This window comes from Myodes glareolus, chromosome 9 (genome assembly GCF_982192425.1).
Source record: "Myodes glareolus chromosome 9, mMyoGla1.1, whole genome shotgun sequence".
Lineage (NCBI taxonomy): Eukaryota > Metazoa > Chordata > Mammalia > Rodentia > Cricetidae > Myodes > Myodes glareolus.
The window spans coordinates 102,978,642-103,049,811 of record NC_142034.1 but is presented as its reverse complement, the minus strand read 5'-3'; the positions used below and the strand labels follow the sequence as shown (position 1 = coordinate 103,049,811).

The following is a 71,170-nucleotide window of genomic DNA, read 5'->3' as shown; positions in this document are numbered from 1 at the left end:
CCAATCAGTCAATAGGGTTTTTTTCTTTCTTTCAAAGTTCTTATTTGGAGTTCTGGTCAGAACGACATGAGAAGGTGCACCATTTCAGCAGCTGGTATCCTAAAAAGTGGTCTTATAGTTGTGCTGTCAGCACCACCATGTCATCTCAACTAGGTGGAGTTGTTGCTGTGGGGCCCATCTTCTTCCTGGAAACTTCAAAGATTACTGCAGGAAAAGGATCTGTAGGAAAATCTATTGCTCACCATGGAAAACTTAAGCATCATTCATATAAACACACATTCAATGAAGAATACGATATAGACAAAATAGGCATGGAGAAAGTAAAATTTTTCCTAAAGTCTTCCTTCTGTCCCATACCAGATGGCTCCCGATATGAGACAGAAGCTTTGAATGCCCCTTTTAGCAACACATTTGGATTTAGTGAAGTAAAGAGCCATTGTCCAACTCCAAAACCAGCTAAATATATTAATGTGTGTGTGTGTGTGTGTGTGTGTGTGTGTGTGTGTGTGTGTGTATAAATGTAAGTGTAACCACCACCTGGATTTATAATCCATATTCTGTTTTCCAAATGATCCTTAGTGAATAGTTATTTTTCCTTCTGTCAGCATTCAAACATCCAGGTTTTCTTGAATTTTGATGATGTGTATTTTCCTGTAAAGATAAGAGCAGAACCCTGCCCCAACCCTCTATGACTTTCCTTACCACTTGTATGGTTTTCAACATTGTGGATGAGCCATTGTTTCTCTGTTTAAATAGTGTCTCCTTTTCAAAGTGAACTTTATTAATTTTGATGTTATCCATAATTTTTCTTCTCCTGTGGAAACAAGAGTGAAACCCCTTCCCCAATGTAGCACATCTCCTGGTTTCCATTGTGAGGGCAACACATCCTCAAGTATACTGGTTGATCAATTCAGAAGTTTTTTCCATTATCAATGCCTCTCTGCTGCTGTAGTTTCTTTCTCATTAGCATTAAGAAAATTCAAGGTTAATAAAGCATTATGCAATCAATTTATGGAGGTATTTTCTATCCTGTTCTTTTTATTCAGCATATCCTTTATAGTATGATTTGACCTTTCTATAACTGCCTGACCTGTAGAATTATTTTGTATACCCATAATTGCTTTATATTGTAATAGGCAAAAATCCATTTCATTTTTTAAATACATATGTTGGACCATTGTCTGTCTTTATTTGTGCAGGAATGCCTATGATGGCCATAACTTCTAATAAATGTGTGATTACTGAATCAGCCTTTTCCAAGCTCAAGGCAATTGCCCATTGAAAAGCTGAATACGTGTCTATAGTGTGGTGTCCATATTTTAATTTACCAAATTCTGCAAAGTGGAACACATCCATCTGCCAGATGTCATTCCTTTGAGTACCCTTAAGGTTACTCCCTGCAGGCAACGGTGTTTAATTATAGGAAGAACAAGTAGAAAATCTCTTTATAATCTCCTTAGCTTGTTGCTATGTAATAGAAAACTCTTTCTTTAAACCTTTGCTACTGACATGATGTTTTTTTAATGAAATTCAGAGGCCTGTAACACACTTCCAATCAATAATTGATCAGTTTCTGCATTACCTTGTACTAGAGGACCTGGCAGACCCGTATGGGATCAGATATGTGTTATGTATATAGGACAAATCCTATTCCTGATTATGTCTTGTACCTGGATGAATAATGAAGTTAATTCTGTATCATTTGGTATAAATTCAGCAGTTTCAACATACAAGACAACTCTTTCCACATATTGTGAATCAGTAACTATACTGAGAGGTTCTTTAAAATTCCTTAGTACCATAAGAATAGCATATAATTCTGCCTTCTGGACAGAATTATAAGGGCTTTGTTCCACCTTACTTAATTCTTCTGATTTGTAACCTGCCTTCCCTGATTTATTAGCATCAGTATAAAGTGTACGGGCTCCAGTTATTGGTGCATCATGTACAATTCGGGGAAGAATCCAAGAAGTTCTCTTTATAAAGTTAAGTCTATTGCTTTTGGGATAATTGCTATTAATTTTTTCCAAAAAATTAGTACAAGCCCTTTGCCAGGGTTCATTGTCTTCCCATAACTTTTTTATTTCTTCAGTAGTAAAAGGCACTATAATCTCTGTTGGGTCTATACCTGCTAATTGACAAAGTCTCAATTTACCTTTTATAATTAATTTAGAGACCTTTTTCACATAAGTTTTTAATTTTTTACTTGCTTTATGTGGTAAAATAAGATCCATTCTAAGATAACATCATCCCTCTGCATTAAAATTCCTGTAGGAAAAATTCTGGAAAGCAATATGACTAGAATACAATTAAGATTTGGATTCACCCTACCCACATGTGCCTCCTGTAATTTCTCCTCAACAATTGTCAATTCCTTTTCTGTTTTAACTGTTAATTCTCTGGGGCTATTCAAGTCTTTATCACCATCTAAAGTTTTGTTTAAATGAATTATTAGATCAGGTGTTATTCCAACAGTCAGCTGTAGACTGGAAATGTTTCCTAATAATCTTTGAAAGTTATTAAGAGTCCGAAACTGGTCTCTCCTAATTTGTGCCTTTTGTGGTCTAATTTTCTGTAAACCTGTTCTGTAACCTAGGTAATTAACAGAATCTCCTCTTTGAATCTTTTCAGGAGCAATTTTTAATCCCCATTTAGGCAAGACTTTCTTTACTTCTTCAAACATCCTTTCTAAAGTATCAGTATTTGAATCAGATAATAAAATGTCATCCATGTAATGGTAGATTATAGACTTAGGAAATTGTTTACATATTATTTCCATGACTGACTGACAAAGTATTGGTACAGAGTGGGGATACTGAGCATTCCCTATGGGAGAATAGTTCATTGATATCTCCTAGTAGGCTGAGAATTATTATAAGTAGGCACTGTGAAGGCGAACTTTTTCTCTATCCTTTTCTCGTAAAGGTATAGTGAAGAAACAATCCTTTAAATCAATGACTATGAGAGGTCATCCCTTTGGTAGTAGAGAAGGCAGAGGAACTCCAGATTATAGAGGGCTTATTGGTTGAATAACCTTGTTGATAGCTCTTAGATCTGTCACCATTCTCCATTTTCCAGATTTCTTTTTAACAATAAATACAGGAGAATTTCAAGGTCTGGTAGATTCTTCTTCTATATGTTGAGCATCTAGTTACTCTTGTACCAGCTGTTCTAAAGCCTGAAACTTTTTGTCAGCTAGAGGCCACTGCTTAACCCATATTAGTTTCTCAGTTAATCATTTTAAAGGTAGGGCTGTTGGTACCTCTGAAGGTTTATCAATTGCTTTGTGTTCTTATACAGTCTGAATGGCTGGTGTCTATCATCTATAATATCTTCTAATATTTTCCTCAGAAACAAGTTTTGGTGGCTGCAAGAATGTTAATCAAGGTATTTCATTGCTGCAACAGGTGATGACCCCACACATTCACAGCAATATTGGCTACATATGGCCTCAATCTTCCTATTTGCTCTTCTGGCCCTATGCATTCAACCCATCTCATGCTTTATTTTACCTGAGATAGGGCTCCAATTCCCAGGAACTGAACATCTGCCTCTTGAAGAGGTCAATTCAGATGCCAAGATTTTGGAGTAATGATACTTACATCCACACCCGTGTCTAATAAGCCTCAATAAAAATACCATTTATACACACTCTTAGCTTTGGTCTCTGATCATTTATAGAAGTCTGCCAGAATATACATTTTCTATGTCCTACTAGAGTTTTTGACTCATCCTCCACATTTAACCCATCATTCAGACCAGTATTGTTAATAGAAGGAATTGGATTTTTTAATTTTCCTGGTGAGACATGTTCTCCACAGCTACTGGGAATGGCTGGACAATGTTCATCATGGGTGCCTACTTCCACAGCGTTTCCCGATGGTATCGGGTTGTTTTGTCTATCTTTTGTTGATCTACATTTATTGATCCATTGTCGGCCTTTGCCACACCTCCTACATATACTTGAAGGCTGAGTCCTCCTATTTCTGCCATTCCCAGAGGAGACATTATTCCTGAGAATCCCTTGTCTACAATCCCTTCTCAGATGTCCTATTCTACCACAATTAAAACATTTGGTATTTTGATGTCTTCTCTTACTATTGGAAATTGCTTCTCCTATCCAAACTTCAGTACTATAGTCAATGTCTCGACATTCATTGTATGCAAGACCCATTTATCCATGGGTGCTGATCTGATCTTTAAAGGGTTAAGGATCCTTTTGCACTCTATATTGACATTCTCATAAGCCAAAAGCAAAAAGCATGCTGGGTTACTTTACAAACTGTTAATCCCATAAGGGACTAAGAACCAGGGCCTGCCTCACCATCTTCCAATTATCAAGAAAAAAGCTGCAAAAACGGTGATTCCCCTGTTTCTGGAAGTCCTCTTCAAACTCTGGCAGTATCCCATGTTGACCTTGGAGCCGGCTCAACTTTTCTTAAGTCTGTATGGCTTTTTTGTTTTGCTTTGTTTTCTTTCTCTGTCCTCACTTTGTCCCTAGGGCTCTCTTCTCATCATCTAAAAAACACCTTCCTCTTTCTCTTCATTTATGATGGCCTGTTTTTATTGTCAGTTTGACACAACCGAGAATTACTTGGGAAGAGAGTCTCACTTGGGGGAATTGCCCAGATCTGATTGACTGGTGGGTAGACCTGTAAGAGATTGTTTTGATTGATATTGACATGGGAGGTCCCAGTTCAACACAAGTGGTATCTTTGTGATAGTCAGCCATAAGCTGGTGATACTGCGCTATCGTTTGCCCAGGAAGACCCCACTCCAGCCCACTCATTAATGGCACTTCTTTCCTTTCCCCAAAGTAGCCTGGTTTGTGTGACAACTTTCACATGGCTCCTTTGTGATGGCCAAAAGAACTAGACTCTGTCCAAGGTCACAATGGGGGCCACATAGGGGACATTGGACAACAAGGGACCCTGATGGGGGCCACACAGAGGACATTGGACAACAAGGGACCCTAATGGGGGCCACACAGAGGACATTGGACAACAAGGGACCCTGATGGGGGCCACACAGGACACATGGGACAACAAGGGACCCTGATGGGGGCCACACAAGACACATGGGACAACAAGGGACCCTGATGGGGGCCACACAGGACACATGGGACAACAAGGGACCCTGATGGGGGCCACACAGGACACATGGGGCAACAAGGGACCCTGATGGGGGCCACACAGGACACATGGGACAACAAGGGACCCTGATGGGGGCCACACAGGACACATGGGACAACAAGGGACCCTGATGGGGGCCACACAGGACACATGGGGCAACAAGGGACCCTGATGGGGGCCACACAGGACACATGGGACAACAAGGGACCCTGATGGGGCCACACAGGACACATGGGACAACAAAGGACCCTGATGGGACCACACAGGACACATGGGACAACAAGGGACCCTGATGGGGACCACACAGGACACATGGGACAACAAGGGACCCTGATGGGGCCACACAGGACACATGGGACAACAAGGGACCCTGATGGGACCACACAGGACACATGGGACAACAAGGGACCCTGATGGGGGCCACACAGGACACATGGGGCAACAAGGGACCCTGATGGGGGCCACACAGGACACATGGGACAACAAGGGACCCTGATGGGGGCCACACAGAGGACATTGGACAACAAGGGACCCTGATGGGGACCACACAGAGGACATTGGACAACAAGGGACCCTGATGGGACCACACAGGACACATGGGACAACAAGGGACCCTGATGGGACCACACAGGACACATGGGACAACAAGGGACCCTGATGGGGGCCACACAGAGGACATTGGACAACAAGGGACCCTGATGGGGGCCACACAGAGGACATTGGACAACAAGGGACCCTGATGGGACCACACAGGACACATGGGACAACAAGGGACCCTGATGGGACCACACAGGACACATGGGACAACAAGGGACCCTGATGGGGGCCACACAGAGGACATTGGACAACAAGGGACCCTGATGGGACCACACAGGACACATGGGACAACAAGGGACCCTGATGGGACCACACAGGACACATGGGACAACAAGGGACCCTGATGGGGGCCACACAGGACACATGGGACAACAAGGGACCCTGATGGGGGCCACACAGGACACATGGGGCAACAAAGGACCCTGATGGGGCCACACAGAGGACATTGGACAACAAGGGACCCTGATGGGACCACACAGGACACATGGGACAACAAGGGACCCTGATGGGACCACACAGGACACATGGGACAACAAGGGACCCTGATGGGGGCCACACAGAGGACATTGGACAACAAGGGACCCTGATGGGACCACACAGGACACATGGGACAACAAGGGACCCTGATGGGACCACACAGGACACATGGGACAACAAGGGACCCTGATGGGGGCCACACAGGACACATGGGACAACAAGGGACCCTGATGGGGGCCACACAGGACACATGGGGCAACAAAGGACCCTGATGGGGCCACACAGAGGACATTGGACAACAAGGGACCCTGATGGGGGCCACACAGAGGACATTGGACAACAAGGGACCCTGATGGGGGCCACACAGGGGACATCGAACAGCAAGAGGCACAGTTTCTTGCTGTCCTGCTAGCAGTAATAATACATTAATTTAATTATAATTTATATTGAGTCTTTGGTCTTTTTCTGGTGGATTCAAACTCCATAACCTTAGACAGATGGTCCTGAGCTGTCTGAAGTAGATGAGTGTTGGGAGCAAAGCATGAAGGCCCTGGTGCCCAGAGATCTCCACAGAAGCCAGGAATGTTAGCACACGCAGGATCGTCTTTCCAGTGGGAAAGACGTAATAAACAAGACAGCAATACAAAAAACAAAACCTGCCCTTCCATCCAGAAATCTGAGAATTGGAGGAGATTAATAATCTGGTGACCTGTGTTATCTGTTGGGTCAGGCCATAGCAAGCTCCCTCAGCCAGAACCAGAGGTAGCTAACAGCCCAATACACTATCTGTATGTCCAACACCCGTCAGAGTCTTCCCGAGCTAGCACAGGCAGCCATACAAAAACAGAAGCAATGTAGAAAACAGGGAAAGGCCTAGGACAGGTTGACGAGAGGAAGGCTCCACTGACACCAGGACTTCAGGCTTCCAGCCCCCAAAACTGGGAGACCAAAGTCTGCTGTTTGGGCCACTTCGTCTGCAGGACAGGTTCTATTTCCAGTCCTTTCGAGATACCAGGAATGGGAATATCACCACAGTGACATCTGACTTGGACATTGGTCAGGAACTTCACTTGTTTACTTATTTCTTTCCAGTTCACTTCAAACATGCCTGAAGGTCAGCGTGGCTTTAGGCTTCAACTGCATGGCAGTTTTTGCAGAGACCTCCTCTCTGCATTCCGTCTTTGGGGAAAAGAATCCAGGAGCAGAAGGCAACAGACCCAAGTCCCCTGCTACTCAGTGGCTTCCCTGGCGTCTGAACTCTCAACCCCACAGTCTCTGGGCTACACAGTGGACACTGCCTGTCCCCCTTTCTAATCTTCTGGAATTGACAAAGCAGCTCCTGTCAGTTGTTACTGTCCTACTGTACTTATTTGGGAAGAAGCAATCCCATGTCCTATGGACATGGCTCCATAGGACTGGCCTGTACGCAAGTCTGTAGGACATTTCCTTGGTTAGTGATTGATAACGGAGGGCCCAGTCCACTGTGAGTGGTACCACCCCTGGTCAAGGTGTGGTACCTGAGCAAGTCAGGAGTGAGCAAGCTAGTAAGCAGCACCCCTCCATGGCCTTTGCTTTAGTTCCTGCTTCCAGTTCAGACCGTGAGTTCTTGACCTGACAGCCTTTAATGATGTCTGGAATTTGAAGATTTATAAGATGGAATGAACAGTTTCCTTCCCATTTTGCTTTAGGTCACGTGTTTTATTGCACAATAGAAACCCTAACCAAGACACTTAGCAAAGACACAGTCTATGTAATCTGCCTTCTTAGCAGATGGCAACGAGGGTCTCTTACTCCACCCAGCTGAACCTAGCAGTAGCCACCATCAGTCTCACCTATTGCTTGACAAATTTGAGACTCAGAAGGTTTAGCAGCTTGCCAGAGATAGCCCAGCTGATAGGAGGCAAACCCAGCTGGACAAGCTGAAGAGGGTGTGAGCGCTCAGGCAACTCAAGTATCTGCCTGCTTCTGTTTTGTTTTTATGTTTAGTGAAAGGGGGCAGGGTGCACATCCCTGGGCCACTTCACGGAGCTCAGTCATGCCACCCATCCAGAAAGACTGTGTGGTGTGGCTCACAAGGCTTCCTCATCCAGTTTGGATAGGTGCCAGGGTCTTTCTCCTCAGCGGGTGCATTTCCCGTAAGTGGTGATTCTGCCTGCTGGCTCTAAGGCCCGCCAGTCTCCTTTTGTCAAGGACAGCATAGTCTTGTGCCTGCTGGCCAAGGCCTTTGAACTGTTTCCAAATAGTAACAACAATCTTGAAAAGTCCCCAGAACAGGACTCCCAGTTCAGCCCAGGTCAGCTGCCTCCACTGGCCCAGAACCCCAGGGCTGAAACATGTCCTGGGTATACAGAGTGGATGTTTGAGAGCTGGGCCAGCAGGGAAGCAGAGGCCCTGGGCTAGCAGTGTGTGTGTGGGGGGGGGGGAGAGACTCAGAGCTCCAGACAAGACATGCGTGGGTATCCACGCCTCTCTTTGCTCCCTGGTTCTAGAGCCTCACCATTTCTAGCTCTCTAGGCTGGGTGGAGACACTGCTGGGCATACTGCATGTTATTCACCTTTTCCTCACTAACCACACAGCACCTGGTGCCCAGAATGTGCAGGGAGCTTCCTTCATCCATCAAAAGTCACATTTATTCTTTAGAGCTGTGATTCCCAACCTTCTTAAGGCTGCAACTCTTTAAAACAGTTCCTCATGTTGTGGTGACCCCAACCATAAAATTATGTCATTGCAACTTTATACTGCAATTTTGCTACTGTTATAAATCAAAATGTAAATATCTACATTTTCCAATAGTCTTAGGCGACCATTGTGAAAAGATCATTCAACGCCCTCAAAGGGGTCGCGACCCACAGGTTGAGAGCCACTGATCTAGAGGTAAGTCCTAGATAGAGTGTGGGGAGGTGAAAGCCCAGCAGGCCATTAAGACAAGAAGATTAAAGCTTATCAGAAAGCGCTAGGAAGGAAACAAGTCCAGCTGGGGTTTAGATCCTAAAACGAGAGAGGACTTAGCCTGTGGGTAGGATGTGAGCCAGGTGAGGGACACTCCTGAGAAGGGCCGTCCTACTTTTGGCCCTGGGGGATTCAGGAAGGGAAGGATGTGGACCTGGGGAGCAGCAGGTACAGGGGACCCTAAGGTAGCAAGGAGTTTTGGACTTTGTAGAAATCTCAGCCTGGTAGGTGTTACCAGAGTATCGCAAGAGTTAGGGGCCACGGCAGGGAAGAAAGGTCAAAGGTTCTGACTAGGCAGGTCACCCTCTCTATGGGGATAACATAACTGCACTTCTAGCTGCTAGGGTAGGGGTGGCTCTCCTGTACTCTCCAGCACAGGAGCTATGGAGAAGGTGCTGGACCTCAGCTACTCAGAGGAAACCAGAGGTCCAGGAAGCACCTACTCGTGGCTTGTCAGGCTCCACTCTCTCAACCAATTGCAGAAGGCCTGTTCTGCCACATACGTGTATGTGCATATGTGTGTGTGTGCGCGTACTTGCACACACATACACCACACACACATATGTGGCTGTGCACACACACACACAGAGATGAGGGCTAGACTGTCATTCAGTTGGTAGACCACTTGCCTGGCATTCACCAAGTCCCAGTTTCAGACACGGTTGATACACAATTGTGATCCCAGCAGTCAGGGTGCAGAACTGGGAGAATCTGGCAGAAGGCTATTTTTAGCTACAGAGTGAGTTTGACTTCAGCCTGGAACCCACAAAACTTCATCTAAAAAAATCGTCTAACTTAGATTCCTTAAACTCACCTCTTTGAAGTCTGTCACTCACAGGGTCTGCTGCAAAGACAGGCATCTCATGGGAGGGTGAGTTAGACATAAGACCTTGTTCTGTGTGCCCACGGGTTCCTCGGATCCCAGCTCCTATGTGGATGACTGTCCCCAGGGCATGGTATTTTAAGCTTGTACTCTGAGAAGGCATTTTATATGCATTATGTTCCAGTCCTTGCCATCCAGGATCGGGGGAGTGTGGTCCCATTTTAGAGAAGTGACACTGAGGTCAGGAAGATGGTGTCTTCTGCACAGCCCACCCATCCAGGCCTGTTGACAACCAGACATTGAGCTCTGAGGGTCTCCAGAGCCTGGGTTGCACAGCCTGGGGACCCTACAGGGGCTGTTTTGGCTCCAAGGCTCAGCTACAGGACCTGGGAGTTTCTGCGCCCTGCCCCAAGTAGGCCAAGAGGAGCAGAGAGCATGGACGAAAGGGGATTTCCCACAAGTTTCTGCTCTAAGTACTCCCTATATTCCAAATACTAGTATTTTCCTTATGGGAAGTAGGTTCCCAAATCCCTCCCTGGAGACTCCAAAGGCCTGGACCAGAATCCTCAAACCTACCTAGTAAAAGGTGACTTCCTCGCTAACTAAAACCTGGGAGGAAGCCTGGCATCTCTTCCTTCACTTTTTGTGTCTCCTTGTGTTTATTTTTGACTCCTGCCTAATTCTAGGTATAGCCATGGGACTTACTAAGACTTGTCTCTTTACCTTCATTTCCCCTCAAGACTGAAGAGACAGGATAGATGTGGGGCCTGCAGTCACCCAGGACTCCAGAACAGCGGACTTCCCTGGCAAACGGACTGCAGACAATGTTGACCCTCGTGGTGCAGCAGCACCTGGGGAGAGCAGGTTACTCCCCCGTTCATATCGGTGATGAGAGAGTAACAACAGTTCAGACCAACGGGCACAAGTGAGCTGAACAGTGAGGGGCAGGACCGCCTCACTGGGTGTACATAACACCTCTCGCTCCTGTCCCCTCTACTAAACTTGAAGTTTGTATCTGTGCCCTGGAGATGGGGTCACCAGGCCCTGCGATCTGTTTCTTCCCAGTGTGTTGACCAAGTCTCTCCTGTCTCCCTCTCCCTCATCTCTCCTGTTGGAGTATGGGGCAGGTAGCTGAGCCTCGCTTATTGATGCTGCCAGAGCCGTGGCTTCTGCCCTCAAACCCCACTTACAAGGTGGCTGGAGCCAACTTCAAGGCTGATGACAAACTCCCTGCAGAGAGTGCTTGGTCTTTGCCCTCCCATCCTCTGCCCTGTGAGGACAGACCAGGTCAGGTCTCATGAACAGTCACCTCATGTTCATGTGGCAACCTTGACGGCAGATGCAGTGGTCATTTCTGAGGATCCCCACCCTGAGAGTGGCGACCGTTAACCCTGATGGGGCTTCCTAGGGGGTTTTCCCACCTGTCCCCAGCTCAGGTGTTCAGGGCCAGAGGAAAAGTCCCTAAATGCTCACATCCACCTGGTCTCCACTGTGAATGCTTCCCCCAGTCCACTTCTGTTGGCCTCTCAGTGTCACATCTGTGCCTGGAGCCAGCTGTGGGTGGGGAAGAGGCCACAGAACTTTCCAGAAAGCACAACCTCGATAATCATAGAGCCTGATGCCTCGAGGGCAATCCCAGCCTTAATCTCACTTGGTGGTCACAAGAGAACTGCTGCCCTGCTGCCCAGGTAGCGGAGGCAGACTCCGTTCCCAGGCCCTTCCACAGACACTGCCAGCTGGGGAGCCGGTGAGAAGGACTGGGTCTGAGCTCTGGGAGCTTCGGCAGTCCACTGCGCTGATTCCAGTGGACTATGGTGGCGGTTGAGAAGTAGAGGATTTAGAAGCTTCTAGAACTGATGCTGGATCCTGGACTTGGAGATATACATACATACATACATACATACATACATACAGTCTCCACAACATCCCCCCCACCACCACATTCATTCACTCAACCCCCTGGAATCTCCACAATATTCCCTAACACACCACACACACACACACACACACACACACACACACACACACCCTGCCACCATCCCCTCCCTGTCCAGGGTCCTGCAGGTCTGTCCTTTTCCCTGCCACAGCTCCAGGTTCAGCGTCTGTCACAGCTTCCCTGGGGATCCTCTCTGGAACCGCCCTAGCCGGAGACTGCGCACTGCGCAGAGCCCCTCCCCCTCCAGACAACCAAAGCCAAGCTGTGGAGCCTGAGCTCCTAGCATCCCTCAGGCCGGCTGCTTGCTGGGTTTCCTTAACTTTGGGCGGTGAAGGGTGAAGCTGGAGCCTGCGCTGTAGGGTCAACTGGTACCCAGGAGAATGAAACAGGTAGGGCTGCGGGGATGCCGTGTCGTGAGGAGGAGGATGGCAAAGAGCCTGAGGGAGGAAAATAGATGCGCTGGCCTTGGAGCCTAAGGCCAGTGTAAAGAGGGTGGGGAAAGCCTGGAGCGGTAAGGTGCTAAGACTAAAAGAAGCTCAGAGACTGTCTAGGAGGAAAGGGCACTCTGCCGCGGAGGCAGGGTGTGTGTCAGTGGGGCCTGCCCTCTGTTCCTGGTGTCCCCCAGGCCCTCGTGGACGATACTGAGGATGTGTCCCTAGACTTCGGCAATGAAGAGGAGCTGGCTTTTAGGAAGGCCAAGATCAGGTATGTTGGGCCAGTGGTCCCAAACTGCATTTATTCTCCAATTCCTTCATTAAAATACACGGAGCAACTACCGTGTTTAGTTACACAAACCCTGCTGCTAACTTATGAGGTAAAAAAATTTATAGGGGTAGGCAAAACTAACATGGTGAGGCCAGAGAAGGTTCCAAGAGATGCCCTCACTCACGCCTTCACGCAACCGAGCATGTTTCTTTGAGTGACTGAAAAGCAGGCCACCTTAGCAGTGCTGTGTAGGAGGGGAGTTAGTGGGCCGCTGGGAAGCTGAGAAAGTGCTTGCCGCTTGAGCCAAAGTCAGCTCACAGACCTGCTTGGCACCTTCAGCAGCCAGGAGGCAGCAGGACCAAGGTGGGGAAGTGAAGTGGAAGCTTACTGGCCAGTGGTCTGGTCTACGCACCGGACCCTCTAGAAACTTCCCCAGCTCAGCCACACGCACTAGCATACTTGGGGCCGGGTCCCTGGTGCCTTTCTTTTATTTTATTGGGTTTTTTTTTTTTTCTGGTGCTGGGGATGGAACTGAGGGCCTTGTCCATGATAGGCACGTGTACTCTGTTACATTCTCAGGTATTCCTTTTATCCCCCTCTCCCATCAGATCTTCTGATTCTGACCCAATAGTCCCTTAGAATGGAATACACTCATTCGCTCCCTATGGCCACTATAACAAATTATCGTAAACGTGCTGGTTTCATGTCACTCAGCTGGCGGAGTTCATGCACAGAGCTCTGGGTTCCATCCTAAACATGGCATAAATGAGGCATGTTGGTACATACGTGAGTGCATGTGTACACACACACACACACACACATGCACACACGCTCCATGTACTTCTTACTAATAAAGTATCTGCGACAGCATCTCAAGCCTGCTCAGCAATCTAGGGTGATTTACACTTCAAGATCCTTTACTATGTGCGGTCTGGGGATGCAGCTCAGATGGTAGAGTGTTTGCCTAGGCTGCAGGAGGCCCTGGGTTCCATTCTGTACCTAACACTAAATAAACTGGACATAGTGGCACACGCCTGTAATCCCAGTGCATGGGAAGTGGAGACAAGGGTCAGAAGTTCTTGGTCATCCTCAGCCACGTAGTGAGTTCAGGACCAGCTTGGACTACATGGGCCTCTCTGTTTCTGTCTCTCTCTATCTCTGTCTGTCTCTCTTAGATCCTTTACTAAATGAAGATGCCAAGTTCCTTTTCCAAAAACTGTAGCATCCACAGGTTCCAGAGACTGGGACCTAGGTGTTGAAGGCACATTATCCATCCTCCCATACTGTAGGAGCCGGAGTCTTAGGTGAAGGAGTTTCTGGGACATCAAGGCAATTATGGTACAGTAGCTAGTGAGGACCAGCTGTGTGCCTGACCCTGGGCTGCTGGCTGGGGTTATGCCATGTGCAGGACCCAGCCCCTGCCTGTGGAGTTGCCCAGACTAGTGTATAAGGACACTTGTGCTGTATAAGGCTTGAGTCCTGCTTTGCTGCCCTGTACACCCTCGCTTACTTACTTTCCGCTGGCTTTCTCCTCCCTTATGCTGCCCAGGAGCCCCTGCCTGGGAAACAGTACCAATCACCATGACTGGGTCTGTCCTACATTAATTAACAATCAAGACAATCCCCCGCAAACATGCCCACAGACCAACCTAATCTGAATAAATTCCACGTTGAGAGCCTTCTCAAGTGATTCTAGGTTGTATCACGTTGACAGTTAAAATCAACCAGCCCACATTCACCAGGTTAATGTGGTGGTTACTAGTTACCTGTGGCTATTGAGAGTTGGAAGTGTGGCTAGAGATAGAGGATTTGATTCTGTTAATTAATTTTAATGTAAATCTGAATGGCCACATGCAGCTGCTGCACTGGATGGATCCACTCTAGAGCTCTCTTCGTCTGGGAGGGTTTTGTTGGGGTCAGGACTGCAGGATGAAGATGGCGCCTTAGTCTCTTTCTGTTGCCGTGATAAAAAACCAACCTTAAAAGAAAGCGGCATGAGGTAGGAAGGGTTTAGTCCGGCTCACGGGTCAAGAGTCAAGTGCAGCATGGTGGGAGTCACCATGGCAGGAGTGCAGTAGGTCACAGTGCATCTCTAGTCAGGAGATAGAGTGTGATGATGCTTGCGTTCAACTCCATTTCCGTTTGTATATATGGTCTAGGAGCCAAGCCCAGGGAATGGTGCTGCCCACAGTGGGTGGGGCCTCCTGCTTCCATCGGTTTACTCAAGATAACTCACATTGGAATATCCCTGTGTCCCAGATAATTCTAGATCTCCTTAAGTTGGCAGTTGATTATCCACCATAGACTAGTAGAGGAACAGAAGAAAACAGAGGCGAGGAGGGAGACCCAGAACACCTGGGAGGTACAGTTCACCTTCACTGCATGGTAGTAAAGGTGTGGGTGATGGAGAGGGAACTGGGGAGACAGATTCGTGTATGAATCACTTGCTATGAAAGCGTGAGGGCCTGAGTCAGATCCTCAGAACTCACAGAAAAAGGTGAATGTGGCTATGCGTTCCTAAAACCCCAATGCTTTGACACCAGAGACAGGATTCCTGGGGTTTTCTGGCCACTAGCTTAGCAAAAATAAATGAATGAATGAATGAATAAATAAATAAATAATTAAAAATAAAAATAAATGAGGTCCAGGCTCAGTAAGAGATGCTCTCTCAAGGTTAATGCCCTCCTCTGGCACCACACACACACATACCACATGTGGGGTGGAGACAGGTAGTCAAGAGTCAAGGGCGATATTCAGGCTTCTGGTCTGGGGCCCAAAGTTAAAGGAGTACTTATAGGGCAGAGATGTTGAGCTTTGAATGGTCCCTGATGGTCTGTCATGGAGCATTTAGCTTCAGTGGGCACCAGGGAGGGCACCTGGGAGCTGGAGGAATTAGACTTACCATAGGTCTGGAGGCAGCTACTCATCAGTCTGAGAGCTACAAGCCCAGAATCCTCTGATGTGCCAATGCTGATTTATCAGCCTCCATGGACTTCGTGGGATTCCCAAGGGCTATGACGTGTAGGCAATCCTGAGAAAGAATGCACTCAGCAGTGTGAAGAATTAGGTTCTTTGTTTTGGTTTGGTTTTGGTGTGGTTGGTTGAAATGGGCTCTTGTCCAACTGCAGGATCCTTCTGCCTCCACCCCCCAAGTGCTGTGATTATAGATGCCATTCCCACACCTGGCATAAAATAGATTCTATTTGATTACTTTCTTGCTTACTTTTTTTTTTGACAGAGTCTTATGTAGTTCAGGCTGGTCTTGCTATGATCTTGAATCTCTGATCCTTCTGCCTCTTCCTCCCAAGTGTTGTTGACAGGTGTGTGCCACCACACTTGAGGCGGAAACTGAAGTAGAGACAATGGAGGAATGCTGCTTACTGGCTTTCTCTCCATGGCTTGCCCAGCCTGCTTTCTTATAGCATTCAGGACCACCTGCCCAGGGTGTGCCATCCCCACTGAGCTGGGTCCTTCAGTATGGGTCATCAATCAACAAAACACACTCCAACCTTGCCCATAGGCCAATGCTATGGAAGCATTTTCTCAGTTGAGTGTCCTGCTTGCCAAGTGACTCTTGCTTATGTCAAGTTGACATAAAACTAACCACATAGCACTTAACTCAGGACTACACAACACTTAAGGGGATTCTTAACTGAGGTATTTGGGTGAATTTGGGAGGGATGGTCCACGAACCTTTGAAAACTCTTTTTTTTTTTTTTTTTTCTATTTCACATGGTTTTATTTTTCTCACATTTTCTGTTTTTTTGTTTTGTTTTGTTTTTGTGTGTATATGTGTAAGTCTGTTTTTGAAACACACAATTTATATGGTTTTATTCTCTCAGAGTATTTCTGTTTGTTAGTGAACATCAAACACATAAACAAATGCAGCATAGTGAAGAACCAGAGAGGTTTGTAAAAACGTTCGTAGATTCCAAATTTTGCAAAAAACTAATTTGCTCCTGCAAAAAGCAAGATATTCTCAGTTTTTATGCCTTTGCTTTTTAACCTAATAAATGTGTTCAATTAAATTATTTCTAAAAAACAAAAAACAACAACAACAACAACAAAAAACCTTTAGCCTCTAAAGTTCTACAAATTCATGGGCTTAATTTGATGACATTCTCAATTCTGTGTATGTACCATGATACCAGAAAGGAACAAGCACACATCCAAGGTATAGAAACAAAGTTCTATTGCAATAGTGAATATTTGTTTATAGAATAAATTTACTGTATTAGGCTTGGAAAAACAAAGTTGATTTTAATTTGTATAATCCATGAGAAATTTCTTTTTTTTTTTTTTTAAATTTTATTAAATTATAAAAAGTTTCCATTTACGCCCCTCCTCCCAACGCCCTCCCACTCCCCCCCTCCCTCTCCTCCTCCCTCTTTGTCCCAAGGGAAGTCAGGGTCTCCTGCCCTGTGGGAAGTCCAAGTTCCTCCCCCCTCACTCCAGGTCCAGGAAGGTGAGCATCCAAACAGACTTGATCCCAAAAATCCAGTATATGCAGAGGAAACCAGTCCCAGTGTCATTGTCAATGGCTTCTCGGAAAGACTGCAGGCCAGCCACATTCAGAAAAACCAGCCACATTCAGAGAATCTGGTTGGATCACATGCTCGTTCAGTCACGGTCCATCAGGCCTTGGAAAACTCTCATTAGATCCGACCCCTTGTATCAGTGGGTGATAGTATCCCTCGCAGTCCTTCGTCATTTTCTTCCTCCTTTTGCTCCTCGTTTGGATCTTGGGGGGCTCAGTTCGGTGCTCCAACGCAGGCCTCCATCTGTTTCGTCATCCAATGCCAGATGAGGGATCTATGGTGATAAGCAAAATATTCATCAGTATGGTCACGGGCCAAGGCCGGTTCAGGCACCCCCTCCTCTGTCCAGAGAACAATCTGGGGATCTCTCCTTGGACCTGGGATCCCATATATAATCAAGTTTCCTGTAAACTCTAATATGACTCCCTTAGTTGAAATATATTCTTCCCTGATCCCACATTCATCCTTCCTCCCTTCCCCCCATCCCGGTCAACCGAGCTTTCTCCATTCCTCCCCTACTCCCTTCTCTCTAACCCTCTCCCCTTCCAACAACCCTCCCACCCCCCCCCCCCATGCACCCAAGATTACCTGGGACTCTTGACTATTTCCTACCTCCTGGCGGATAGGTAAATAATCTTCATCAGGTTCGTCTTCTTATTTAGCTTCTCTAGGATCACGAATAATAGGCTCAAAGACCTTTAATTATGGTTAGAATCCACTTATGAGTGAATACATACCGTGTTCCTCTTTTTGGGTCTGGCTTACCTCACTCAGTAAAGCGTTTTCTATTTCCATCCATTTGCATGCAAAATTCAAGATGTCATTGTTTTTTACCGCTGAGTAAAACTCTAATGTGTATATGTTCCACACCTTTTTTAACCATTCTTCTATTGAGGGGCACCTAGGCTGTTTCCAGGTTCTGGCTATTACAAATAGTGCTGCTATGAACATAGTAGAACAAATGCTTTTGTAGTATGATCGGGAATCTTTAGGGTATATTCCCAAGAGTGGAATTGCTGGGTCCTGAGGGAGGTTGACTCCCAGTTTCCTGAGAAACCGCCACACTGATTTCCACAGTGGCTGCACGAGTTTGCATTCCCACCAACAATGGATGAGTGTTCCCCTCACCCCACATCCTCTCCAGCATAGGATATCATTGGTGTTTTTGACTTTAGCTATTCTGACAGGTGTAAGATGGTATCTCAAAGTGGTTTTGATTTGCATTTCCCTGATCGCTAAGGAGGTTGAGCATGACCTTAAGTGTCTTCTGGCCATTCGAAGTTCATCTGTTGTGAATTCTCTGTTAAGTTCAGTACCCCATTTTTTAATTGGGTTAATTAGAGTTTTAGTGCCTAGTTTCTTGAGTTCTTTGTATATTTTGGAGATCAGACCTTTGTCTGATGAGGGGTTGGTGAAGATCTTCTCCCAGTCAGAAGGCAGCCTTTTTGTCCTACTGACAGTGTCCTTTGCTTTACAGAAGCTTCCTAGTTTCAGTAGATCCCATTTATTCATTGTTTCTCTTATTGTCTGTGCTGCTGGGGTCCTGCTTAGGAAGAGGCCTCCTGTGCCTAAATCTTGTAGACTACTTCCCACTTTCTCTTCTATCAGGTTCAAAGTGGACGGATTAATGTTGATGTCTTTAATCCATTTGGACTTGATTTTTGTGCATGGTGATAGATATGGATCTACTTTCATTTTTTTACAGGTTGACATCCAGTTATGCCAGCACCATTTGTTAAAGATGCTTTCCTTCTTCCATTGTATACCTTTAGCTCCCTTGTCGAAAATTAGGTGTTCATATGTTTGTGGGTTAATATCTGGGTCTTCTATTCGATTCCATAGGTCGACTTCTCTGTTCTTATGCCAATACCAAGCTGTTTTCAATACTGTAGCTCTATAATAGAGTTTGAAGTCAGGGATGGTAATGCCTCCAGAAGTTCTTTTATTATATAAGATTGTTTTGGCTATCCTGGGTTTTTTGTTTTGCCATATAAACTTGATTATTGTTCTCTCAAGGTCTGTGAAGAAGTTTGATGGGATTTTGATGGGGATTGCATTGAATCTATAGATTGCTTTTGGTAGAATTGCCATTTTTACTATGTTGATTCTCCCAATCCAAGAGCAGGGGAGGTCTTTCCATTTTCTGGTATCCTCCTCAATTTCTTTCTTCAAAGACTTAAAGTTTTTGTCAAATAGGTCTTTCACTTCCTTGGTTAGAGTAACCCCAAGATATTTTATGCTATTTGTGGCTATCATGAAAGGTGATGCTTCTCTGATTTCCCTCTCTGCTTCTTTATCCTTTGTGTATAGGAGGGCCACTGATTTTTTGGAGTTGATCTTGTATCCTGCCACGTTACTAAAGGTGTTTATCAGCTGCAGGAGTTCTTTGGTAGAGTTTTTGGGGTCACTTATGTACACTATCATATCGTCAGCAAATAACGAAAGTTTAACTTCATCCTTTCCAATTCGAATCCCCTTGATCTCCTTATGTTGTCTTATTGCTATTGCTAGAACTTCAAGCACTATATTGAAGAGGTATGGAGAGAGTGGACAGCCTTGTCGCGTTCCTGATTTTAGTGGAAAGCCTTTGAGTTTCTCTCCATTCAGTTTGATGTTAGCTGTCGGCTTGCTGTATATTGCTTTTATTATATTTAGATATGATCCTTGTATCCCCAGTCTCTCTAACACCTTTATCATAAATGGGTGTTGAATTTTGTCAAATGCTTTTTCAGCATCTAGTGAGATGATCATATGGTTTTTTTCTTTCAGTTTATTTATATGATGGATTACATTGATAGATTTGCGTATGTTGAACCAGCCCTGCATCTCTGGAATGAAGCCGACTTGATCATAATGGATAATTTTTCTAATGTGCTCTTGGATTCGGTTTGCCAGTATTTTATTGAGAATTTTCGCGTCGATGTTCATGAGTGAGATTGGCCTGTAATTCTCTTTCTTGGTTGTGTCTTTGTGTGGTTTTGGTATTAGGGTAACTGTAGCTTCATAAAAGGAGTTAGGCAATGACTCTTCTGTTTCTATATTGTGGAATACGTTAAGGAGTATAGGTATTAGCTCTTCCTGGAAGTTCTGGTAGAATTCTGCATTGAAACCATCTGGTCCTGGGCTTTTTTTGGTAGGGAGATTTTTGATAACAGCTTCTAATTCTTTGCGACTAACAGGTCTATTTAGATTGTTCACCTGTTCTTGGTTCAACTTTGGTATATGGTACTTATCTAAAAAAATGTCCATTTCTTTTACATTTTCCAACTTTGTGGCATATAAACTTTCATAGTAAGATCTAATGATTCTCTGAATTTCCTCTGTGTCTGTGGTTATGTCCCCCTTTTCATTTCTGATCTTATTAATTTGCATGTTCTCTCTCTGCCGTTTGATTAACTTGGCTAGGGGTTTGTCAATCTTGTTGATTTTCTCCAAGAACCAGCTTTTTGATTCATTGATTCTTTGGATTGTTTTCTCTGTTTCTATTTTGTTGATTTCAGCCCTCAGTTTGATTATTTCCAGTCTTCTAGACCGCCTGGGTGAATCAGCTTCTTTTTTTTCTAGATCTTTCAATTGTGCTGTTAATTCTCCAATGTGTGCTTTCTCCGCTTTCTTTAATTGGGCACTTAGTGCTATGAACTTTCCTCTTAGCACTGCTTTCATAGTGTCCCATAGGTTTGAGTATGTTGTGTCTTTGTTTTCATTAAATTCAAGGAAGAGTTTAATTTCTTTCTTTATTTCTTCCTTGACCCAGGGGTGATTTAGTAGTTGACTGTTCAGTTTCCATGAGTTTGTGGGATTCCTGGGGGGAGCATTGTTGTTGAATTCTAATTTTAGTCCATGGTGATCTGACAAGACACAGGTAGTTACTAATATTTTTTTGTATCTGTGGAAGTTTACTTTGTTACCGAGAATGTGGTCAATTTTCGAGAAGGTTCCATGAGCTGCAGAGAAAAAGGTATATTCTTTCCTATTTGGGTGGAGTGTTCTATAGATGTCTGTTAAGTCCATTTGATTCAATACCTCCAATAGGTCTTTCAATTCTCTGTTTGGTTTCTGTCTGATTGACCTGTCCATTGGTGAGAGAGGAGTGTTGAAGTCTCCTACTATTAGTGTGTGTGGTTTGATGACCGCCTTGAGTTCTAGAAGAGTTTCTTTTACATATGTGGGTGCCTTTATATTAGGAGCATAGATATTCAGGATTGAGACTTCCTCCTGATGAATTGTTCCAGTTATGAGTATGAAATGTCCATCACCATTTCTTCTGATTGATTTTAGTTTGAAGTCGATTTTGTTAGATATTAGAATGGCCACGCCTGCTTGTTTCTTAGGTCCATTTGCTTGGAAAACCTTTTCCCAACCCTTTACTCTGAGTAGGTGTCTGTCTTTGTGGTTGAGGTGTGTTTCTTGTAAACAGCAGAATGTTGGATCCTGTTTTCGTATCCAATCTCTAAGTCTGTGCCTCTTTATAGGTGAATTGAGTCCATTGATATTAAGTGATATTAATGACCAGTGGTTGTTAACTCCGGTCATTTTTTTTTTTTTATTTAGGTAGTAGAGTGTATGTGTTTTTCTTCTTTGCTTTGTGTTTGTGAATGGTCGCTAGATGTTCGAGTTATTGTAGGCCGTGTTGGGAATGTTGGATTCCTTCAGTAGTGATTTTCCTTCTAATATTCTCTGTAAGGCTGGATTAGTAGCTACGTATTGTTTAAATTTGTTTTTATCCTGGAATATTTTGTTTTCTCCGTTGATAGTGAACAGTAGCTTGGCAGGGTATATTAGTCTGGGTTTGCATCCATGGTCTCTTAGTTTCTGCAGTACCTCTATCCAGGATCTTCTGGCTTTCATGGTTTCCATAGAGAAATCCGGTGTAAGCCTGATAGGTTTACCTTTATAAGTTACTTGACCTTTTTCCTTTGCAGCTCTTAAAATTTTTTCTTTAATATTTATGTTTTGTGTTTTGATTATTATATGACGCGGGGATGTTTTTTTCTGATCTAATCTATTCGGTGTTCTGTATGCTTCTTGAACCTTCATAGGAATATCGTTCTTTAGGTTGGGAAAGTTTTCTTCTATAATTTTGTTGAATATATTTTCTGGGCCTTTGATCTGCAGTTCTTCTCCTTCTTCAATCCCTATTATTCTTAGATTTGGTTTTTTTATTGTGTCCCAGATTTCCTGAATGTTTTGTGAAGAGAATTTGTTGGATTTGCCATTTTCTCTGACCAGAGCATTTATTTTCTCTATGGTATCTTCAGAATCTGAGATTCGTTCTTCTATCTCTTGTATTCTATTGGTTATGCTTGATTCTGTAGTCTCCGCTCGTTTACCTAGGTTTTCCATATCCAGCCGGTTCTCGTTTTGTGTTTTCTTCATTGCCTCCATTTCAGTTTTCAATTCTTGGACTGTTTCCTTTACTTGTTTGATTGTTTTTTCTTGGTTTCTCAGGGTATCACTCACGGATTTACTTATTTCTTCAAACTTTTTGTTATATTTCTCATCCATTTCTATACTCATTTCTTCAAACTTTTTGTTATACTTCTCGACCAGTTCCTTAAGGGAGTTATTCATATCCTGTTTAAGGGACTCTATTGCTTTCATAATGGCACTTTTTTCCACTTCATCTGGGTTAGAGTGTTCAAATCCTTCTGTTGTAAGGTCGTTGGGATCTGATATTTTCATGTTGTTTTTCAGATTGTTGGAGGAGGTCTTGCCTTGGCGTCTGCCCATCTCTTCGATCCAATGCTCTCTATTGGAACTTCTGGTATCGGGTCAGGTTCCCTTGTTGGGCAGGGAGTTCACTGATAGAATGCCTACCTTTCCCCAGGCAGGGTATTGAAGCACAGGCACTCCCTCTTTCCGGGATGCCCCTACAGAGCAGGCCCAGTGTGCAAGGCAGCTGAACTGGGGAACTTTTATGGCCTCAGTGGGAGGGGAGAAATATAGAAATTTGTACCTGGATGGAAGCTGGGATGGCAGGCGGGAGAGCCTAGCAGTGTGGACACAGCACTGCAGGCTGACCTGGGAGTCTATGGGGTCGGGGAAAGTCCTAGCTCCCCCTCGCTGGGCCCCTGCCGCGGGCCCGAATCAACTCACCACTCCGAAGGCCCTCTGGATGGAAGCTGGGATGGCTGGCGGGAAGCTAGCAGGGTGGAGCAGGTAGAGCAGGCTGACCTGGGGGTCTATGGGGTCGGGGAAAGTCCTAGCTCCCCCTCGCCGGGCCCCTGCCGTGGCCGGAATCAACTCACCACTCGGGAAGGCCCTCTGGATGGAAGCTGGGATGGCTGGCGGGAAGCTAGCAGGGTGAAGCCAGCAGGGCAGGCTGACCTGGGAGTCTATGGGGTCGGGGAAAGTCCTAGGTCCCCCTCGCCGGGGCCCCTGCCGTGGCCCGAATCAACTCACCACTAGGAAGGCCCTCTGGATGGAAGCTGGGATGGCTGGCGGGAAGCTAGCAGGGTGGAGCCAGCAGGGCAGGCTGACCTGGGAGTCTACGGGGTCGGGGAAAGTCCTAGCTCCCCCTCGCCGGGGCCCCTGCCATGGCCCGAATCAACTCACCACTCGGGAAGGCCCTCTGGATGGAAGCTGGGATGGCTGGCAGGAAGCTAGCAGGGTGGAGCCAGCAGGGCAGGCTGACCTGGGTGTCTATGGGGTCGGGGAAAGTCCTAGCTCCCCCTCGCCGGGGGCCCCTGCCGTGGCCCGAATCAACTCACCACTCGGAAGGCCCTCTGGATGGAAGCTGGGATGGCTGGCGGCAAGCTAGCAGGGTGGAGCCAGCAGGGCAGGCTGACCTGGGAGTCTATGGGGTCGGGGAAAGTCCTAGCTCCCTCTCGCCGGGGCCCCTGCCGAGGCCCGAATCAACTCACCACTCAGGAAGGCGCTCTGGATGGAAGCTGGGATGGCTGGCAGGAAGCTAGCAGGGTGGAGCCAGCAGGGCAGGCTGACCTGGGTGTGTATGGGGTCGGGGAAAGTCCTAGCTCCCCCTCGCCGGGGGCCCCTGCCGTGGCCCGAATCAACTCACCACTCGGAAGGCCCTCTGGATGGAAGCTGGGATGGCAGGCGGGAAGCTAGCAGGGTGGAGCCAGCAGGGCAGGCTGACCTGGGAGTCTATGGGATCGGGGAAAGTCCTAGGTCCCCCTCGCCGGGGCCCCTGCCGTGGCCCGAATCAACTCACCACTCAGGAAGGCCCTCTGGATGGAAGCTGGGATGGCTGGCGGGAAGCTAGCAGGATGGAGCCAGCAGGGCAGGCTGACCTGGGAGTCTATGGGGTCGGGGAAAGTCCTAGCTCCCCCTCGCCGGGGCCCCTGCCGTGGCCCGAATCAACTCACCACTCGGGAAGGCCCTCTGGATGGAAGCTGGGATGGCTGGCAGGAAGCTAGCAGGGTGGAGCCAGCAGGGCAGGCTGACCTGGGTGTGTATGGGGTCGGGGAAAGTCCTAGCTCCCCCTCGCCGGGGCCCCTGCCGTGGCCCGAATCAACTCCCCACTCAGGAAGGCGCTCTGGATGGAAGCTGGGATGGCTGGCAGGAAGCTAGCAGGGTGGAGCCAGCAGGGCAGGCTGACCTGGGTGTGTATGGGGTCGGGGAAAGTCCTAGCTCCCCCTTGCCGGGGCCCCTGCCGTGGCCCAAATCAACTCCCCACTCAGGAAGGCGCTCTGGATGGACCCTTTGAAAACTCTTATCTGAGTTTCATGTAGGTCATTCTGAGTTATTAAAGAGGCCAAGGTCCGCCAAATGCTGAATCACTAGTATAACTTGAAGACCATTGTGGGGAATTTCTTGTTTATTTCCCATTTTGCAGTAGGAAATTCCTAATCCCATGTTGACTGTGTGCTGATTGCATGTTGAAGTCAGATACTGTCATAGAAGGGCTACAGCCAGAGTTCACATCTTTCCTTATCTCTCAATGGCTTTGGGACTGTGGACAGGTCACCATGCCTTGCCTCCACTGACCGGTCTGTAACATGCAAAGGTTTGACCAACTCGACCTTGGCATGTGACTGCCAAACAGTACAGTCAACGACCAGGTTGCCAATGTGTGCCCTGTAGTTATTGCCTGCGGTTTCCAGGTCAGGGAGATACAGTGTTGAGGCTGGGGTTCCTTGGGCACCCGTGGAGGGTGTAATTCCACGGCATAGCTGAAGAGGACATACCTGCCATCCTGTACATGTGTGTGAGTGTGAGCGTGTGTGTGTGTGTGTGTGTGTGAGAGAGAGAGAGAGAGAGAGAGAGAGAGAGAGAGAGAGAGAGAGAGGAGAGAGAGAGAGAGAGAGAGAGAGAGAGAGAGAGAGAGAATGTTCCCTGGGTGGTTTGCATTTTACTTTTTAGTTAGTTTTTTTTTTTTGAGGCATACATACATACATAGCCCTCATACATAGCCCAGGCTAACCTCTGTGTGCTGATATTACAGGATTGAGCTACCATACCCGGTCTGTTTGTTTTATTTTACCGTGATTTTTTAAAAAGACAACACTGTGTCCGATCCGTCTTTCCCGTTGTGCAGGGCAATAGTGCTGGGTAAGTTCACATTGCTGCAAATCAGAACTTTTTAATCCTGCAAAAGTGAAACTCAGTGCCTGTTAGAGAATTCTCCGTCCCATTAACCACCTGCTCACCACCCATCGACTTCCTGTCTTCGTGAAGCTGGGGGCCGCTTCATAAAAGCGGAATCACAGAGTTTGCCCTTTCTGGCCAACTCTTTTACTCACTGTAATGTTCTCAAGGCTTCTCCCTGACGTTTCTCCTCATTTAAGACTGAATATTAGTCCATTTTGTGAGTCTGACACACTCACAGCTTCCACTTCTCGGCCCTTGTGACTGACACTGCCCTACACATGGGTTTGCACACCCCACCTTTGAGACCGTGGATGAAAGTTCTCTTTTTCTGTGTTGAGGAACTGTGAGCCGTTTCCCAGAGCGGCCACACCACTTTACAGTTGGTGGACTCTCCACGCCCTTGCTAACGCAGCGTTTTCTGGAAGGCTTTTGTTTGCTTTGGTTGCTGTGCTTTTGGTTTCTGAGGCAGGGTGTCATGTAGCCCAGACTGGCCTCGAGCTCCCTTTGTCGCCAAGGAGGACATTGGGTTTCTGGTTTTCCTGTCTAGTGCTGGGACTCCAGGACCATGCCTCCATATTCAGTCTCTGCAGTGCTGGAACTGGGCCTAAGACTTCATGCTATATCTTCAGCCCAAGAGATGTTTTCTTCTATTGAAACAGAGTCTCATTATGTAGACCACACAGGCCTCAAACTCATATATCAAGGGGCCGTATCATGTGTATGTCCAATCTAAATGCAGCTGACATACTGTCAACTCACTGACAGTCTGCAGCTCAGTGTGGCTTTGGGTACGTTCACAGAGATGTACAACTATGACCATGACCTCATTCCATAATGATTTCACCATCCCAGATGGAAACCCTGTGCCCATGAGGCAATCACTTCCCATTTCTCTTTCCCACAAGCTCCCAGCTGCCACCAGTATACTTCATAATCTGCTTATTCTGGGAATTTGATATAAATGCCAGGATTTTCCAGAAATACAGAAATAGCTTGTATGTATATGTATATATATGTACATGTGTAGGTGTACATGTATATTTGTATATATGTGGGAATGTTACAGCTATCTGTGAGTGAGTGTATATGTGTAAATGTGTATATGTGTTTGTGTAGATGTGTTATGTGTATGTATGTATGTATTTGTCTGTGTGTATATATGGAATCAATAATTGTACATTATATATATATATATATATATATTGGTGTGTGTGCATATATATGTATATATACATAATGAGAACTTGGTTCACATGATTTTGGAGCCTGAGAAATCCTAGATTCTATTAACAAACTGGAGCTCGCAATAAGCTGGTGAGGGTCCCAGTCCAAAGTCTTTGGAGACCTGAGGCCAGTGACATGAGGCCCAGTCTGAACCCCAGGGCTTCCGCTGTACACAGCTCAGTCTATGCTGAGTCTGGGCTGGGTGCTCTGATGTCTGAGAGTTGAGGAGATTAGTGTCCCAGCTCAGCCTGAGAGTGAACCCTTCTTCTTCTACCCCGTTGCTCTGTGCTCAGGCCCTGGTAGAGGTCTGCACCCCACCTGCTGGCGGACTCCTTTTCATGGTCCCCCGTTCAAATTCCAGACCCTTCTGGAAACATCCTCAGAGACATACCCACAAACAGTGTCTTATCAGCCAGTTAGGTACCCCTTAGCCCAGCGAAATTAGCATATGAAATTATGCAATGTTTAGTGGGGGGGTATGTGTGCACCAGCATGCACAGGTATTTGTGCATGTGTGTGCATATCTGTGGAGGCCAGAAGTGAACCTTGGCTCTCATTTTTCAGGACCCACCCACCTACTCACCTTGTTTTTTGGGGATAGGGTCTCTCCCTGGGACATGGGAGTCTTAGGCTGGGCTCTCTGGCCACTGAGCCCCCGAGAGCTGCCTGTCTGTCTCTCGAGCACTGCAATCACAGGCAGGAACTGCCACACCTGACTTTTTTCACGGTTGCGGGGATTGAACCTGGGCCCTTATGCTTGTACAGCAAGCACTGTACCGACTGAGCCATCACCGATTCCAGGTTCGTCTTTGCCAGTTGAGCCTTCGTAGATTCCAGGTTTGTCTCTATCTGGGTAAATACCACATTTAATTCCTCTTTATGACCAGAAACGGTTCTATGGATGTACCACATTTTGTTTAGCCATTCATAAGATGCAGGGCATTTGCACTGTTTCTGCTTTTCAGTTCTCAGTAATAGTGTTACTAAGCGATTGTGGTCCATGTTTGGTGGTGGGCATGTGCTCCAGTTCTCTTGGGTACTCACCTAGACATGAAATCCCAGAGTGCTGGGAGAGCTCAGCTGTACTGCAGTGGGGGGACTTCTAGCAAGCTTGACGATCGCATGGTATCCTGGGCTTCTGGGCAGGGAGACCTAGATTTGGACCTCAATTCAGCACCCCCAACCAATCACCTACACCCCGGGAGTTGAGTCGCAGATGACGTTGGAGGCATGGATGGCTTTTGCATCAAGTTGCCTCCTGCACTCCGTGGAAGGACACAGGGCAGAGGCCACGCACCTGCGTCTCACCAGGAAACCTAGCCCCTCTCCCCTTGGCCTCTGCCATTCCTCTGGGCTGTGTTTTGCTGCCAGGGTGGTAGGCTAACTTAAATAGCAGGCTGCCTTTTCCCATCAACATTCCCCCATGGTTCCATCCTCCTGGGCCCAAGGTCTTCTCGACAATTTGCAGTCCACCTCTTTCTGGGGCAAGTAGCGAGTTCAACAATTGCAGGGATCCTTGGGACTTTGGGAGAACCAGATCCTTCCAAGACAGGCCGATACCAGCCCAGGTCTTTACTCACAGTGACCCTGAACTCAAACAGGGACCACAGTACTTTTTAGATCCTCAGTTTTCCAATCTGTAAGATGGGATGGTGGCAGCTTCATGGTACTGTCATCTGAGGACCACAAGGGCAGCCGTGAGCAGGTGATGTATGTAAAGAGGCATTGGGTTCCAAGGCACCACTCAAGACTGCATAAACATGTTTATTATTTTATTGTTCTTGTGGGTGCAAGCAGGTCCTGGGTGGGAGTGAGATCTTGCACAGAGAATCTTCCTGAAGCTGGCTGCTGTCTCTCCATGGAAGGCTGTGCTCACTCTTCCTCAGATGTTTAATTTTAAACATTCTGCTTTTCTTCCTTTCTTTCTTTCTTTCATCTATTTATTGGTTTTTCAAGACAGGGTTTCTCTGTGTAGCCCTAGCTACCCTGGAACTCACTCTGTAGACCAGTTTGGCCTCTAACTCACAGAGCCACCCACCTCTGCCTCCTGAGTGTTAGGATTAAAGGTGTGCATCACTACCACCTGGTAATATTCTGCTTTTTAAGACATTTCTCTTTATTTTTAAATGTGTGTGTGCATGAATGTGCACATGTGTGCACCCAGCATGTTTGTACTTTCGAGGCACTGTCTGCATGAAGTCCCGGCGAACCCAGATGCCACTCTCTGGCCCTGTCCTCTGCAGTGGAACGGTCCTCTTCTCCCCATGCTGACTTGGGGGGCTGACCTGCATCCTGGTGTCAATGCTGCTTCGTTTGCAGAGCATGATCAAAGCTTCTCAATTGCTTCAGTCTGGGGGAGTGCGTGTGAATTTTTTAAAATATTTGTTTATTTTATTTTATGTGTATGACTGTTTTACCTGCATATATGTATGTATGTGTACCTTGTGTGTGCCTGGTACCCATGAAGATCAGAGGAGGGCATGAGATCCCCGGTAACTGGAATTACAGATGGTTGTGAGCAGCTGTGTGGGTGCTGGGAACCAAACCCAGGTCCTCTGCAAGAACAATAAGTGCTCTAACCCCTGAGCCATCTCTCTAGCCCAATGTGATTTTTTATGAAGCCCAGGCTGGCCTTAACTCATTATGTAGCCAACAGTAGCCTTGAAATGCCGATCCTCTCACGCAATGGTATCACAGCAGTGTGCCGCCATGGCCAGTTTATGTGGTGCTGGGGACCAAACCCAGAGTTTCACGAATGCTAGGCAAGCAATCTGTAGACTGAGAGACCTGCCCATCTCGTGAATATGAAACTGAGAACTCGGTCCCCTGCTCTTAGAAGAGCACCCATCTTTGTTCCCTAGGGAAGACTTCTATATTCTCTGTGTCAATATAGATACTATGGGATTGCTTCTGCTACCTCTTCACAGTTTCTCCTTCTGGCCAGTCTTACTCCTTCTCCTCCTCCTCTTCCTCTTCCTCCTCATCCTCCTCTTCTTTTTCCTCCTTTTCTTTTTCCTCCTCTTCCTCTTCTTCCTCCTTCTTGTTTTGTTTCTTCTTTTTTTCTTTTTGGATTGGCTGGGGACTCCCATTGTAGCCAATGATGACTTTGAACTCTGATCCTCTCTCTGATTTCCACCTCTCCAGTGGGATTACAAGTGTGCATCACTATTGCTATGGCCCCTACTAGTGGTGGGGCGGCCTGTGTGCTGCAGGTCATTGGCAGCATCCCTGCCCTCTGTCCTCTAGGCACCAAGAGCATCGAAACCGTCACTCAGTGGCAACCGAAAATGTCTTCAGATGCTGTACATGTCTCCATGTACAAAATCACCAGTTGGAGTTAGAATATTCTCTATTGGGAGTTTAGGAGTTTTGTTCCTGAGTTAATTGGTCAGAGGCTTAGGTTGGTCTCAGTTCCCTCTTCAGCCAAAATGGCGTTGCCCTCCTGATCCCCTTGGGCAGCTCCTTAGTACTAAGATTAAAGGCTGTGCCACTAGGCCCAGCTTCTCTCTAGAGTCTGGGTCTAGATAAGTTAGAACTGATGTTTAAGGGAGCTTGGAGCTGTTTCTTTACTTCTTTGTATGACATTGATCCAAAAGAAACTGGATATAGGGAAAAAGGAGACAAGGGGGTGGGTGGCAGCACTTAGAATGACTTGGTGGCCAGTCATTCTTCAAAACAATATAAACACACCTCCATTTAATATGTGGATGTGTATATATGTGTGTGTGTGTGCATGTGTATCACATATGCACAAACACACACACACACACACACACACACACACACACACACACACACCTTGCTCCAGAATACTAAGGAAATTTTAATTTTGATTTTCTTAAACCCAAAATGTCTGTCTATTCACCTGATGAGGACTCTCATCAAGACTGCCATATGCCTTTGGGGAACAAGGCATATTGTCTCTAATGCTCTAAAATCAATTTAGAAAAATATAGAAATAAAACACATAAATAAAATAATAAATTTAACCCCTGCATTACAGAGCATGCCTTTTATCCCAGCGCTCAGGAGGCAGAGGAATCTCTGTAAGTTTGAGGCAAACCTGGGCAGCAGAACAAGTTTGTAAGTTTTGAAGCTAGTCTCACCTACAGACCCTATCAACCCTCTCAAATCAGCAACAACAACAACAAAACAAAATCAAACAGACCGAAAAAGAGCCAGACACATAAGTAGTTAGTTTCATCAATAGTGGATTGTTTAATTTTAAGGAAGGTTCCAGAACACCAAGAAAAATAACCCCCCAAATCAGGGAACTAGTGAGATTTCGGTTCTCTTTGATCAGGCAGATCTTTACTTATTTTGAAATGATCTCCTCACATCTCTGACGGCTCCACTTCCCCTTACATGTCTTATGTGTGTGTCTTGTTCGCATGAACTGGCTCTATGAGCTGTGTCAGCAGGAAGGCCATTGAAGGCCGAATTAACTGCACTGAACCTTGACCCCCATATCTGGAAAGTGTTTGAAGATGCAGGGTGGGCATCATCAGGGTCCATGGGACTTTGTTTTAGATTGGGAAGGGTAAATGTTGAAATACTGGTACAGAGCTCAGTCATGCATGCTGGCGACGTTGTCTTAGTAAAGATCAATTTAGGAACTTCAAGTTGAAAACCAGGTTCCTTACAACCCCTGTCTGATCCTGGCCCGTTGACCAGAAGCTGTGTCCACATCTTGAGCCCCACATTTATTAAAATATCACTGAGCTGCACCCTCTGCCCTGAAACAAGCCTCTGTGACTAAAGGGGGCAGTGGTCTGCAGACAGGGCTAGCTGGTGGCGCTGTGCACTGCAGTCCACCCTAATGGACAGCAGAGGTTCTGCCCATCCACATTGTGTAGGAATCCCACATTGGCATTCATACGACTCACCGTAGAAGGAGGCAGCACTCCATTTTGTTCAGTGCACTCTGCCCCAGCCTATGCCTGGCAAACAGCAGGCACCCGATGATGGGCTATTGTTTGAAGTTCAATTTATTTAGTGGTATTTCTGGAATGGTGTCGAAGATACTTTGGAAAATGTTTTATTATAAAATTAGTTCTGTATTTAGGCTATTTAAACAAGGTCAAATGAGTACCAGTGATTGTTTTGTATTTTTTTTAAAGAGATACATTGTAGAGGTGTGTGTGTGTGTGTGTGTGTGTGTGTGTGTGTGTGTGTCAAAGGTCAGAGGACAACTTGGAGGAGTCTCTCCTTCTATCATTTAGGTCCCAGGGGACTAAACCCAGGTCATCAGGCTTGGCAGCAGGCACCATTACCTGCTGAGCCGTCTTGCTGGTCTATCTATGGTTACTTTGAATGCCAAATTAACCTGCAAACTAAAATACACAGAGACCCCAAATACAAAGTGTACTATTTTCAGTACGGTGGGACATTTTAATGCTTAAGGGAACTCCAAATAAAGGCCCTGTAAAATATGGCCACTAGACATTTTAACTTGAAAAATAAAGCTTCGAATTAATATCCATGAAAGAATTTTAAAATATCATTTTAAATGATTTTCTTTTAGAAATTTAAATTATTTTTAAGTGTAAAGTGCTTTGGCTGTGCATATATATGTATCATGTGTGTGCCTGGTACTCATGGAGGTTAGAAGAAGGGATAAGATCTCTTGGGACTGGGGTTACACGCTGTATGAGCTGCCAAAGTGGGTGCTCGGAAGCCAACCCAGGTTCCCTGGAGAGTAGTAAGCGCTCTTACCGACAAGCCATCGTTCCAGTCCCTTAGAGGGATTTTAAAGTGCTGTTTATAGACTAGCTCTACGAAGCCAGGCATGACCCTCTGTGATCACTCCTGTGACCCCAGCACGTGGGAGGCAGAAGCAGGTGGCTGGGTCATTCCCATCTATATAGGGAGTTCAAGGCTAGCCTAGGCTACATGAGACCCTGTCTCAAAGTAAACCCTTCAGTTAAATACATAAACAAAAGAAGGACACAAATAGCTAACATATGCCCTTATCATACTCACTCACCCCAAAGAACGTCACTATATGTTAAGAAAAGGACATTCTTTCAGGAGAACACAGGGAGAGAACCCCAGGCTTTATTCAATCTGCATTTTGTTTCCACAGTTCCTTTACAATTTTTGTGCCCTCGGGAGTCAGTCCTGGCAATGTTGTCTGGCAGAGACGCTACTCAATGCTGTCTTTAGAAGTATATTTCTATTCTTGAACCTGGTCACTACCACAGACGGCCCACACTTCCCTTCTGACTCCATTTATCTGCAATCCCACTGGGGTTTTGTTTGTTTATTTTTGTGAAGCAAAGTCTTGCTATGAAGCCCAGGCTGGTCTGGAATTCACAATCGCCCTGACTCAGCCTCCCAGATATAGAGTTATCTTTGCCACTCAGAAGACCCAGGATTCTTTCAAGAGAAGAAAGTGGATTTCAGACTTTTCTCCCTCCCGCCACCCCAGGACTGGGGCTTGCCTCCTGGGCCTTGTGTGTGCAGGATAAACTATTATCTACCTCCAGCTCTCTTTTTCAACTTTTATTTTCAGATACAGACTCACCAAGTTGCCCAGGTGGCCTTGAACTGCTTAGGCCCCCGGAGATTCCAGGCTGGCTTGCTGGTGGCATGTCTAGGAAGACTTCAAAACTTGAGATAGAAACCATTCTGACTGGATCTTCAATGCCAGGAAGTAGGGATACTTTGAAAATCGCCATGTGGCAATTAAAATTAAATTTAATTTAATTTAAATTTAAAAAGCCATCCTGTGGGGACTCACACACCTGGTGGAGGTGGGGGTCAGTGTTGTCTGAGTGGACAGTGTGCCACTCAATTCTCCCATCATGTGACCTCCTGCCCAGAGGCGCCTTTGTCTCTGATGCCCCCCACGGGGAGCTGTGCCCATCTTTTGTTTTGGGGAGACAGAGTTGAACACTGAAGATGAGATGGAAGGCTTGTAGCCTCGGTGAAGCATTCTGATTTCAGAAACCCTGAAATGGCTGGAGTGGATTAGAGAGAGGGCTGCAGCCGATAGCACCCACTCTTGCGGAAGCCATGCGTTTGGTTCCCCGCTCTTTTCCTGGTCTGCCATGAAGAGTCTCCACTCACATGCCCCCGGCCTGCACCAGGCCCTGTTCACCAACATGGACTGAAGCCAAAGTAACCGTTGTCTCCTAACCCAGTCTCTGTCATGCCCTGTGGTCATAGCGATGTGAGAGTCGCTAACTTAGTCTCCCATCAGACATTTGGTTACTGGAAGGTGTCCATCATACAGAAAATATAAATGCATCCATGTATCAGGCAGTTCATCTCCAAAGTTCTTAAGTCATGAGCCAGTTCCCTGCATCCTCCAGGTGACCAGTGACTTATTTTTAAATATATCCTGTGAACTCAGAGACAAAGACATGATTCCATTTTTAAGGCATTTGTTGGTTGATGCAGCACATACATGCGACAGTTATGGAGGTCAGATAACAGCCTGTGAGAGTCAGTTCTCTCTTCCCAGCTTAAGGGTTCGGGTGGTCAAGCTGGCAGCAGGCATCCTTGCTCAGCCGCCTTCCCATGCGCCTATGTCTTTACAAGCTGACTCTCACAGTGTTGCAGTGTCTCTATGCTCTAGAATGTCCCACACGCCCAGCCTCATCCTATCCTTGTCTCCACCTCTTCCTGGAACTTGAAGACCGTGTATGAGGCATTGACCTGTGCTGTGAGCTCTGGCCTGTAGTTAAACCTGATGTCTGGGAGCTTGGAGGCAGTTGTCCGAGTGGGCCATTGTTCCTCCAGCTCCAGACAGCTGCTGGCCTACGGCACTATCTGAACAAACCAAGGGCAGAATCTCAGAAGACATGGAGACCTGGCCAGTGTAGCTAGGTAGTGGATTTAGCACTGTGGTGCTACCCCACCCCCACCCAGAGCCCTCTGCGGCAGGTCACCTGTGAACACAGTCGTTCTTTTACCTTGAATCTAGACAGTTCACACTCCCGGTGAGCAGTAGGGGCCTTGTCTATGTGGACTCTCTTTTACCTTGAATCTAGACAGTCCACACTCCCGGTGAGCAGTAGGGGCCTTGTCTTGTGGACTCGTTGTCCCTTCTTCACAGACTTCCTTTGGGTTCACGATAAGTGCTGTGGGTTGAATGATGTCTGTGCTGAAGCAAATTTTTGGGAATCCCTCACCCCACAGTCTGGCTGAAGTATTTCCAGCTGAGACCCAAGAATTACAGCACAGTTAACAAAATTTACGGTGAAGGTTGCCTACGCGAGACAGTCTTCCTTCTCTATAGGGATATTTCAAATAAGGTTAAGAGGGCTGGGGACAGCTCTGTGGGTAAAGTTGGTGTTGTACAAGAATGAGGACTTGAGTTCAAATGCCCAGCATCCACGTAAAAGCCAGGCATAGCGGCCCACTTCTGTGATCCCAGTGCTAGGCAGCGGAAGATGACTCTGTTGAGGAGTTATGTGGAGCGGGCGTGGGTGGTAGAAGCAAGAGGATCCCAGGGGGCTCTTTTGACAGCTACTCTAGCTAAAATAGAGTATTTCAGGTTTAGTGAGAGACCTTGTTTCAAAAATAAGGTACAGAAATGAGGAAGAACCAAATGTTGACCTCTGGCCTTCTCTCTCTCTCTCTCTCTCTCTCTCTCTCTCACACACACACACACACACACACAAACACGCACACTCCCCCACACCACACAACTGCACATAAATACATACAGCACACACAGACCCCCACATACACCACACACACACGCATATATATCACACACACAGCACACACTCAGAGGCATGCATGTTAAATCAGCAATGCCATGTTTAAAGAATAAACAGGTGTGAACACATTCCTTTACTAGACACAGAAGGATGAGGGAGGACTTTCCAAACCCTTTAACACGCTTCTCCAGAGACCACCAAAATTGTATACCTGGCTTCTATGCTAAAACTCGAGGGTATGGCTTTCTCTTGGGGCCCACATGTACACTTGAGTGTGAACCCTCTTTTCCCACAGCCCCTTTCTAATGCCCATTCATTCTTTGGGCTGTGTTTTACATCTCTTCTTAATGAACATCAACTCTGGTGCTGGCGTGGAGCTTGCCCAGCATGCTTGTGCCCCGTGTCTGTCCCCAGCGTGGCATGCCTAATCACAGTGCCACACATACTTCCCCCACTAATTCCAGGATATTTTTATTACCCCAAGGGAAACCCCACCGCAGAGAGTCTGAGTCCCTTCCCCATAGCTCCTGGCAACCACTGACACACCCTGGTGTCACCTGCCCATTCTACATAGCCCACAGAAATTAAGTATCACACATGAGCCTTTGTGCCTAGCTTCTTTCACTTGGCAGGCGTTTTCAAGGCTTATCCACGTAGTTGGATAGTTATCCTTCAGCACCCAAGGTGGCTGCTTCCAGGACTCTTCTTGGGTGCCAAAACCTAAGGGCGGTCACATCCCCATAGAAAATGACATAGTTTTGACATGCAACTTATGAACGCCTTTCCATATATCATGGGCCACGTCTAGAGGACTTGCAACATCTAATCCAACGGCAGTGCCACCTACACAGGTGTTAGGCCGTATTGCTTAGAAGATGATGATTTTAAGGCCTTCACATAGAGTAGAAGGGTTTTTACCCCTCAAATATTTTTGCATGTAAGTTTGGGGTGGGTGGGGCTGGGGATGAATATTCATGTGGATACCAGACAAGGACTCAGGTTGGAAGGGGATCCTCATCCTCCACTTTGCTTTTTGAGATGGGGTCTTTCCGTGAACTTGGGGCTGATTGAGTTAGGTTGGCTGGCCAGCAAGCCCCTGAGAAATGCCTGTCTCTGCCTCCTTAGTTCTGGGATTCTAGGTGCAAACCACCACGCCCAGCTTTGTATTCTGATCCTGGGGATCTGAACTCGGGTCCTCATGTTTGAATGCGTTTTGATTGCAGTTGAGGGTGGACACAGGCACTTACGCAGAAGCACTTCACTACTTTCCTTCCCATTTTTATTGTGATAAATTCACCATTTTAACCATTTTCTCTTTTTAAAGATTTTTTTTAAAAAAAAATTATATTTATTTGGCTAATGAAATGACTTAGTGAGTCATGGCCTTTAATGCCTGGCCTGACAACCAGAGTTGGAGCCCTGGAATCCACGTGGTGAAAGGCAAGGGCTCCCAAAAGTTGTCCTCTGACCTCTACCTGTACTGTGGCATACACACACATGCACATACTTACTACACACACACACACACACACACACACACACACACACACACACACGCTCAACAAATAGAGTAAACAGTTGATTCTCTCCTTCCTCCATGTGATCCCAGGTATTGAGCATATATTGTGAGGCTTAACAGTAGACACCTTTACCCACTGAATAGCTGGCTGACATTTTAATTTTTTTCATGTGCATAGTTCTGTGGAAGTAATGTCACTCATTCTGTGCAACACCATCACCCATGTCCAGGAATTCTCTCTTCTTCCCAACTGTAATTCAGAAAACAGACCCACTGCTCCTGCCCCAGCTCTCAGTAACCTCTATCCTTTCCTTCCTTAGAGCATACGTGTGTGCACGCATGCGTGTGTATGCCATATATGTGCTTGTGTGTGTGTGTGTGTGTGTGTGTGTGTGTGTGTGTGTGTACCACATGTGTGCTGGTGTTCTCAGGTGCCAGAAGAGGGTGTCCAACTCCCTGGTGCTGGAGTTAGGCAATTGTGAGCCTCCTGTCATGGATGCTGGGAGCCAAAGATGGGTCCTCTGCAAGAACAGGCAGCACTCCTACCCAGCGCCAACCCTACTTTCTACCTCTTTCTCTAGGACGGCTCCAGCACCACATACGAATGGAACTGTGTGACACCTGTCCTCTTCTGCCTGCCTTCTTCCACTTAGCATCAGGTTTTCGAGGGTGGCCCGCCTAGAACATGTGCCACACGTCACTGTATCTGGTGATACTCCATCATGTGCTTAGATCACATTTTGCTTATCAGTTGACCTATTGATGGACATTTGGGGTCTTTCCAGTTTGGCTCACTGGGATTAATACTGTTGTATATAGTACACATTTTCTTTGAGTCTCTGATTTCAGTTCTTTGGGGTCTAAGTTTTTAGAAAAATCCAGAGCCTTGGCTAAAGGAGGGGTCCAGGGCTCCAGCATCATCAGAGAGTAGATCAGGCCTAACTCAGATTGTGTTGGTGCCAGGTGACTCCCTGCAGCCTGGGCTGAGCAAACAGGGCCTGCTGAGTCATCCCCATGAGTTCCCTCTATTTGATACTGAGCCAACCAGCTTCTAAAGCTGGTCTGTGTCTTTAAGAAAAAATAAAGAACAGAAACAAGCGGAGAAAACTGTGGCGCTCAGAGGGAAGTCTCCTCTGTTCTTCACTTCCACATGCAAACCTCGGCTGTGCAGACTTCTAGTGGGAACTGTGAGTTCTAGGCAACCAGCATCTACTCCAACGTCCTGATGGCCCCAGAATCCAACATCCAGGCTCTGACGGGAGCAGAAGGCCATGCTGTCATCTGTTATGATGGAGATGGCATTGCCCCTGGATCATTCTAGAGAAGAATGAGATGCAGGAGCCTTGGTGGCAGGTCCTGAGTATGCACAGCCACCGGGCTCCTGAAGGGTGAGAGACATTTATACTTCCCCAGACTTGAGTGCCTTCTGTCCCCCACTGCTTTATTCTTGACCCTGAGGTGACATTGGAAATGAAGTAGAAGAAGGCTGTTGACGGCAAGCTGAGGTGGTGTGGGCGCTGCAGTCCCAGCAGGCTCCCCAGGGACCAGGAAGAGTGAGCAGGTGAAGAGATGAATGAGCCCAGGGACCAGAGCACTTCATCTACAAAGCGCTTGTCTCGCAAGTCAACAACTAAGTTCAATCCCCAGAACCCATGGGAAAACCTACCCAGCACCAGGTAGACAGATAGGTCCTTGAAGCTTTCTGGCCAGCCAGCCAGCTTCCTCGGAGGCCCCAGATCCCAGTGAAAGACCTTGTCTCACAAAAATGAGGTACATGACTTCTAAAGGATGCCAGCTGAAGTTGTCCTCTGTCTACACACACACACACACACACACACACACACACACACACACTTTCGTCTCCGCCACGGCAGGATTGAACATCTGGGCTCTGGCTGTCACTGTACCACTGTCACTGGGAAGCTGACATTTGTGTCCCACAGCAACGTCCCTCCCCATCCCACCCCCCTCTTTTAAAGAGGAACTGATAAACCCAGAAAAAAGGACTTGTGTTCTGGAGTTTTCCTCAGGCATCCAGCTGCAGTGACCAACTACCATTTGGGGATTTTTAGGGGTGTGTGTGTGTGTGTGTGTGTGTGTGTGTGTGTGTGTGTGTGTGTTTAAACCACAGACAGAACACCAAGGCACCAGGACATCACCCTTTGCGTCGGTCTGCCCTAGAAGGCACTTATGTCCCTGTGAAAAATCCAGACCAACTTCCTGTGCTCTTTCTTGTTCTACTGTTTCATTCAAATTTACAGAGGAGGACAGAGAACAGTGGAGCTGGTGCCCTCCTCGCTGGAGTCCTTGTCAGTGTGGCTGAGCTGCCTTGTCCCCCAGCCGCTGCTCCTGGGCTGATTTGAGACCTATTCCTCCATCTGCTCAAAGACTGCTGTTAGTAGGAAGATGACCGAGAAAGAAAGATCATAATGCCTGAGCCAGCAGTCTCGGCCCCTGAACTGGGCCACCTGTCCCCACATGCCAGCTAAAAAAGACAAGAAAGAGGGATGTCTTCCGCTTTGGCCACATTTGGGAAAGGAGCAGATAGATGGGTCCAGGTGCCCGAAGTCTGTTTTCAGGGTTTAACTGGAGAAAGAATGGATGCAGTCAGGCAAGAGGTCGGCACGGTTAAGTAGTTCTGGTGAAGGTATCGTTTGAGAGTACAGTCTTTATGACCTTTTGGGAAGTGGTCCTGAGGAAGTCGCTACTGTCGTGGCCTGGCAAGGACAGGTGGATGTGGACATGGCCTATTGCGCAGGCTCACCTTAGTTGGGCATAATTTTGAGTCACTTGTCACAGGGTCAGTTCCTGAAACCCAGGGTGACTGGAGAAGTAGGGCTGGGAATAATGTCAGGGGCCAGTGCCCTTCTTCATTCATACCTGTGCCCCTCTAGAGAGCAGAACATTCCAGAATGCCTAAGGGCTGTCAGAAACTAAAATAGGAAGTTTGGTGTGGAATTCATGCCAGAGATCCCATGTGGAGGTCTAGGGAGAGGTAAAAAAGCCAGGATTTGCTGGTGAATGTGGTGGAGGTAGCGATAGGCTGGGGATCATTGGTCAGCCAGCCTAGCTCAGCAGGTGATTTCCAAGCCAGTGAGAGACCTTTTCTCTGGAAACAAAGTGGACAGATTCTCAGGAACAACATCGGAAGTTGGTATCTGGCCTACACATTCATACACACACACACACACACACACACACACACACACACACACACAGGCACACTCCCTAGTGTAAACTAGGTGTAGCGCTTCATTGCTGTTAATCACAGAACGTGGAGACAGTCTGGGTCAGAAGGACTACAAGTTCTAAGCCAGTTTGAGCTCCTGCGGGAGAGGTGTTGGCTTAGCAGGTAAAATGTTTGCTGTTCAGCAGGAATAACTGAGTTCTGATCCCAGCATTCATGAAAAAGGCAGGCATGGTGGCACATCACCGGGAGCCAGCCCCAACGGTCGGCAGGTCTGAGAGAGGATGTAAGGAGCCAGTGAGCCGGGCATAATGGTCGGGAGAAACCTGCAGCCTGACTGACCAGCAGCCAGAGTCCTTCTTCATTTGTACAGAATTCAGTAATCGGGAATAGATTCATGTTGTTCCAAAACACAGATCATATCACCTTTGGTTTTAGAAATGTGTCTTACTTCCTTCTATACATCTCTTAGTCGTTCTTGATAAACCATAACAGAACAGAGTTACTATCATTTTCCCTCAAGTTTAATCATTACTGATAAACAGTTATTTTTATAACCATTTTTACTCATCAACTCTATAACCCAATTTTTAAAAACCTAGAGGCATATGAGAGCCTGTTCTTAGTCTAGTAACTTTTGTGCTATAAGGACACTAAACGAAAACAAATCCCCAACCAGCCCAGACAGATTGCCCTGTCCCAAGCAGTATATTATTAACTCTTAATGACGAGAATGTCCAAGAAATACCCTCAGGCCAAAGATGCTACAGTCATTATTCAAATTCTGGCATACCACAGTATTTATATTTTATATCTTTATAGAATTTGTCTATATGTCTAATCCTGGCGTTCTGTTGTTCTTTGGTCCTATGACCAAAGAAACAGTGGCTCTGCGTGTGCTAACTTTTCCTGACATCTCGTCTTTTATCGTCTTTCCACTCCACACCTTGGTCATCAGTATGAGTCTCTGTGCAGAGCAGAGGTGACTTCAGCTAATCTAGCTTTGATGCTGTTTATGCCACGTAATTGCCTGGGTGTATAGTGCCAAGAGGCCTGCAATCTGATTTGCGGCCAAATTTTCCAGCCCACCGAATCTTGTTGATCTTTTAAAGTTGACTTTGTTTTGATTATCTTGATCCTGAGTAAGTACAGGGACAGATGATTTAAGAATGTCTCATAGCCTCATAAAGAGACCTCTGACTTCTTTATGTGTGTCACAACCTCCAAGGCATAAGAAAGACCTTCAAGTAGATAAGGATATTTCCCTAAAAGTGGGGTGTGTGGTATTAGAAGCAGTATTCCTGGGAGAAAGCATAAATGAGTCATACATTTTTTCCATTAACCCATTTCCCCCAAATTGTACAAATATTACAAGGAAGTCCCCCTTCCTCCCTCCCTCCCTCCTTTCCTTTCTTCCTTCCTTTCTCTCTCCCTCCTGTCCTCCCTCCTTTCTGTTCTCCCTCCCTCCCTTCTTTCCTCCCTCCCTCCCTCCTTCCCTCCCTCCTTTTCTTCTTTTCTTGCTCCATTCCTCTCTCCCTCCCTCCCTTTTTCCCTCCCTCCCTTTCTCCCTCCCTCCCTCTCTCCCTCCCTTCCTCTCTCCCTCCTTCCCTCCCTCCTTTCCTTCCTCCCTCCCTCCCTCCCTCCCTCCCTCCCTTCATTCCTTCCTTGATGTGTGCAAGGGAGCGTGCCAACATGTGTGAAGGTCAGAAGACAACTTGCAAGAACTGGTTCTCTTTTTACCATGTGGATCCTGGGGATCATACTCAGGTCGTCACCTGAGCCGTCTTGCCAGCCCAAGGACAGTTTTTAAGGATACTTGTTAGATCCTGGCTGCGTTTAGGGCAGTGGCCCCTACTCCTGGTTTAGGGCTGCTGCGAAAGGGTGAGAAGGGGTTGTGTGTGCCAAGCTGAAAATGGTCCAGCTGCCTCCTGCACTGGCCACTTTCTTGGCTGTTTTAAGTAGTGCTCAGGTTGCCACTTGGCCGGGTTTATAACTTCCTCCCTGTGTGTACACACACCGAGCCCACATCCAGGTGCCCATTCCCCTTATTATATAGCCCATAACCCGTTCTTTAGAGTGAATTTAGGTCTAGCTGGGGGTGGGGCTTAGTTGGCCCAGCACTTACCAGGCATGTGAAAGCCCTGGGTCTAATCCCAGCACTCCGCAAACCAGAAATGAGGGTGGGTACCAAAACACAGGAGGTGGAGACGAATGGAGGCCAGGCTGGGATAGACAAAACCCTATCTCAGAAAAGGAAAAAGAAGCAGAAGCTACAGTTCCCACAGTTCCCCTTCAATTCCCATCCCACAGTCATGGCACACCCGCCACAGCTGCCATCCACAGCCACGGCACACCCGCCACAGCTGCCATCCACAGCCACGGCACACCCGCCACAGCTGCCATCTACAGTACGGCGCACTTGCCACAGCTGCCATCCACAGTACGGCGCACTTGCCACAGCTGCCATCCACAGCCATGACACACCTGCCACAGCTGCCATCCCACAGCCACGGCACACCTGTCACAGTCACGGCACACCCGCTACAACTGCCATCCCACAGCCACGGCACACCCACCACAGCTGCCATCTACAGTACGGCGCACTTGCCACAGCTGCCATCTACAGTACGGCGCACTTGCCACAGCTGCCATCCACAGTATGGCGCACTTGCCACAGCTGCCATCCACAGCCACGGCACACCTGCCACAGCTGCCATCCCACAGCCACGGCACACCTGTCACAGACACGGCACACCCACTACAACTGCCATCCCACAGCCACGGCACACCCACCACAGCTGCCATCTACAGTACGGCGCACTTGCCACAGCTGCCATCCACAGTACAGCACACCTGCCACAGCTGCCATCCACAGCACGGCACACCTGTCACAGCTGCCATCCATAGCCACGGCACACCCGCCACAGCCACGGCACACCCGCTACAACTGCCATCCCACAGCCACGGCACACCCGCCACAGCTGCCATCCCACAGCCATGGCACACCCACAACAGCCACGGCACACCCATCACAGCTGCTGAACCAATACTTTCTAGTCCAAGTCCAGCCTTCCCATAGGGCTTCTTTCTCTTTTCTTGTCATGTATTCTGTGGGCTTTGATGAATGTGTGGTGACTTGTACCCTCCATTTTATAATATCACAAAGAATAGCTTCACTGACCCAAAGTCCCCTGTGTTCCCTGAGAGAGCGGCCTTTCACCATCTCTGTAGTTTTGTGTCTTCCAGAACATTGCCATTTTGTGATCAGCTGACACAACCACTTCACACAGCTGATTTCACTGAGCAATGTGTGTTTTTCAGGCCTGTGTCCTGGTGTCAGAATAGTACATTTCTTTGTTGGGACTGGCGTCCATATTCTGGCTGTGACACAGCCTGTGCATTCCTCTACCAGGCACAGGCTAAGACCTCCAGTGAGACCCATAACCCTCGCAGGTCAAGAACCTACCTTGTGTCTCCCCAGGAGGGTGACAGTGGGTGTCCCCCCCCAAGACTTGTAACTGTGAAAATGGGTTTATGAATAAAGGAGACTTGAACAAACCATCTCAGAGATCTGCCCCCTTTCCTCACTGAGATCATTTTTTCTTCTCTTGCCTGTGGTGGAATATTAGCTTAAGATGCACTATATTCATTTATGCTGTGGAACATTTATTTAATGATGTTAATATGTGTTGCATTCTTTTATGTTGCATTTGTTTAACTCTGTGAAGCTGTGTTACTTTGTCTGCCTAAAACACGTCTAATTAGGAGTTGAATGGCCAAGTAAGTGGGATTGGCAGGCAGAGAGACTAAATAAGAGGAGAAATCTAGGGGAAAGGATGAAAAGTGGGGAAAGGAGGAGAGGAGGACACCAGGGGCTAGTCACCCAGCCAGCCACGGAGTAAGAAGGAAAGAAAGATACATAGAATAAAGAAAGGTAAAAAGTCTAGAGGCAAAACGTGGTTAAAGAGAAACAGGATGATTTAAGTTAGAAAAGCTGGCTAGAAACAAGACAAGCTAAAATCAGGTATTCAGAGGAAAAATAAGTCTCTATGTATTTATTTGGAAGCTTGGTGGTGGGCCCCCAAAGAGTAAAAAGAGATCTACCCTTGCCCCTGAGATAATAGGCTTCTTGATGTCTTCTTGAGGGGGGGTTGGATGCTGGGTAGAAAAGACTCTGTTGAGCATGAGGATGGACCCTTTGGGGGTGTGGGGGGATTAGGAGTCCTGGAAGATCCCTCAAAAATGCCCCCCACAGCATGACAAAGAGAAAGTTGCGGTCAGAGGGGAATTTCATTGTGGCTCCTTGGTGGTGGGACCAGTCTGAGTGACTCTGGGCTGAGTTAACAGCTGTCCCCAATCACAGAGCGGTGTGGGTTTCAGAATCTCACGTCTGTCACCACCGTACCACCTCTTCAGGGTCCAAAGGAGATACTGCACCTGTTTACGGGGGGTGGGGGGGGGAATGAGGCCTCTCTGTGCACCTGTGCCCACTCGTGTGCGAATGAGCCTGTTCCCATGTCAGAGTGCAGGTGCAGCCAGAGGACAACCTTGGGGTTGGTCTTCAGCGCCCACCCTATTTGGGGAATCTCTATGTTGTTTTCACTATATACACGCCTGCCTAAGCAGCCTGAGAGCTTCTGGGAATCCTGGTGTCTCTGCCTCCCTCATCCATAAGTATGACTGAACCTCAGACATTCCTGATACGTGTCCTGCTTTGCTTGGGTTCTAGGGAATCAAATTCGGGCCCTCACCATTGCGCAGCAAGTATATTTTACCCAGTGAGCCATCTCCCCAGCCTAAGCCTGAGACCTTGAGAAGTTGGACAGCATTGGAAAGGCAAGGGAGCTACAAAGAAAATTAGGACCTGGGAGACTGACCCCCAGGCAGCCAGCTCAGGATAATCCTGCCATTTGCATCTCAAGGGATGGATCAGGAAGGCTGCTGGCCTGAGTAACCTATACATGTTCAGAACTTAGAAGCTGGTCTTGGACCACCTGAGTATTCGCCTGGCATTGGCAAGCTGGGCCAACTCCAGATGCAGAGTAAATGAGGCACTGGAGGAGTGGAGAGAGCAGCCTGCAGGAAACAGGACTTAAGCCATGGTTTGACTGTATCAGCTTGGATGATGGAAACAAGACTTAAGGAAGCAGGGTGGACGAGACGACCCAGAGTAAAAGTGCAGGCCTGACAGCCTGAGTTTTTACCTTGGAGCCCCAGTGGGAGAAGAGAGCTGACTCTGAAAAGTTGTCCTCAGACCGCCACACGCTTGTGCTCCCGGTGGGTTTTAAGAGCTGTCTAGCGTAACTGTCAACAGAGAGCCTTCCTCCAGCATCTGACGGAAGCAGTGCAGAGACCCACAGCCAGATGTTAGCTGGAGCTCAGGAATCCTTTGAAAAGTGGGGAGAAAGGATTGTAGGAGCCAGCAGGGTCGAGGACACCACGAGAAGAGGGCTCCTAGAATCAACTAAGCCGGGCTCTTAGGGCTCACAGAGATTCCGCCAGCGATGAGGGAGCCTGCACGGGTCTGTGCTAAATCCTCTGCTTGTATGTTATGGTTGTGCAGCTTGGTGCCCTTGAGGGACTCCTCACGGTAGGAACGGGGGTGTCTCTGACTCTTTCAGCTGCTTTTGGGACCCTTTTCTTCCTCCTGGGTTGCCTCACCCAGCTTTGATAAGAGGGAGGTGCCCAGTCTGGCTGTAACTTGTTATACCATGTTTGCTGATAACCCTGGGAGGCCTGCTCTTTCTGAAGGAAAACAGGCAGAGTGGATCTGCGGGAGAGGGAAGGTAGAGAGGAGAGACGGGAGGAGAAGAGGGAGGGGAAATAGCAGTCAGTCAGGATATAGTATATGAAAGAAGAATAAAATAATAATAAGTAAAAAGATTTCATCTATTTTATGTGTACACGTGTTTTGCCTGCATATATGTCTGTGTATCACATGCATGCAGTTCCTGAAGAGGCCAGAAGAGGGCACTGAATCCCCAGAACTGGAGTTACAGGTGGTTGTGAGCTGCCACATAGGTGCTGAGAATCCAACCCAGATCCTCCGGAAGAGCAGCCAGTGCTCTTGACCACTAGGTCATCTCTGCAGCCGTTCCTAGTGATCTCAATTGACTCAATCACAACATTCAACACAACAAATATATTAAATTCCAGGAATTATTTTCAGAGACTACTAAAATATTTTTTTCATGTGTATATGTATGTACATGTATGTGTGTTCCCATGTGAGGGAAAATATGAGTTCACATACTTGTGTGTGTAGAGACCTGGAACTGTGTGTGTTGGGGTGGGGTGAGCTGCTAGACACAGGTACTGGGAATAGAGCTCTGGGCCTCTGGAGGAGCAGGAGGTGCCTTAGCCCCCGAGATTTCTTTAAAATCCATGTTTTATAACTAATCCAGAAGTGGCATGTGGACAGACCACAGGCTGGCGAGGCGCATAGTCTGTGATAGTTTCAAGAATTAGCTGGGCCATGTTTAAATATATATGGCTGGCCTTCTCATCCCCATGCGACTAATGACTTTGAACCTCTACCTCCCAGATGTGGGTGTTCCAGGTGTGCACCACCACACCTGGTCTGCAAAGTGCTGGGGTCACACCCAGTGCCTTGTGCAGGCGAGGTGAGCACTCTTATCAACCAAGTCGCATCCCAGCCCCTCAAAGTGCGTCTCAATGCCATCACATAGCCGATGTGGCAGTTGTCGCTCCGTCCAGCTGACATGTGCTCTGTCTCTGTGCTTTTGGACAGTTTCCACTCCGTCCCGCTGACATGCGCTCTGTGTGCTTTTGGAAGCTGTTTGTTGCTCCGTCCTGCTGACATGTGCTCTGTCTGTGTGTTTTTGGAAACTGGTTGTCGCTCTGTCCTGCTGACATGCACTCTATGTGCTTTTAGAAGCTGGTTTTGGCTCTGTCCCACTAACATGCGCTCTGTGTGCTTTGGAAGCTGGTTTTCGCTCCCTTCCGCTGACATGCGCATTGTGTGCTTTCGGAAACTGGGCCGCCACAGCAGGAAGCCTCCTCTGCACCTGAGCTCGCCCTCTCAGGGTCAGCCATTGCCATCCATGTGTTCTCTGTAGCTATTGCTCTCTCTCCAGAGGGGTCTGTCCCAGCAGGTTGGTGGTCCTTTTTAACCGTCTGGTCTGCCCCAGCTCTCTAAAAGCAGCTGCTGCAGGCTGAGGGCCTCCCATGGCTCGGGCATAGGTAGGTATAGGCAGGCTGGCATCTGAAGTTGCAGTGCTCAGTAAGCAGCTTCTGGGGAAACACTAGCATGTAATCGCCTCTCATTACCAGGCAGCTGGCATGAGCTGGACCCCATTAGTTTCACCACTACTCCTAGGATGAACTCTCTAGGAACATGCTTTGCCTGGTGGCCCGAGAGCTCTGCCCTGTGAGCTCACCCATGCTGGTGGGATGACCCAATCTTTACTTTTAGGGAACTGTCATTGCCACTGGGTAGAAAGACAAGAATCAGCCTCACTTCACTTCAAAGGTGACCTTGTTTCAAAGAGGGCAAGTGACGTTTGGAGCCAGATTACGGGAAAGTCCTGGGTTCTTCGAGGGAGAACACAGTAGTGTCGCAACACACGCAACACGGTTCAGGGACTGAGGTGTGGTTCAGGTGCCGAGTGCTTGCGTAACATGCACAAGTCCCAGGTTTGGTCCCCAGCACCACATAGACCAGGTGTGGCAGTGCACACCTGTAGTCTAGCACACGGACAGTGTAGGGAAGATTATCAGATGTTCAGGGACTACACTGTCATCATTGAGGGCAGCCTGGGATGCATGGGACTTTGTCATTTTGGGGAATGCTAAGCGTGTGAACAGTACTGTTGCCTGAGTTTTGAGTGAACCACCCAGGGGCGAATGCCCACTGGTAGTGCCAAAGTGAGTTCAATGACCTTGTCCTTGGTTCTGAGTTGGGCACCTCCCGGGGTCTTCTCAGGCACCCCTTGGCCACCTTCTTCCACCTGTTCTTCCGCGTGAGTGCCATCATCACCTATGTGTGCTGTGACTGGTTCAGCAGGAGCTTCGTTGGCTGCTTTGTCACTGTGCTTCTCCTGCTGTCCTTTGACTTCTGGTCTGTGAAGGTAAGGCTCCTTCTAGGGACACGTGGGCTTTGCTTCCAGATGGTGATGTGGGACCCAGGGGTGCTTTGGTTTAAATTGCTGCTACATACTGAAGACCACCGAGGGGCCATCAAGATGGCACAGCAGGTAAAGGGAGCTTGCTGTCAAGCTTGGATCCAAGTATGACCCTAGGAATCCACACGGTTCAAGGAAAGAACCAATCCCCAAAGGTTGTTCTTTGACCTCCACGTTTGCTGTGGCACATGAGAGCCCTTCTCCTCCACACAAAATTAATGTTTAAAATTTTTTAAGGATTACTGAGCCCATGTCACTCACAATAGATAGCAAAAATGCTTCAGAAAACAGTTTCCAGGATCAGATGTCACAGGTGCACAAATGCACCATGGAGGTGACCATCCCATATGGCCTTGGTACAAATTTTATAATATATATACACACACACACACATTAAAACGTATAATGTAACCATCTGTTTTATTTTGAGGCAGAGTCCTTTTTTTTGAGGCAGCATCTCACTATGTAACCCTGGCTAAATCCAACTCACGGAGATCTGCCTGCCTCTGCCTCCTGAGGACTGGGGTTTAAGGCGTGCACTGTCTGCCATACCTGGCCAGAATCCCACTTTTTAAAATGAGAAGGGTCAGTGTAGTGGTACACATCTTTAAAACCAGCACTCAGTGGGTGAGAGGGCAGGGGTAGGTGGGCAGAGGCAGGTGAATCTCTGTGCATTTGAGGTCAGCCTGGTCTACCTACTAAGTTCTGGGCCAACCAGTGAGACCTTGTCTCAAAAACAAAAAAAGTAAGCTTAAAGACAAGAAGTCTGGAAAGCTCTCTGGAGGAACAATTACAATACAACATCCATCCTTTGCCCACTTTTTTTTTCATGCGAGCATGCACACATATGTTATAATGTACATGTGGTCAGAAGACAACCTGCAGAAGTCAGTTCTCTCCCCCCACCATATAGGTCCTAGGGAGTTGAACTTGGGTCATCAGGCTCGGCAGAAGCATCTTCACCCACCGTTATCTTACCAACCCCACACCCTTCTCTTACGCCTTCTGTAGTTTACAACAAGCATTAGTCAGGTGCATTGGCACACAACCAATATCACCGCTCAGGAAGCTGAGGCAGAAGGCTTGAGAGTTCAAAGCTAGCCTGGGCTACATAGGGAGATCATTACAGAAACCATGAGCTATCTTGTTTCTTATGTGCTCACAGCCCTTTGCCCACTTTCCTCAGAATGTAACCGGAAGACTCATGGTGGGTCTTCGATGGTGGAACCAGATAGACGAGGACGGGAAAAGCCACTGGATATTTGAAGCCAGAAAGGTATGTTCTGAGACAAGACAAACAAGAACTGGGGTAAGGCTGTGCGAAGTTTACACAGGTTCCCTGAGTTCTGTGTGTGCCAGACCAGACCCTGCCCCACACAAATTCTCTTCAAAATTCACACGGCAACAGTATGCAGTAAACGAGCAGAAACAAGTTGTTGCTTGAGAAAGCACAGCGGCTGTCCCCCACAGGCCTCTCCAAACCACATGGCCGCCACTGAAGCGGAGGCGCGCATCTTCTGGCTCGGCCTCATCATCTGCCCCGTGGTCTGGACCGTGTTCTTCTTCAGCACCTTGTTCTCCTTGAAGCTCAAGTGGCTGGTAAGATGCACTCTGATCCCCTGCTGCGGTGACAAACCAGGGGCTAGAAGGGTCTGACTCGGCAGTCACTCTAACAGCCATTCGAAGGGTATATTCTGGCTGCTGTCAGTTTTGCATTTATATAAATATCACGACCAATCATAGGATTTTTAGAAGAGATTTTATGATTGTGTTGTGTGTGACTGCATGAGGTTATGTGCAGCAAATGCAGATGTCCTTGGAGGCCCAAAGAGGGCATGGGCTCCCCTGGAGCTACAGCTACAAGTTGTAAGCTGCTGGCTGGAGTGTTGGGCTCCAGACCCAGGTCCTCTGTGAGAACAGTTAAGTTCACTTAGTCCATGAGCCAGCTCTCCAGCCCATTTTAGAATTTTCATCACCCCCACTCAAAAGATAGAGTGAGGGCTATCACTTGGTAGATAGCCCTCTCTGCCCACCCCTGGCACCCACCTTCCTAGATAACTTGCCTGTGAGATTATACAATATTTGTTCTTTTTCCAAAGTGGCGTCTTTGATTTAGCACACGTTCAGGCCAACCATAGTCTAGTGTATATCAGTACACCATTTCTTTGCATGGTTAAACACTATTCCATGGTATGACTATACCACATTCAGTTTCATTCATTAGCAGATAGGGAATGATGCTGATATGAAATTGTTTCTGAGGTACTGGGGAGGAAACCCGGGGCTGTGTACATGCTAGGCAAGCACTCCATTGAGCTACATCTTCAGCCCCCAGGAAGGAGATTTATTAAAAAGTATGGTATCCGTTAACAGACCATCTTTCTTGGGTGGGAAGGCAGACAGTACTCAGGTTTTATTTGGGAGGGCTGTCTATTCAACAGGGACACAGGACACAGTAGAAGCAACTACTGTGGGCTTCACAGTTTGGCTTCTGCCTCCACCTCAGCAGCTCCATGGCTCTGGGCAGCTTCTGCCTCTCAGCTTGTCTCCTCTGTGTGAACCACAGAGGTTCCAGCCTCTGGGTTGCTTAGGTGTCCGTGAGTGTTCGCTTGGGGCAGTCCACAAAGTCCCACTCAGTCAGCACCCTCAGCAGGCTTCCCTTTGCTCTGCCCAATGCAGGCTCTCGTGATCGCTGGGATTTCCCTTCAAGGTGCCAACCTCTACGGCTACATCCTTTGTAAGATGGGGGGCGAGGGTGACATCAGCACAGTCGCAGCCAGCTTTCTGTCCCAGACAGTGTTCCAGACGGTGAGTGGCCAAGTTCCTCCCTGGATCCTTCCTCCCAGGTGCTCAGAGTAAAGGGCACTTGTTGGCAACCTTTAGTTTCTAACAGTCTTCCTACCAGCCAGCTAACCATTATTTTCTATTGTGTATATCTAAAATCTACCATGTTGACTATTTCCAGTGTATAGTTTTAACTGGGCATGATGGTGCACATCTTTAATCATAGTTCTCTGGAAGCAGAGGCAGGTGGATCTCTGAGTTTGAGGTCAGCCTGGTCTACATGAGTTTCAGCACAGCCAGGGCTACAAAGTGAGATCCTGTCTCAATAGATAAGTAAACAAATAAGAAGCACATTAGGTTAATTAGTTCTAGGGACAGTACTAAGCAGATGCCACAGTCTAGCTCCGGACTCTTCCCACCTCCAACAGTAGCCCTGACCTTTAGACACCAGTTCCCCATCGTCCCCAGCTGCGGGCCACCCACCATCCTGTAAGGGACTGACAGCTCCTATCAGCAGAGTCAGGGTTTGACACTGTGTGACTATGTGTAGTTTTAAGTGATATTTAAAACTACAGAATTGGGGGCTAGAGAGATGGCTCAGTTCAGAGCACAAAGTTTTTGCAGAGGACCCAGACTAGGTTCCCAGCACCCACATGGTGGCTCGGTCATCTGTAACTCCAGTTACAGGGACTCTGACACCCTCTTCTGATTTCCACAGGCACCAAGCACACACATTAACATATGTATACATTCATTAAGGAAAAACACTCACACCCATACCCATAAAATTAAATAAAACAAAACCTACAGAATTGGCCAGGGAAATGGTTCAGTGGATAAAAGAACTGAACGTGTAGACCTGACAACCTAAATTCAATCCCAAGAATCCACAGAAGCCAGATGTGGTGGTTGTGCATCTATAATCATGGGGTCAGAAAGGAGATACAAAAGGTCATGGGCAACTAGCCTGGAGTACAGTGCAGACAGGTGAGAGACCCTGCCTCAAAAACAAGGCAGACAGAAAAGTTAACTCCACAGGTGCATCATGGAATGCGCATGCCTGCACATAACTACATAAACACACACACGCACACACACACCCCAAATCAAGACAAAAACCACACAGAATTAAGAATGACAAAGTCTTCTATTTTATTTTGAAGCCAGGAAATATTTCCTTTTTAAAAAATAAGTTATTTTTATTTTATGTGCATTGGTGTTTCACCTGCATGCATGTCTGTGTGAGGGTGTCAGACAGTTGTGAGCTGTCATGTAGGACCCGGGAATTGAACCCAGGTTACCAGGACGAGCAGTCAGTGCTCCTAACTGCTGAGCTATCTCTCTAGCCATGGAAATATTTCTTGAAGGGAGGGATAAAGGAGTTTTTGGTCTGACAGGTTCACTGTGCACAGGTTCAAATGCTGCTGCTGTGGCATTGGGTCCCTGGCAGTGAGCTGGGGCAGTCATGGTTCTTCTTGCCTTGCAGGCTTCCCCAGGTGACTTTGAGAAGCCCAGGCTTGAAGGACTGGACATCCACCAGCGTTAGGTGAGGCATGCAGGCCAGACCTGGGCACTTGTGGGGCATGAAGCTCCTGAGCAGCTGAGCCTGAGGTCTTGGCAGACTCTCCCAGGTTCTCCATGCTGACCTGAGCAGGTCCAAGCTGGAGTTCCCAAGTTTAGGGTCTGCCCAGAACCGTCAACCTTCAGAAAGGTCACATCTTCCCCACAGGGATCCCAGCACATTCCAAGAGTACGTGTGTAAAGGGGAAGGAGAAGAAGAGGACAGGAAGGACAGGGGAGGGGGCTGCCACCTTCCACTGTCACACCACAATGGTGTAGAAATTGGAATAACTTCCCTCAGCAGCTCTCAGTTCCTACATCTTAGTCTCAGGTCATGAGGACAGTCACATCAGTCTCTCAAAAGCACAGGGAAACAGTTTGCCTGGGACCCTGAAGATTACTGATGTCTTGAGGGTACCTATAACACTGTGAATGACTTATGGACTTTCCCTGGGGATAATGATGGCCCCCAGCCAAAGCATGATCCCAGGCTGGAGACCCCAGTGTGGGCTGAGGCTGCTGTCACTTCCGTCCACCCGAGGGAGAAACAGGTCTGTCATGAAGCCACAATCCTCCCTCTGTCCCTCCCTAGGCTTATAATCTGAGTCAAAAGCAGCTCCTCAGAGTCCTGTGACCCAGAAGATTGCCAGTCCGGTGGATTCCAGAGAGCAGGCCCTATGGGACGGGTTCAGAGAGAGTTTATTTTATGATGAGTGTGTCTGTATGTAGAGCACCTGCACCTCTGACCTGGAGGAAACGGGCAGACAGGTGATCACAGTGTCCCAAGGAAGTGACTCAAGTCCTATCTGTCCCCCGCTGACCAGATGTGGCTGCAGGTTCTGTGGCTAGGAACAGGTGGCACTTGGTTCTGTCCCCTTCAGGAACTGATGAGGTTCTCATTATGTGACTGACGAGAACTACAAAACTCTTGGATCCCTAGAAAACAAGTCAGCGGTGAGCTCTCCCCTGTCACCTCTGCAGAACCCAGGATTTCAATCCATTTTACTGGCCTTTATGGCTTGTATTCCCCATGCTATGAACTTTACCCTCCCTGTTTCTCAAACTAAGAATTAGCTCACAACATGGACACACGGGAGGAGTCTCCTGAGGAGCTATGCTGATCATTCAGGTCACCAGCACCCCTGCTGTTGCCAGTAACCAGCCCACTTCACTCCTCTAGGTGACTCCCTGTCAGCAGATGTCTCAAACACTTACTTTGAATTATACTTTTGTAGGCTGCTGTGGCTGGTGAATCTGGGGCTTCAACGAAAAAAGACTGGCCTTTGTCACAGCTCTTACCTTAAAGAGACAGAGAAATGAGACCCTTGTGAAAGCCTCACTCTTTATGCTGCCTGGGGCTCCCCACCCAAGGATAGCAACGCTGGGGAACACAGCAGAGGTCTCAGCTTGTCCCCACCCCCAGAAACCCTGCTTCTACTTTGTTGGTGGCTTGTGGCAAATGTAGATTCCAGGCCCAAAGAACTGTCTCTGCTGCTCTGGGTGGGCCCAGTTGTCTGCATTAGCAATCCACTAACTAGCAGTCCAGGAAAATGAGAACACAGGAAGGGAATGAGGGCTTTCAATAGAGACAGCGAGCGTGTGAGAAAAACCTCAAGGACTAAGAAGGAAATGCTGGCAGTGTGAATGGAGCATCACTCCAGAAACACACATGACTGTGACAGGCTCCACAGTGCACACACGTGACCGTGACAGGCTCCACAGTGCACACATGTGACCGCGACAGGCCCCACAGTGCACACACGTTACCGTGACAGGCCCCACAGTGCACACACCCTGCCCTCTGCTTTCTCCCATATCATCTCATCTTTATGGTCACCCACACTGGGGTGCATGAGTTGGCTAGTCCTTCCCATGTATAAGCAGGCAGGCATGTGCGCATGCACACACGCACCATCCCAGGACCACATGTAACCCAAGGGAGACATGGCTCTTTGGCTGTGAACCTCCCTTGTGCCCAGGGTCCCACGCTGCTACCTGGTATACACCAGGCCCTGCTCAAACATCCCAGTCCCATCTTCCCTGACAGGAAAGGTAGCTCCCACACTTGGGTGCACAGCCACCTGCAGCTGAGCCGGCTCCTCCCTCTCAGACTCAGGCACCCCGCACTGCTCCACTGACAGGTGAGTCTTTTCATAGGCACACACCACTCAGACAAGCTCAACTCTGACTTGGGGAAGCTGAGCCCCTGCCTGTTTCCTCTTGCCCACACAAGCTGATATCCTGGGTGAGTCTGGGATGGAGACAGGTGTACACCTCTTCCTCAGCTCTCAGAGTGCAAATATCAGGATCCAAAATACTCAACATGGTCCCCAATAGCATGTCAGTGCCCACTGAAGTGGCGCAGAGAGGGCTGTCTCAGTGCGCTTGCTAGTGACCAAGAGGCCCTATAGTCCTAGGGGCATGTGGCTGGGATTAATGGAGGTGGATCTGAGGAACCTGCCCCAGCCTCACTGCTTCTCTTCTGCGGGTCCAGCTCTGACCGCCACTCCTGCTCCTGCAAACCACACTTCAAGCTGCTAAGATGACCGCACAAGCGGCATGGGCCCCAGACTCACCTATGAGTGGATCCAACGGCACTTTGCCCAGGAGAGGGATCTTCAGATCCTGGCACATGGCCTCTGCACCCCCGGTTGTGGGAGGGAAGATCTGAGACTCTTTCTGTGAGGCAGAGAGAGGACGCAGTGTTATTCTGCTTCTGTTTCTTAGGACACACTAGTTTCCAGATGTTGTAAACAGTGGTTTATTTTGGATGTGAAACTCAGGCAGACGAGGGCTTGATGGAGACCCCTCCCTTCCTGACATAGCAGGGAAAACAGAAACCTAGAGACCACCCCTGCCTTTTCCCTACTAGGTCAGGGGCCTGCAGCGGGCCTGCCCCGGGACCCTCACCTTGCATTTGGGGCAGATGAAGCCACTCATGTTCTCCACCACACCGATAATGGGCAGCTTCACCTTGTGGCAGAAGCTGATCTCTTTCCGGACATCCTGGAGGGCCACCTCCTGGCAAAGTTCACAGAGAAGTTATCCCACAGCCTCAGGGCACTGAAAGACACGCGTGTGGTCCAGGGAATGGCCGTGATGCTATAGGTACACCATCAGAGTGCGGGGGAGCATGACCATGGCTTGGTGGTCACTCACCTGAGGGGTGGTGAGGATCACTGCCCCATCAATGTGTGCCGCAGCCAGATACTGGACGACTGAGAGGTGTTCATCGGATGTGCCAGGTGGAGTGTCTACGATGAGGTAGTCAACATCTCCCCAGTCTACATCTCGGAGGAACTGCTTGATCATGCCTGGAAGGGAGCAAGGCTGAGTGTATGCACACATCTCCAGAAGTATCTATCAAACTGCATGAGCATTCCTACATGCCATAGCAGGGACTCTCAACAAGTGATACTATTGTCCCCAGGCAGCAGGAGGTGAGCTCTGAAGACATGTTGGATGGCCATGATGAAGTCAGGGGTGCTACTATCATTACGTATGGCACAGATATGTTGCCCCAACAGACTCATGTGTCAACAGTGAGAGAAGGTGCTTGTCCCCAGCCATGCTTTCTGCATGACCTTGTTTCCCCTACACTGATCCACCAAGGGGTTTTTACTTCACATTTCCCTCCTGACACAAACCACCCACGTGATACCACACTACAAATAACTTCAGGGTCCTGCAAGTCTCAAGAGCAGAAAAACTCGTGGTAGGTACTACAATGTCTACACTGAAAACTGGTATTTCTCATACCAGATCAGAGCGCTCATATGTAGGATGTCCTGAGTTCCATCCCCATTATCAAAGTAATAGCATCAAACACCACAGTCTCCCTGATAGTCTGGCTATAGACAGAAGAGCAGAGTGACAAACCATTTTTTTTTGGTCCCCTCCAGATGACAGCATCATCAGGGCTGCTGAGCAGGAAACCCACAGACATCACCCCCAGGTTGTCCTCCACGTACTGCAGAGGAATGGGGATAAAGGGAAGAAACATTTGCTTGTGGGGAACAAGAGCACAACACATCTACATAAACCATGTGGGTACTTCCCAGGGAACCTGGTTGAAAAGAACAAACAATAAAGGTGTCACGTGCCGCACACTACACTTGCTCTTTGCAGCCTAGGAGGCCATCGTGAGACCCACAAGAGACCATGTGTGGCCCATGCCTCAACGACAGGCCAGTGAAGCTAAAACAAACACCATCCCCTCCGGGGTCTAACTGAATGAGTAGAGCTCTCACAATCTGGTCTTGGAGGTGAGGTTTGACTGGGACACACTATCATTCAGTGCACAATACCACTTCGGAGTCATGGAACCAGAGGCACTGGTCCATTGGGCCCATTATAGACAAGGTCCACCAGGCTTTGATTCTACCTGCGTGCCTGGAAAACAGCCTCAGTAAACGTGCAAGTTGAGCACTATTTTGCCAACCCCACCTCCATCAGATACACCTCACTCACACAACCCGCCTCCCCAGGGAGGCTAACTCACCACTGGAGACCAGCCGGAGCCGCTCTGGTGAACCTGTGGGAACATGGCAGTCGTTCTTGTCACTACACTCTGGTCTGAAGAGGATGGCTTCACAGTGAGTCACCACCCTGTACTCCACCACTCAATAAAAAAGGTTTTGCAATTACATTTATTTAGTGTGTGTGTGTGCCTGTGTTTCATGACTGTACATGCAGAAGTCAAAGGACAACAACCTTCAGGAGTCTCCTTCCAGTATGTGGATCCTCCACTCTCTGCTGAAGCCAACCCCTCTCCTGCTTTAGCCTCCTGTTCTCTGCCCTCCCCCATGTGGATTTTTTGCCTTGTTTGACACTTTCTCTCTAGAATAGAGAACCTGGAGTTAAGGAAACAGCGTTGCAGCCTGAGCCCTGGCCTGGCTTCTGCACACCACCAGGGGTCCTTCCTGAACGAGGGCAGTAGCAGACATCCCTACTGGCATATTTCTCACCAATCCCGCAATCGGGGTCTAAGCTTCCAAGAGGAGACCATGGCTCTGAGAGATTCTCTAGCTTCCAGAACAGACCAAGCAAACACTAGCCCCGAGTTTCTGCTCAGAGCTAAATTTCCATCTCTCATTCTGCCTCCTGCTTGCTGCTTCCCTCCCACACCATGAAAGGCTTCCCATAGATGTGGATGCACTTTGTATGTAATCCCAAACCCCCAAATCCACAGCTATTGAGGAGGAACAGAGCGCTACTGCACATGCTTGCCCAAAGAGAACCAGTCCAGTTCTCTGACAGCCATCACCTGCTCTCCTTCTAAGCCCATGATCTTGGGAATGGACGGCCCACAGATATCGATGTCCAGAAGGGCGACCTGGGAATGAGAAGAGACAGCATCACTGACTGCTTAGACCCTCGAGATATGCATACTAAGACAGGACACAGACATGGGCAACACACCAAAACAGATGGCTAAGTGCTCACTTTCTCATGGGAAAGGTATAACGTGGCCCTTCCTGGCCACCGATACAGTATAACTCCTAGGGTAAGTCATCCATGCAGTCCCCAGTGTGGAACAGGCAATCTCACAGCAGGTCATTAAGTCACTCAGATGACTCAGAGACTCAGAGAGATCTGGGGATTTGTTCAATGAGTAAGGAACAGAGACTGGACAGAGTCAAAGTTTCTGATGCCAGCGCTCTTCCCGTGACACTCTCAGGCCTACCGAGGACGAGAGGAGGACTCAGTGGATTCTGGCTGATCTCTAGGCAAGCCCCATTTTCCTAGGACCAAGCTGAAAACAAACTTTCAAAAGAGTCTTAAAATGAGAAAGATCCTGGAGAGATGGCTCGGACACTGAGACCAGCTGCTCTTCAACAGAGCCTGATTCACAGCATTCACGCTGAGTGGCTCAAGACCATCTCCAACTCCAGTTTCAGGGAGACCTGGAGCCCCCTTCTGGCCTCTACAGGCACTGCACTCATGCACACCCACCCCAAACATTCTTTTAATTTTGTGTGGGTATCTTGCTTTTGTGTATGTCTGTGCACCACATGCATGCCTGGTTCATGCAGGCCAAAGAGGCCATCAGATCCCCTGGGACTGGAGTTATACATGGTTGTGAGTTGCCATACAGGAGATAAGAATTGAACCCAGGCTCTCTAAAAGGGCAATCAGTTCCCAATACCCACACTGGGCAGCTTAAAATTGCCTGTAACTCCAGTTCCAAGGCTATCCAACACCTTTCTCTGGCCTCTCTAGGCACATGCACACGTGGCACTAACACAGATACACATACACTGTTCATCTTGAGAACTGATGGTCTGGGAACTTTGGAACTTGCCCCGTGCTCTCTTTCTTCCAGCTCCAGTCCTACTTCCTCTAGAGCTGGCTAACTGTGGTACTGGTGATGAAGAGGAGGAAGAGAACCTCACCACTAAGATCCCTGCCCAAAAGTGCAGCAGAGGGACATCTGCCACCGAGGATGGGACCTCGGTCTGTGACACGGGAAAGCAGAGATCCTCCGCCACCCTAGCAGCTCTCCAGCTACCTGGCTCACCTGCTCCTTCTGGGGAAGAACTGCCCCACAAGTCAGGATAAGGAACTCAGTCAAGTGACACCAGGATGCAATTCCCAGACTGACAGTCACCCCACTGTCCAGGAAGGCTGTGACAAGCTCTGTGCAGGTCTCCCTGGGGTGCTCCCTATGGCAGACGGTACCCGGGTCATCATCCCTCTCCTGCTTAGGTCAGGCTAGTGACTGCCACTGAGAACCAGGGCTCTGTCCCTACTCAGGACCTCCCAGGAGTCCCTCGGAAGGTAAGTGCAGAGTGGAGGTGCTGTGCAGTGTCAACTCTGCCCCCCTTAAAATGTCAACTTTCTTCCCTAACAAGGTCCTGACTCACTTCACAAGAAGGCTTTCCCAGTCTTGCCTACCACCAGAACTTCTGGCCTGGGAAATGAAGAGTTTGAGAGTCAAGGCACCTCCAGCCGGGGAGCCTATAACCTCAGGGAGGGTCTCAGGTGCTTCCTCGCACCCTGAACTGACAGCACCGATGCTGCTCACCTTTGTCCACGGTGCCCAAGCTCATCCACGGGACTTTACAGGAGCTGAACACACACACTGGAAGGTAGCATGTGAGAGGCCCCTGGCCTGGCCTACAAAGGCTCCTCCCTCATTTACATACACCTTCCTTCCTCTGCCTGGGGGCAGTGTGTGTCTGCATGCACGGAAGCACATATACACGTCTGGGTGAATTCCACTTCTGTTGTCTTTACCCTAGATCTTTCCCAAACAAGATGGCGAACAGCAACTTGGAGCAGACTGGGTCACAGAGGGCAACCTGATGGCTGGAGAAACTGCACTGCTGATGCTCACCAACAGCTCCACCAGTCTGACCACAACTACATGTGCAAGGAGGACGGCCCTGCGGTCAGTGCCGTGACACTACCCAGAGAACGCAGGCTTTCCCACAGCTGCCTTCAGTTTTGAGACAGTCTCACTTTGTGGCACAGGCTGGCCTGGAACTGCTGGCAATCCTCTCAAGTGCCAAGACTACAGGTGTGAGCCAGCCCGCCCAGATCACCATCTTTTTTAAAAACTGTAACAGCATAAAGAAACCCAGCTTGCCAGTCCTGTCTCCACACTGGGCTGCAGACTGAAGTCTTGACCAGGATGTAGTGAGAACACTCGTGTGGAAGGAAGGCGTGCGAACACAGCTCCCCACACCTGGCTAGGCAGAGTCCACCACACAGTGGCCTAAGAAAATTTCAACAGCTCAAGAGCCGAAGCTTCTCCTGGCCAATACACCTCAATTCCTGTTGTTGTTAGAACCCTTTCTGCTTCTCAGACAAACGCTCCACCACTGATCTCCAGCCCCTGCCCCCTGTGGAAAACACAGACAATGGGATCAAAAAGATTGCCCTGTACAGGTGAAGAAAATTTGACCCTTTGGTGGCAAGACACAGAACATTTAACTTGCCCTGGATGGCAGCCAATTGCGGCGATGATGAGGATGCTGTGGGACATTTCCAGGACACTGACTGTGGGAGGACTGGTACAACCTCTCACCCAGGCCTCTGTGCCCATCTCACAGAAGGGAAAATGGAGGTAGAGTGAGCACCCTTTATTAAAGCCAGCATCCAGCAAGGTACTGAGGATTTGAGTTAGTTGTCTGTTTTGAGACAGGGTCTCACTCTGTCTAGCCTTGAATTCAAAATCTCCTGCCCCAGGCTCCAAAATGGTGGGACTTACAAGCGTGTGTCACATGGGCGGTGAGGTGACTCCAATTCCATGCCTGTCTGTACACTTGAGATGAGGGACCTAGCACACAGGTCATTTTTACAAGAAGCAAATAAAAAATGTTTTCTGTTTTATGGACAAAGACAAGAGTAATATTTAGGTGCTTATGTGACTTGAGAAGTAACCATCTAAATATGTAAATACCACTCTTAGCTCACAGGAGGTGGACCAAACTACAGCTCAGGATCTGGACTTGAAGAGCACAGAAGGAGCTTCATGAGGGGCAGGTGTAAAGGGCCGAGTGTGACATCACCGGAATGTGAGGAATCATGCTGCCAGCTGCCTCTGAGTTAGAGGACCCAGTGAAACAGCCCGCAGTAGTCAGGCAGGGCCTCATTCTCTCTGCTGGATCAAGACAGTCAGAGGGGTTGGCTCCCTGGAGACTGAGAACCAGCCCTAAGCCATCAGGACCTCTGACACAAGCACACCTCCCAGCATAGCCCAGGGTCCCACCTGTGTGTCTCCATCCTCTGCCAGGCCGTGGGCGAGGTGGGCGCTGAACGTGCTTTTCCCAACACCACCTTTCCCAGACAGCACCAAGATTCTGTGTTTCACCGTCTTCATTTTCTCTTTGATTTCCTCCACGGCTGCAAAGAAGCAGTTGAGGTGATGCCATCCCTGCCTAGATTCTGAGTGTCCTTCTTCCAAAGGCTGGAAGAATCACACTCTTTAAGCTGTTTCTAAGGCTCCTTGTGAGATATCACTTCAGCATAATACTAATAAATGCTAGGAAGAAAATATGGCCACTATCATGCCTAAAATGATCTAGCACCATTTATGCATTGCCTCATCTACTAGAACATGGGCTCCCAGGAGGGTACGGTGTTCAAACTCCCAGTAAAGCCTTATAACCTAGGAGGTGTTGGGGAATATTATTTTAAGGTGTATTACTTTGCTTATGTTGCATTTGTTTAACTCTACAAAGCTGCATTACTGTGCCTGTCTAAAACACCCGATGGTCTAATAAAGAGATGAACAGCCAATAGCGAGGCAGGGGAGAGAAATAGGTGGGGCTGGCAGGCAGAAAGGATAAATATGAGGAGAAATTTGGATGAAAAAGAGTCTGGGAATGAAAGAGGAAGGAGGAGGATTTCTTCAGGGGCCAGTCACCCAGCCACACAGCCAGAAATTGAGTAAGAAGGAAAGAAAAGGTATACAAGAATAGAGAAAGATAAAAGCCCCAAGGCCAAAGATAGATGGGATAATTTAGTTTAAGGAAAGCTGGCAAAAATCAAGCCAAGCTAAGGTCAGAGATATTCATTCCTATCTAAGAATGAGCCTCCGTATGTGATTCATACGTATGTGGTGAGCCCCCAGAGTCCAAGGAGCTAATGAGCAAAAACAACCAACAAGGGAACATCTGTCACCATTTGCAGAAACTCTTTGGATGTCACAAGGAGGGACTACTGGTGGCATGTAGGATGATGCTGGGTGTCTGAAGCACAGGACAGTCCCAAACGTCACTAGTGCTAAGGACGAGAAATCCTGACAGACAGGCTCACAGTTAAGCACCCATCCCAACAACTCACTGTGCTTCCAACACCTCATCTTTTCCAAATCCTTAAAAACTACACAGTGGGCTAACTACTCTTTACGATAAGGCAATCAGAAATCTTGTTTGAGGTCAGTTTGCCGTCTCTCAGCTTCCTGTTTTCTGAGCCCCTTCTAGGCAGGACCTCACTCCTCCTCAGCCTGGAGCTGGTCCTGCCGGGCACTTATCCCTGAAGGGTTTAATCTGTTTGCTCCTGCTTCTCTCCCGACTGTGGCCTCATTCTCACAGCTGCCCCTTCACTCAGACAATGAACATTCATTTCTGCTGAGTGATGGACTCAGTATATTCTCCATCCCAGAGCCTCAGAGCTCTGTGACAGACACATGCCAGGAAGTAGCCTAGAAAGACCCCAACATTTATCCACTCTCCCTGTGCCTGGCCTTGTGAATACTGAGGTCAGTGGCTGTCACTCAACCCCTAGCCCTGTCCTATATCACTTTTTCCTATTCTATACTTCTTTTAAGTCCTATTTAGTTACTGAATTTTGTTTTTATGAGATAGGGTCTCATCTAAGCACAAGCTAGCCTCTAACTCACTAGATAATCAAGGGTGGCTTTGTTTTTTGTATACACTGTGCCAAAATAAACTATCTTTTTTTTATTGAGCTATATATTTTTCTCCGTACCCCCATCAAGGGTGACTCTGAACTCCTGATCCTCTTCTAAAAGAGAAAACATCTTAAGTTGTGATATTAACAAGCATGTGCCAACACCCTCGGCCTAATGTTCACTCAGAGTCTTATTGTATAGCCCAGGCTTGCTTCTAACTTGTGGCCATTCTGCTTCTATCCCCAGGGTGCTGGGGGGAAAAGCCTGAAGCACCAAGCTGACTCTAATACCCCGTCTGGTCCCCTGACTATCACAGGTCAGACTCAGTCTCCATTTCCACGACTTTCCTCCGCTATTTGACCTTTAAAGCCGCCCCTAGCTCCTCAAGCTCCGCCTACCACGCCAAGCCCCCTGAACCACAGACAATTCGGTCTACTAGTCGCTGTCATTTATCCTTCAAGTCCCGCCCCTTCCACTTCCTGCTCCGTCGGCCTCCTCACCCGGGTCCGGTGCGGCGCCGGCGCCCGACGCACACAGCCTCTGGTTGGGGCATCCCTGGCACGAGGCTCCTCGGCCCGCCTGGGCGCTGTCGGCTCCGGGGCAGCCTGCACGGGGACAAGAGCACAGTCAGAGCGGCTCGGTCCCAGCGGCCCGCCACCCACGCGTGCCGCTCCAGCTCACCATGGGGCGCCTCCTCCATGCTGTCGCTCTTGCCGGGGCTGCGCCCTCCGGAAGTCCAGGATCGTGCTTCCGCCTCGCGGGTCCAATCTGACCCTTCGGCCGCCTGAACTGTCTCGCCAGACTGGGACTGCGCACGCGCAAAACACTGCGCAGTGGGTGGGGCTCCGATTTCGTTTACCTCCAAAATTGAGCTGAGATGGTCGAGTAGTACGGCGTCTGAGCAGGTGAGGTGACTCTACGAGTAAAGACGCTTGTAGAGCAAGTCTGAAGGCTTGCGTTCGATTCCCAGAACTCACGTGCTGGAAAGGGAATGGGCTCTTGAAAGCGGTCCTCTGACAAGTGCACAAAAATAAGTTTTTTTTAAAAAAAGTATGACTTCTGTCAAAGAAGCTTACGCTCCATGACCTCAGTGTTGAGACTAGTAAAAGTACAATTGTAAATCTTAAAAAAGAAAGAAAGAAAGAAAGAAAGAAAGAAAGAAAGAAAGAAAGAAAGAAAAGAAAAAAAGACTGAATGCTGGATCGTTGACTCAAAGGTTAAGAATTCTGGTTACTCTTCCAGAGGTCCAGAGTACAATTCCCAACAATTGCTTGGTGGCTCACAGCCATCTATAATGAAATCTGGTGCCCTTTTCTGGCGTACAGGTAGAATACTGTATACATAATAACTTTTTAAAACAAACAAAAACCACTACAATTACGTCTCGATATTTACTTTTACTTTTCAAATAATCTGCCCTTCTTAGATTCCCTTGCAGGCTGGGACCGTGGCTCAATCGGTAGAGTGTTTGATCTATCATACTTGAGAGCCTTTATTCTGTCTCCAGCACTATAAAAACAAAACAAACACTTCCTCCTCCCCCTCCCTCTCTTTCTCTCTTTTGTAGCCCAGGCTGACTTTGAATTAAAGATTTTCTTGCTTCTTGCCACTCTTGATCAAGAGGTGAGACTTTATGTACAAAGCAGTATAGCGCAGTGGTAGAGTACCTGTCTAGCAAGTGAGAAACCATAAATTCAATCCTCAGCAGGGCAAGGTCTCATTGGTCCTCCTGCCTCTACTAGCTGCTGTGGTTACAGATGTGCACCACCACTCCTGGCTCCTAGGCTAAAAAATAAATAAATAAATAAAAAGACACTCTTAAAACCTCTATGCTGTTAATAATTTGTTCAGTGTTTTGTTGCTTTCCCTCCAGATTTGTTCAAACCTCTTCAAACCCACTCCTATGTCCTTTGGTTGCTAACCCCGGTTTCTGGGAGCTTTTCCTAGCTTTCTCTCATGCCCATGCTCCCACTGCTGCTGCTGCAACCATCCCTCTGGGAGCCTGGCTGCTTCACAGCCATGGGTGCCCATGGGGGCACTGCTATATGCAGTTTGGGCACAAGGTGGTAGTCGTTGTTTTAGTTGAGGGATTCTAAACTCTTTTTCATTTATTTTTGAAGTTATAATTGTTATCATTTTGCTGACACCACCCTCTTCCCGCCAAGGCAAGCTGATCTCGGGCTTTCTCTCCTCCAAACTCTCTCTTTGCTCGTCCTTCTTCTGAAGAGATAACTACTGCCTTTCTCCCTTCTCCCCTTCCCCACTTCTTTCTTCTCTCCCCCTCTCCTCTTTCTCTGTCCCCCCTTCTCCCCTCCCCTCCATAACCCTTACCCTTATGCCATTCCCAATACCCACTAAATAAACACTTTACCCAAGCTCTCTCCACAGAGTGTATCTGTCTCCCACCTGCCAGGGGACCTGCCAAGGTTTGCATTTTTGTGAGGATTATGTTAGTTTAGTAAAGCAGTGGTTGTAGGTTCTCCTCTAAGATCATGACGTCACTAGCATTCAGTCGCTGGTTAGGTTTCCAGTATCAGGTATGGGCCCCATCTTGTTGAGTGAGCCTTAGCTCCAATTAGAGGACCGTTACTTACTGCTAGTGTATGCATTGACACAAGTTTTAATGGAAGCACAAATTCCGCCTGCCCAGACACTGAGAATATCAAAACACATTTTATCAATAGCCTATCCCTACCTTTAGGCCCAGATCCAGGGCTATGAGCTAACCCATCTCAACCTCCACCCCATCTGTGATCTTGTAGCATGTGAAGGGTTGGATCTACAGACCCAAAGGTGCAGATTTCTGTGACACAGGACAACAACAAGATGTCCATGAGGAGTCCCACTGAGGGCCCAGTGTCGATAGTGTAGCAGAAACCAGAGGTCTCAGACCAGACCAATGACTCTGCAATGAACACTTGCAAGTAAAGATGTCAGGACTAAAGGGTGCACTGTGTGACTCACTGTGTCACACTGCAGCTTCCATGATGAGATTCTTCTTACTTCTTTTCTTTTACATTTTATTCTATATTGCCTTGGTGGAGAGGTTGTAAGGGAGAGGGCAGATACAAAGGAAGGATCAGGGAGATGAATAGGATTGAGATCCACGATATGAAATCCACAAAGAATTAATAAAAAGTTAGATTAGAAAGAAAAAGGTGTGTGCCACCCTACCTGGCAAGTTTAATTATCTTAACACCAGTTTCCTCATTAAAAACAGAGGCAGAGTGCTAGTATCCTGGCGCCCCTTGGAAACCTGGCAGAGTCACCCCTCTGCATATGACAAGCAGGTGCCAGTGTCCTTTTAAGAGACAAGCTCCACCCACTCTCAACTTTTCTCTTCCCACAGTCTCTACCTGCACTGGGACCTGCCAGGGTCCAACTTGTGCTGTATACACAGCAGGAATTGTAGGACCCAGCCAGGGCAAGCTCAATAGAGGCCTGAGTCTCAGTAGTTTATCCTAAGGCAATACCTGGTTCTGAAAAAGAACACAAATTGAGACCACCCAGGAACAGACAGTCCAAAGGAAATTCGTAACGTTCTAGCCATTGTAGTTAGGATCACCTGCCCGCAAATACCCATTGCTTTTCACCAGGACACCCCTAGACAAAGGTCAACCAATCAAGATTGAACCCTACACCCTGCTTATGTAACTTTTCTGGTTTTTGCCTTTAAATAGTGCCTTCTAGAAGGGCGGGGTACCTCTTGCTGCTGTGCTGACGAGGTTCCTGCCGGCTTACAATGCACACACAATAAACCTTGCTTTCGCATTTCAGTGAGTTAGTCTCCCTAGTTGTCTTTTGGGGTCCCCACGGACTGGGCATAACAGAACCAGAATATATGATTGCTGACAGACACATATGAAATTCACATAAAAGCTTACATCCAACAGCCAGCAAACCTATGTTCATTAAAATGCTGGTAATGGTAGGAATAGGCTATTGATAAAATGGGCTTTTATACCCTTAGTGCCTGAGCAGGCTGAAGGTAACCCAGACTCTATTGCCAGTTCCAAGCTAGCCAGGGTGTCGCAAAATTGTCTCAAAACAAAACAAAAGGGCTGGAGAGAGGATATTAGGAGCACTTGCTCCTCTTTCAGAAGACTGGTCTGTTCCCAGCACCTTTGTCAGGCAGCTCACAACTGCCTATGATTCCAGCTCCATGGGGTCCATTCCCCTCTGCTAACCTCCATGGACACACACACACACACACACACACACACACACACACAAACACACACACTTACGTCACACATACATTCAAATAAATATAAAATACTCAAGTCCAGGGCAAGTCTCACTCAGTCCCTGCAGCTCCTCTCCGTACTTCTCTTCCCACCCCTCCCCCAAACCTCTCCAGGCCAGAGGCTGATCTTTACTTCTCTTCCCCAGCTTCAGATTCCTATAGAACTTAGCCATTTTGGCTACAAGCTCTTGGTTCCCACGCACTCTCTTGGTCCTCTTGCCCCCATCTCTCTTCTCTCCCCCTCCCCTCGTGGTCAGGTTCAATGTGGAAACTTCCAGATGCCTCTTGGCTGTACTCTCCCTCATATCTACAATAAAACCCTTCTCCTCAACCATAATTAGGAGTGGTCATGTCCTCATTTTCATTCAAACACAACAAAACAAACTTACTCCCTTAGGTCACAAGGCTAACAGGGTCACTGATGTGGGATTCCCCTCTGTATGTTGTGAATACCATTGGTTAATAAAGAAACTGTCTTGGACCTGTGCAGGGAATAGAAGTAGGTGGGGAAAACTAAACTAAATGCTGGGGAAAAATAAGGTGGAGTCAAGGAGAAGCCATTGCGCCGCCACTAGAGACAGAGGTGCTGAAACTTTGCTGGTAGGCCACAACCTCGTGAAACACACCCTGGATTTAAGACCTGACCCAGGGAAAGAAACATCTTTATCCCTGAGCCCAGGGCCAAAGAAATATGCCCTGACTCTGAAACTAGTGTCAAAGAAACACACTTTGTCCCTAGAAACAGAACCAGTGAAAGAAACACGCCCTGGTCCTAATATTAGAGTCAAAAAGCTAAAAAAGACCAGTGAAAGAAACACAGTTTGGCCATGAAATCAGTGCCATCTCTGTCCCTGACCAACTAAACTAACCAATCCCTGAGCAGAAAAAACTAACCAATCCCTTTTCTCCCTGGGAAAACTCCACCCCTAAGAAGCCCTATTTCTCTGCTTATTTCCCTAGAGGCTGCTGTCTATTCATTTATCCCTCCCTGGTAGGGGCAGCCAACTCTCCTGGACTCCTCCTTCCCAAATAAATCTTTCTCAAGAGTCTTGGGTGATGATCTTCTTTTGCTGCGCAGAATAGAAGAACCTGGCTGGGACAACTCTTAGGGGACTGTGCTAAAAAAACTTGTTGAGACATTCCCTTAGGGGGGCTGAGCAAGGTGGAACAGAATAGAACGGGAACTTGGCCATTCTCTAGGGGTGACTGAGCAAGGAAGTAACAACTTTTTGCTGGAGCAGAAGCAGGATCTGCAACTGTGGCTACATTTCTGCAGGGGCTTCCTTTTTCGCAAAAGAAGTAACAGCTTGGGCTGGAGAAGAAGAGAGCTCTGCTAGGATGTTCTCTTAGGAGAACAGAGCAGCGCTCAGCTGTAGCTGATCTCCAGGAGAATGGCAGGATTGTTATATCCTGCGGGGAGACCATCCCCCACCGCAAGTCAGCATCAGGGAGCCTGGCTTTTCCATAAGTCAGGACACCTTCCCCCCAGAGCTGAGATGTCCTATTTCTGCTCCAGCCTCTAGAGCTGGCCCATTGAGGCTCCACCCCTGCAGAGCTGTCTGTCCAGATAAGTCAGGATGTCTCTGCAACTCCACAGCTGTAACACATTCCCCTGCATGGGGGACAGTGCTGATTGGAAATCTCACTCAGGGGAAGACCTTCTGTCCAGGACCCTCTTTGTCAAATAGAACTGTCAATTCCAGCTGACTGCTTCAGTTTCCAGGGCTAATGCACCTGTAGGGACAGATAGGAGGCCAAAGAGGGACACATCTGTCATCAAGGGAAGTGACAAGACTTCAGGATTCTGATTACATCCAACATAGGCTGTGAGCTCTTAACTCTGCTTTATTGCAGAGCAAGTAGCAAACTGTTCTCTCTTTACTGCAAGACTTGGAAAGGTTCAGTGGTTTGTCACACAGCAGGTTCTTCTGGAACTTTCCAGACCATGGGATGATTTTTACTCCGCCACACTGCAGAGCCCAGACACAGGACCCCTTGGGTTGTTCCTCACTGATGTCCCTGGGCACCAGAGCAGCAGGGCTCTGCCTAACTGGCTGTTTTCAGTGAAATCAAAGGACACATCATGTTCCATCTAATCCAACAATCAGCGCATCCTTCTTCTCTCTTCCTTCCTCCCTAGAAGGCTGGAAAAGTGAGCAAGTGTGATACACTAGAAAGTAACAGAAAATAAAGTTTCCTCTTCCCACGAATGCCTGTTTCATCCAAGATTGAATGTTCCATTCTTTCTTACTCAAGTAGAAGGGCAGACAGAACCTAGGGTTCAAAGCAGATTATACAAGTCAAAAAAAGGAAGTGGAGGAGCCAAGTCTGTGTCTTACTGCTGGAGGAGGCTGCTTGCTTGTTCCCGGCTACTCAGCCCCGAAATAATCACTCAGAAACCATATTATTTGCAATACTGTTTGGCCAATAGCTTAAGCGTATTTCTGGCTAACTCTTATATTTAATTTAACCCATCTCTATTAATCTGTGTATCACCACGTGGCTGTGGCTTACCAGATAAAGTTCATCCAGCGTCTGTCTCTGGTGGGGCTCCATGGATTCTCTCTGACTCCACCTCGTTTCTTCCAGCATTCGGTTTAGTTTTCCCTGCCTAGTTCTGTTTTACCCTATCAGGTCAAGCCAGTTTCTTTATTAACCAATGGTATTCACAGCATACACAGAGAATCCCGCATCATCTTACTCTATCAGGAAGGGCAGAGCTGAGTGGTGCATGCGTGTGTGTGTGTGTGTGTGTGTGTGTGTGTGTGTGTGTATTTACCTGAGGTCGACATCAGGTGCTGTCTCTCACAATCCACCTTGTTTTATCTCAAGGGTTTGCGTTCGTTTATTTGGTGTGTGCTGCATAGTCAGAGCACAGCTCTCAGAAATGAATGCTCTTCTTCCTCCACAATTCCCAGGATTGAGTTCAGGCTGTCAGGTTTGGTAGCAGGCACCCGTACTCTCTGAGCCACCTCACTAGCCTGTCACCTTATTTTTTAAAGCAGAGTCTCTTCCTGAACTGGCTGGATTGCTGACTTGTGAGCCCGGAGATCCTGTCTCTACCCACCCTAGGGCTGGGATTGCAGGCGAGTGTGGTTATTCCAAACTCAGTTCCCTCTGCTCAGGTAGCAACCTCTTCACCAACCAAACCATCTTCCCAGATCCTCAGGGCTGTCGGAAGGCCTGTGCCCACTGGAGGCTCCATTCTTGGGTCACTTCTAGGCACTTGTCCTGTCCTGTCTGGGTGAGCCTGTGTATCCTTGGTGAAATGTTTCTTGGCCTCTGGCTCCAGCTCCATTCATCTCCCCACTGTGCATTCTTTGTTTTTGTGACCTGCAATAGTGCAAGTCCTATACTAAGCCCTGGGTCTTCCTCTTGTATAACCTGTCAGTCAGAGTCTTCGGGTAGGGTCTGGACATAACCACAAAACTTTTAAGGGTTTGGGGAAGTGACATTGAAGACTTCTGGGTGAAGATAGGTTAAGAGGATGAGGGCAGATTATTTGGGGTTGCAGGCTCCCTGAATAATATATGCAAGACTGACCCCCAACTCTCTAAGGCAGAATAACATAGATGACTCCCATCCCTAAGTCTCGGTTTTCTCATCTGCAAAATGGGAAGAATAAAGGTTTTTGCTTTGAAAGTCAGTTGGGGAGCTTCAGACCCTGGGGGTTTGGCAAGATAGTTCCATGGATAAAGGTGCTTGTTACCCAGCGAAATGACCTGAGTTCTGTCCCTGGGACATGCATGGTGGAAGAAAAAAG

At 47.8% G+C, this 71,170-nt stretch overlaps 2 protein-coding genes and 1 long non-coding RNA gene across 5 annotated transcripts; 2 read left to right on the top strand and 1 right to left on the bottom strand.

The window, feature by feature from the left end:
• Positions 1–12,145: 12,145 nt before the first annotated feature.
• On the top strand, positions 12,146–57,446 carry Tvp23a (trans-golgi network vesicle protein 23 homolog A). 3 transcript variants are annotated; one of them, XM_087910822.1, is made up of 8 exons: positions 12,146–12,304; positions 12,541–12,620; positions 48,256–48,400; positions 49,641–49,730; positions 49,925–50,053; positions 51,134–51,262; positions 52,725–52,784; positions 55,671–57,446. In XM_087910822.1, exons 1-7 carry the CDS (start codon positions 12,296–12,298, stop codon positions 52,782–52,784), a joined length of 642 nt encoding a protein of 213 aa, XP_087766948.1. In that variant the 5' UTR covers positions 12,146–12,295; the 3' UTR covers positions 55,671–57,446. The 3 variants fall into 3 exon arrangements, with proteins under 3 accessions (XP_087766948.1, XP_087766949.1, XP_048289146.1); XM_087910823.1 differs by lacking the exon at positions 55,671–57,446 and adding an exon at positions 55,293–55,419; XM_048433189.2 differs by lacking the exon at positions 55,671–57,446 and having other exon boundaries at positions 52,725–53,398.
• On the bottom strand, positions 52,367–63,964 carry Nubp1 (NUBP iron-sulfur cluster assembly factor 1, cytosolic). Its single transcript, XM_048433188.3, has 11 exons — positions 63,843–63,964; positions 63,662–63,766; positions 61,515–61,648; positions 58,065–58,133; positions 57,300–57,332; positions 56,678–56,768; positions 55,958–56,112; positions 55,709–55,819; positions 55,375–55,477; positions 54,014–54,097; positions 52,367–53,734 (listed from the first exon to the last, which is right to left on the bottom strand). Exons 1-11 carry the CDS (start codon positions 63,859–63,861, stop codon positions 53,676–53,678), a joined length of 963 nt encoding a protein of 320 aa, XP_048289145.1. The 5' UTR covers positions 63,862–63,964; the 3' UTR covers positions 52,367–53,675.
• LOC148121054 (uncharacterized) lies at positions 58,116–60,916 on the top strand. The gene is made up of 2 exons (XR_015738931.1): positions 58,116–59,578; positions 59,653–60,916. It is a non-coding gene; the product is annotated as an uncharacterized LOC148121054 (long non-coding RNA).
• Positions 63,965–71,170: the final 7,206 nt, after the last annotated feature.

Coding starts and splice junctions, on each gene's coding strand:
- Tvp23a (XM_087910822.1), top strand. Junction 12,621..48,255: donor TTTAGGAAGGCCAAGATCAG/GTATGTTGGGCC, acceptor GGGTCTTCTCAG/GCACCCCTTGGCCACCTTCT. Junction 48,401..49,640: donor TTGACTTCTGGTCTGTGAAG/GTAAGGCTCCTT, acceptor CACTTTCCTCAG/AATGTAACCGGAAGACTCAT.
- Nubp1 (XM_048433188.3), bottom strand. Junction 54,098..55,374: donor GCCGTTGGATCCACTCATAG/GTGAGTCTGGGG, acceptor TGTCTCTTTAAG/GTAAGAGCTGTGACAAAGGC. Junction 53,735..54,013: donor CTACAAAAGTATAATTCAAA/GTAAGTGTTTGA, acceptor CTTGTTTTCTAG/GGATCCAAGAGTTTTGTAGT.